The 71,181-nt window shown below is 46.1% G+C and overlaps 2 protein-coding genes across 2 annotated transcripts; one reads left to right on the forward strand and one right to left on the reverse strand.

Moving 5' to 3' along the window:
* The first annotated feature begins 7,833 nt into the window (after positions 1-7,833).
* PTGS1 (prostaglandin-endoperoxide synthase 1) lies at positions 7,834-31,814 on the forward strand. The gene is made up of 11 exons (XM_090274681.1): positions 7,834-7,914; positions 8,003-8,083; positions 14,773-14,889; positions 15,309-15,449; positions 15,650-15,793; positions 19,508-19,689; positions 19,804-19,887; positions 21,549-21,795; positions 23,851-24,137; positions 29,365-29,512; positions 30,679-31,814. Exons 1-11 carry the CDS (start codon positions 7,908-7,910, stop codon positions 31,032-31,034), a joined length of 1,794 nt encoding a protein of 597 aa, XP_090130807.1. The 5' UTR covers positions 7,834-7,907; the 3' UTR covers positions 31,035-31,814.
* A 24,514-nt stretch (positions 31,815-56,328) lies between these two features.
* LOC150013652 (olfactory receptor 1L8-like) lies at positions 56,329-57,273 on the reverse strand. The gene has a single exon (XM_090275983.1). It carries the CDS (start codon positions 57,271-57,273, stop codon positions 56,329-56,331), a length of 945 nt encoding a protein of 314 aa, XP_090132109.1.
* Positions 57,274-71,181: the final 13,908 nt, after the last annotated feature.

Here is a 71,181-nt window from a genome sequence, read left to right on the forward strand (position 1 = left end):
TCTTGTGGTCCTGTGGTCCTGGCCACACGGCTGGACCTCTCTTCCAACCTGTTGGTGAATCGCACGCACACATGCACACACACACACACACACACACACACCACAGCCCTGGACAGCTCCAGGGGAGCCCTGGGTTGGATAGAGAGGAGACTGCCCCCTCCCCCAAATGCCCTGGTCCATGCCCTCTGAGGGGTCGGAATCCCTGTAGCTCCATCACTCACTTGTTCATTCTTAGCTTAAGAATCTGTATTTGTATGGAAGGAAAAATGCAGAGAAGCCAGAGTCTGGACTTCTGAAGCCACAGCTGAACAACCGGAAGAGCTTAGCCAAGTGACCTCACCTCTTGGGTGAGTTTCTTCAAGTGTAAAGTGTGCCCAATGCTCTCTTCCAGGGCAAGGGGGCTGGTTAAGAAAGAGGACAAATATGAAGTCTTTGTAAACAGAAAGCTGACTGCGTGTGTGCATGTAAAGGAGCCGTCCATTCCCTGGCTCCTCTGTTTAACAAACACTGATACAGCGCTCTTGAAACATCAGGCAATGTCCTAAACATGTTATAAGAATTAACTCATTTAATCCTCATAACAACCCCATGAAGAGGTTACTACTGCTGTCCCTATTTTACAGATAAGGAAACTGAGGCACAGAAGGTTCAGCAGTTTGTTCAGTACCATAGAGCTAGTAAGTGGGTCCCCACTCAGTCCTGTCAACTTAAAAGTATCTTTCCCTTCCTCCTTCCTTTGGTCAAACATTTATTAAGTGCTTTCTCTGTGTCAGGCCCTGAGTCCACTGAAAGGAACCAGACGTGGTTAGCGTGCTGTGGTGTTTCTGACCCAGAGGCCGAGGTAGCCCTCGGAGGGGGTGGCGCTTGGAAATGCATGGGCAGTTTTTGGCTGTTGCCATGACTGAGTTTACTCGCAGCCAGCTAAACTTCCTGCCCCGTGTGGGGCAATCCTATACAAAATGTCGGTAGTGCCCCACAGAGAAATCGTTCAAGAACACAGCACATGTGTTGGAATCCTTCCAGACCGGACTGAGTCCCAGCCCTGCCGTTCCCGGACTTCGGGACTTGGACAAGTGGCTTTACCTCTCTGAGCTGAAGACACGGTGGGAGAGGTTACACCTGTGACGTACCCGGCAGCATCTGGCCTGCTTTGGTTGTTCCACAAGCACGAACATCTTTTCCTGGTCAAGGAAGTACCAGGAGTACAGAGGAGAAGCAGCGTGTATCCAGCAGCCCTCCAAAGCCTTCTCCCTCCCTCTGGGGGAGGCTCTGATGCCTGCTAGGCTCCAGACGGGCAGGGGTGCTCTCCGCCAGGCAGTCCTTCTCTCCACCCGGGCTCATGGCCAAAGGCAAGAGAAGCTCCCTCCTTACCAGCCCAGAGGCTTCAAGTCTTGTCTTCCTTGTCCCTCACATGGAGAAACAGAGCGCTGGTGGATATCAGTTGCTTCTGGCTGCTCCGCATGCCTTCCCTCTTCTTTTGACAACAGCACCCAGTTTTCCTTGGGGGAACACTCCTCTCCCATTCTCAGGTCACGTGGGCACACGGTGTAGGAATGGCCGGTCAGAATCAGGACATTCCATTTTCCTGGTCACAGTATTTCATTCGGAGATGGGCACATGAGCTAAGCCAGAGCAATCAGAAGTGCCCGGGAAAGAGGCGATCATCTTTCCTTTGCGATTGGGGCACAAGGACAGAGACCTTGGGGAGCACCTGCTGAGAGTGAAGCAAACAAGGGGGGGGGCGTGATGAGAGAGAGACAGAGAAAGGGAGGGAGACACAGAAGGAATCTAGCACCTGGATGCAGCCACACCTGTCCCAAATTTTTAACTTGGGAGCCAACATTTCTCCTTCTTTTGCCAAAATCAGTTGGAATTTGGGGTCTATTATCTGTAATGGAAATAATCCTGACACATTCAGGGGCTAAACACACCTACGTCAAAAGATTACTGCGTGGATCAAGAGATACTAATGCCAGTGAAAACACTTTTGTAAACTGTACGGAGACACCGAGTGACGGTAAGTTATTAATGAGGCGTTAAAGCAGGAACACACATTCCAGGCGAATGATGAGTCAGTCCAGCTCTGTTTGAAAGGCTCAAGAGAGTGGATTTTTAAGATTCTTGCCTGAGCATTAAGGAGTTGTTTGGAAGTGCGAATTCTAGCCCACTGAATGTTCGGTTCATTGGGTGTGAGTTTCCAAAGGATGAGATGTCCTCGAATTGGTGCACAACTGTTTCTAATGTGACTTGTTCCAAGGTCGCTCATTTTGTAAGAGGTCATAGTACGCAGAGGAAAGAAACTTGGCCTGTTTGGGCAGGTCTCTGCCTTGTTCTGAGTCTCTGAGCCTGTCACCTGAGGGGTGGATTGGACCTGCTCTTAGGGAGCTCCTGGCTCTGGGCGACTGTGGTCCTGCAATTCTCTGACCCTGTCCTGGGCCAGAGAAGGTCTGCTCAGCTCCGGAGTCTGTAGCTGAGTTGCTCCTGGAATCTCCGGAGAGCCACACATCAGAAACCACAGCCCACATCAGAGCCTGGCTCAGTCTCCATTTCCATCTCCCTGGGTCTTCCTGCCTCATCCAAACACTCAACTTCACAATCCCCTTTGCAGCCAAGTGGTTTCACATGTCACAGTCCCGGAGAAGCAGTTGTCAGAGGAACTCTGCTGGGGCCATGCCTGACGGTGAGGGGCAGGGAGACAGAGAGAGCCTGGCTCCCCTGAGCAGCCATGGAGGCCTGGGCTACTCACCTTGGGAGCTTGTCATTAGAGAAGAGGAATCCCCTTCCTTTTACTTTTGTTTACATTTCCATGTTTGGGCCCCTGTTACACGTAGGCCAAAGCATTCCCCATACTCTCAGCTAGCACTTGCCTATAACCATTCTCTCTTAAATTCTGTTTACGTATCTGGTCCAATTTTTTTTTTTAAAGTTTAAACTACTCTTTTTTTTTTCCCTAAGGTTACTTTATTTTATTTTTATTTTATTTTATTTTATTTATCTGTTTTTAGAGAGAGGGGAAAGGAGAAAGAGAGGGAGAGAAACATCAACGTGTGGTTGCCTCTCATGCGCCCCCAACTGGGGATCTGACGTGCAGCCTAGTCATGTGCCCTGACTGGGAATCGAACCAGTGACACTTGGTTCACAGGCCTACGCTCAATCCACTGAGCCACAGCGGCCAGGGCCAATGTTCTTTTTTGTACATCTAGGACCACACTGACGAATTAGATTAATTATATAGTTAGCAATAATAATAATTCCACCAATAATGGTCACTTACCGAGTGCCTCCTACATGCCAGGAATTGAGCTGAGTGATTTCATCCTCACAGTGGTCCCAGGAAATAGATATTATTGTTGTCCTTATTTTCATACGAGGGAACCGAGGCTCAGGGATGACACACAGCTGACTCCCAGTCATCCAGCTAGAATATTGAAGCTGGGCCCCAAACCCAGGTCCGCCTGCCTCCAAAAGCCCTACTCCCTGTCTTTAGCACATCTAATGAAGCAGGCTTATTTCACAAGTAGGGAAACTGAGGTTCAAGAGCATGAGCGACTTGTCCACGGTCAGGGAGTGAGTTCAGAGGTTTACATGACTAGAAATCAGATCTTCTGGGTCTCCGTATCAGGGCTCTTTCTATGACATCCTGCTGCTCAGTGAATGATGAGACTTGAAGGCCAGGCTAAGGTCTGGGGCAGTGGGAGCTGTTGAAGGTTCTGGGCAGAGTTAGGAGGGAAACAGCTCCTTTCTTCAAATATGGTGAAGGAGGAGGGGGACGCGAGGACTGACATGTTACCGCCCCAGCACCCTCCTGCACAGCTACTGTTCCTTAGCAAGACCTAATGGCTCTTTCCCAGGATCCTCCAGTTCCACTGTCACAGGTGGCTGGGCTCCCAGATCCCTGGAGCTGATGGCCGATGCTTTGCAGATTACACTGCTGGTGGTGGGGGTGGGCTGGGGAGGATGCCAGTGGCATGACCACACGGCCATCCTGTGTTGATCAGATGGCCCCAGCTGCCTAGTGGTGAGGTCTGTAGGACAAGGGACCCTGCAATGGAAACTCCCCAGATGAGCTTGGGGAGTCTCCACTCACCAGTCTCCTGCTTGTTTATCTGCCTTCTTGGCCAGCCTCCACCAGGATTTGGGTGTTTGTTTTAAACTTTCAGGGTTTGGGAGCCAAGAGAGCCAGGGATGAAGGTTAACAAAGGTTTACGCTTGTTGACATCAAACAGACCAGGGCTCAGATCCCCCCTCTTTTTCCTACTAGCCTGGGCCTTTAGCAAGTCGGCTGCCCTGTTTACATAACAGGGACAAGAAGACCTAGCTCATGGGTTGTCATGAGACATAGAGGACAGGACGCACCTAAACCCCTTAGCAAAATGCCTGCCCCACAGCAAGTGTTCCAGCAGCGGGTCTAACTCCTCCTCCTCTTCCTCTCTTCTTCCTCTTCTTCCTCCTCAATGCAGGAGCTAGGGAAACCTTTGAGCCTCAGTTTCCTCTTTTGCATGCTGGATATAATAATACTTTCCTTGGAGCTACTGTGAGGATTTCAATGAGAAAGGGGTATATAGATATTGTGTGACTCTCAGCCCTGAGCCTCTCAACTGAACTATGTTGTTTACATTGAACCCCGTTTCCCCACACACAGCTGACCACCACCCTGATGGTGTGTTTCTGTCTCCTTCAAACACTGGCCGGCTATGCTGGGGCTTTGGTATGTGGTACCTAGTATTCCAGAACAAAAGGTTAGTTGTGCCACCTTGAGCCAGTCATGTCCGCTCTCTGGACCTCGGTCTCTTTCTCTGTAAAATGGAGGTGAAAACAGGGCTGTTGAATAATTGCATGTGAAATACACAGCATTCTGCCTGGCATGCAGTCGGTGCTTGAGAAAGACCCGCAGTTACTATTCTTACCACCAATGCCCAACCCTAGGCTGGCATTGTGTAGGTGAAGAGAAGGAGAAAGGGAACTTGGCAGGAAACCCTCCTACTCAGGAAGGGGACATCGAGCTCCTTCTGGAGGCTGGATGTGCTCACATAGACCGCCTTGTTTCATCCTCCCAATGACTCTTATAAGAATGGGATTAACTCCAATTTAAAGATGGGGAAACTGAGGCCCAAGAGGGGCAGTTGGCTGCCTAAGGTCGTGCTGAGAGCTAGTCAGGAATAGGGGCGCTGGGATCTGAAGAGATGATGGGTTGATTCCAGAGCTTTCTTGCCTGGCTGGGAAGCTGCTTCCAGAGGTGGGGCTGGGTGGGGCTGGGTGAGCCTGGGTCCCTGGGTGATTCAGGTAAGAGTCAGCTCTGGGTTTCCAAATAGTGGGTGGGACCCGGGAGGGGCGGGATCTCTCCTGGGCCATTTTCCAGGCCCTCACTAGACCCTCGGTTGTATTGCCAGGAGGGTATGTGTAGTGGTGGAGTTAGGGTAGGGGTTTTGCAGAGAGAGGAGCTGCACCCCATGTCATCAATGAGGTATAGGGAAGAGGGAAAGAGGGGGTCCCTACTGTCTTTCCTGGGGGAGGGTCTCAGGGTCTAGGGTGGAACTGTGAGTGTTGGGGGTGCTGACCAATGGGCCCAGCTGGGGAAGGCAGGGAAGCTGAGGAAGGGCACTAACACTTCTGGGGGTGGTCACAACAGATGGGTGGGCCGGCCCTGGACCCTCACTCACTCAGGGGACACTGGAGCTGAATGGAAGTTCACCATCCTGAAGATTAGGAAAACTCACAGGATGTTGAGGCTATAGGCTTTGGAGCAGAGAAGCAAGGAAAGGTGACCCTGTGCTGTGTCCTTCCCCAGGGCTGGGGCAAGGCCAGCCAACACCTCGCGTCTGGCCTCTGCTGCTGAGATGCACCAAACACAACAAGTCCAGGTGCGACTCCACACACCCCCTCTCTGGTTCCTTCCCCAGGTATCATCACTAGCACCAGGCCAGAAACCTAGGTGTCCTCCTTACACCTTTCTTTCCCTGAAGGCCCCGAGCCAATCAGTCACCCAGCTCAGGCACTTCTCTGCCACCATTTCCCTCATCCTCCTCTCCCCGACTCCATTGTCCTGGCTTTGTCCTATCCCTAGAGGGCTACACTGGTGTCCTGCCTGCCATCTCTCTCTGGCCTTGCTTTCTCTGCCTCTATCTCGAGATTCTCAGTGCTGGTCACAGGGGCCTGGCCATAGCGAGGGCTTGATCACTTCATGCCGATCCTGTTCTCAGAGACCATCTAATATGACCTGTTGTTTAGATAGGGAACCAGAGGCCTGGAGTGTTGCAGAGACTTGTCTAGGGTCAAATCATGAAGAACTGAGACTTGAACTGTGTTCTCCTGACTCCCAGCCTAAGGCTCTTTCTCCCAGTGCCAGGGCCACGCAAGTGTTTGTGGGTAATTTGGGGTTAAGGAATAGGAAGAAGGTATGGATGGTAGTTTGCTGGGCCCCAGGCCCAAAGGGATGGAGGACCTGGGAGTGAAACATGCTCATTCAAGCATCTTCTCTCCCTTCTTCATCACCACAAAGTCCCCTTCTCTTTGGGTAGCTGGGCCCCCGAATCTTCCCCCTGACCCCTTTGACTGATAATCCATGCCTTACCCTATGTGGGTTGTTATCAGGGACTCTGGATCTGGTGTTGGAGGGAAAGCCAAAGCTTGTCCCAGTACCCCAGGGCCCTCTACCTGCCCCAATCCCTCCCCCATCTGCCCTGGCTTGCTCTGACTCCCTAGGGCAGCAGGTTTTTTCTCAGTAGGGCATGGGAACCACTCACGTGGACACAGAGACTGGGCTTCCCAGCAGGTCTGCTACCCACCCCACACCTGGTATGCTACCCACCCCACACCTAAGGATGCCAGGGAGCAGGGACCAGGCCTCGGAGCCCTCCTGCCAGGCCTTTCCTGCTGTGGGGCCCACAGCATAGCTGGGTGTGCTGGGGAAACCGAGGGAGAAAACCTGACCAGGAGACTCTGAGTGACTTAGGATGATCCCTTTCCCCTGCTACAATTGGTTTCCTCAGCTATTTAGAAAATAAAGTGAAAAAGAAAAGAGGAACTGGACACTGGGATTCTGTAAAGTCGGCAGGTAGATGTGAGACCAGCTAGAGCATCAACTCTGGCCAGCCCTGGAATCTGAATTAGATCTTTGGAAAACGTGCTTCCTGATAATTGAGCACCTACTATGTGCATGATACTGCATCAGGAGCTTTGGGTGCATTATCTCATCGAACTTTATAAGAACCCTTAGGGACGGTTCTTATTATTCCCATTTTATAGGGGACGATGCTGAGGACCAGAGAGAGGGTAAGTACCTGGCCCAGCGTAACACAGCCAGTGCTCCGTAGAGTCTGGACCTGGGCGCAGGTCTCCTGGACTTGGAGCCTGTGCTCTTCATTTTCTGGAGGCAGAGGTCTCAGAGGGCCAAACCCAGCCTGGGGGGAAAGTCAGCCATTCTTGTTGGGCCTGAGGATAGTGGGCTTTCATCCAGGAAGCCATGAGCAGGTCAGGTCAGACTGCTCCTTCTCCAGCCCCCTTTCATCTCTGGGCAGCAGGGTGTGTGGTTCAGACCAGCGGTTTCTGGCCTCAGATATTCCATCAGTTCTGCCCCAAAGCCCTGGGTGACCGCCACATCGCACCTCGTCTCTGGGGCCCCGTTTCCTATTTACCAGATGAACATAATTCTGGCACCACCGGGCTTTGAAAGCTCCAGGGTCTCCAGGATCTCGGGTGAAAAATTGCCTGAGTCGCTGGGGCCCGGCGTAGAGGAAGTAAGTGGGTGTTGGCCGAGGTGACAGCTGGCTGGAGCGGCGGGGCCTGGGAATGGGTGGGGAGGGGGCGGGCCAGGCAGGCGGGGCTGGCCGGGGCTCCGGCGCGGAGTTGGAGAGCGCGCAAGGTTCCGGCAGTTTGCATCGCGCACCCTGCAGCCGCGCCGCAGCACCATGAGCCGTGAGTTCCCGCCCGGTGCCCCGAGTCCTCTTTGCCTCCTCCTGGAGCCCTGAGTGACAGGCTCAGCCCTTCATCTCTCCCCCCGCAGGGCAGAGCCTTCCGCTCCGGTTCCTGCTGCTGCTGTTGACGCCCCTGGTCCTGCTCGCGGACCCCCGGGAGCCCGCGCCAGGTACGCGGCCCCCTCCCTGCCCCCGGAGAGACCCTGGTCCTGACCCTCTGGCCTGCCTCCTCTTCCTTCTCTCCCTTCTGGCTGGTCCAGCTTCCCCTTTCGGCTCGCGGTGCCGGGAGGAGGGAGGGGGCCCTCTGAAGACCCGGGGGGAATGTGGCCTGTGCTGAGGGTGGAGGAGGGGGAGGCTACAGGGTTCTTTTGCGGGGCAGGGCAGACTGGAATCTCGTGCCAGTTTGGGAGATGGGACAGTTCCTCTCCAGTCCCCTCATCTGTCCTGGGCCCCCAGCTCCCCAACAATACCTGTTTCCTGTGGGGGCCTCTTTCGGAGGAAGCATCGGAAACTATCGAGGGAAAAGGGGGCTGCCTAGTTCCCGTTCTCCAGCCTCTCACTTTCTGGGGACCCATCCAGATTCCCAGACCCAGTGAAGAAGTTCTCCTCTGGTGAGGGCCCTGGCGCACCACCCAGAGCTGGTTTCTTCCCGGGAGGTTTAAATCCTCTCGCATGAGGTCCCCACTGGGCAGATGAGGAAAGTGAGGCTCAGGCAGGCGCCATAACTCCCTCAAGCTCACGCAGTACACGCTGGGCTCAGGGTTTGAACCCTTGGATCTTTCTGACTTTAGGAATTTCACCAGCTCTTTGCACAGAGTCCCCCTTGCCCCCTCCCCCCTCAGTGAACTGGTTTCACCAACCCAGAGGTCATGGGGTGTCCTGTAAAATCCCCACACCCCGGCCACCACCATGCATGTCTGATGTCCCAAGTGAAAGAATTCAGATCCTCCCTCAGCCAACCTCCCTCTGCCAGTTTACTGCTTCTCTGTGTGCGTGTGCACGTGCGTGGCACACACGTGCGAGGCCTGGACATAGTTTTCCCCACCCCCGCCCTGTGGGATCCATCCCTCTCTGGATCTCCATTTCCCATCTGGACAATGGGGGTTTGAGAGGCTGGGAGTGGGGAGCAGGGTCTGAGCTTTCTGCTGTGATGCTACAGACTTGGTGCTCGGAAGAGAGAGGGCTGTGAGTCAGACCAGGTTTCCTGGGGGAGAGGGTTCGAGTGGGTGGCATTTGGGGAAGCCAAGGAGAGAATGGAGAGGGCTCCAGGGATGAGTTTGGGTGTAAGCAGAGGCCTAGTTTGGGGGAAGGAGAGGAGGAAGACTCATGTGGCCAGCTCTTGACAGCTGACAAAGCCCAGCCTGTGGATGTTCACTTCGGTACTTACAATAGCCTTGGGGGTGTGATAATCCCATTCTAAAGAAGGGGCTCTGGGGCCCAGAGGGGTGAACCCATTTGCCTGAGACCCTGAGCACAGTGCGGGGGCTGGTCAGGTCACCCCAGGGACCAGTCTTGTCAACTCCTGGGTCAGCCCTATTTCCTCGGAGACCCCATCCAGGGCCCTGGGGTAACCAGGGCTGGCCAGCCTGTCTTCCTGTCTCTGTTCACTAAGGCTCAGTGAGTCATGGTTTATGCCTTTTTTTTTTTTTTTTTTTTTTTTTTGCCTTTTCTACTACTTTATATCATTATATGTTTTAACAAAATGGGTTTTTTAAAATTCCATCCATAAATGTTCTTGAAAGTTTGCTTTCTGCTGATGTTCGGCAGGCGCTGAGACCCAGAGCTGGGGGGAGCTCACGGTCCAATGGGAGAGACAGAGATGCCAACAGGCTGCCATCCAAGGGGGTCAGGGCCATGGCTGCAGGGCGCAGGGAGGGAGCAGTTGCTTCTCAAGTGGAGGGAACCCAGGGAGGCTTCTTGGTGACGTGGCCTCTGAGGAGGTGGTGAATGGGGGGAAGTACTGTGAAGCTTTACTGTGAAACTCTGTGAGGGTCTTTTTTGTAGCAGCACAGGAGCTGAAGCCTACAGGTCTGACCTCTGGGAAGCAGACGGGAGCTTTGGGGGCAGTGGAAGGTGCTGGCTGCCAGGGCCTTTGAATGCAGGGCCTTGGGCCTGAGGGTCCCTGGCGGAGGGTTGGGTGGATGACTTGGGGGTGACGCTGGAGGCAGACACCATCAAGGAGGCTGCTGCAAGGGTCAGAGAAAGAATGGGTGACAAGCCGAGTGCAGGGCAGAAGGTTTGGGCTCTACTTCCAAGTGTATGAATGAATTGAGGTCCTAGATGCCTGCGCATCAGGCCTGGAAAGCTGAAGTCTGTATTTGTCCCCAGAGGGGCAGCAAAGGCTGATCCCCCATGAGATGAGGGCTGCGGACACACCTGGGGACAAGTGTCAGGGGCGAATGTTGCTTTTGCCTCTTGTATGGTGGCAGAGGTGGAGTCCAGGTTGGAGGGCAAGGCTGTGCTGGGGGACCCTTCATGCTCAAGTTCATTCCCTCCAGCTCCTGACATTGACTCAGTGGGTTCTCCTCGATTAGGCGTAGGGCACAACCTTGGTGTCAGGGGAAGATCCTTGAGACCAGCTAACCCTGGCACATGGGGTGGTAACCCAGCCTATACCGAGGTCTCCCTGCTACTCACCACCAGCCGCCTCCTATCTGTAGCTCCAGCTGGGTCTGTGGCTGCAGACCCAGATGTGGCTTCCTCTCCAGCTGCGCTCCTCCAGCTGCGGTCCAGCTGAGGGGCCTGGGGTGGTGGTGCCTGGCCCCTGGCTGCTGACCTGTCTGGGTGTAGGGGCTGGAGCCCAGGTCTGGCTAGTGGATCCTTTTATTCTCTATGGCTGCCAAGCCCCTGGAGTTTCTCTAAATATTATTCTTAGGGGATTTCATTCCAGCCTCTTGCTGCCTGGAACCTCTGCATCCTGGAGGACTTGGTGTTCCCCGACTGTGTCCAGAGCTCTGATTCCTGGGCTGAGGAACATTTCCTTGTCTGAATCCTCAGAAGGTTCTGGAGCCAGGCTTTCCAGGACAGTCCTTGTCTGTGGGAATGTGTGCCCTCTGGGCCTGCTGATCAAACTCACCTCTGGGGTGGCCTGAAGACCCAGTGAGGGCAAGTTGTAAGGTTCTCTGCTGACGGCATGGGAATCACATCAATGTGAATAATGAAGACAGATAGATTGTCTCCACCCAGACCAGAGAAGAAGGGACAGGGGGTATAAAAGGAAGTCTTCTCAGAGCCCATCTGCTCCATCCTCTGGGATACACAGAAAAATAAAGTTCAGAGGGTGGAAGGGACTTGCCCAAGGACACAGAGCCAGCAAAGAACAGCTACTCTCCAGCACGTCTCCCAGCACCTACTTGGTGCCTGGCCCTGCGCTGGGTGTGGGAACTCAGCCCGGGCATTCGACTTGGTGCCTGCATCTCCCCAGTTCTCTTTCTTGATGGTCTGTTATACAAGGTGTCCTCCACTGAGCCCAGAACTGGGCTGGCATGAAAGCATGCAGGATTCAAGGCAGACTGAAGGGAGGCCTTCCTTAGCTCTGGTTGTGACAGGGGATGGGGATCTCTCAGAGGTTTTTGTTTCATTCATTTAGGATTTTCAGGTCCACCTCAAAGGAAGGGTGACAAACCTACCCCCTGGGATCATTCCCAGCCTGTGGATCAAAGTGACTCTTCCTCCCCATCCCTTCTCCAAATCCGGGCCTGGAAACCTCTAGGAGGAGGAAGGGAAGGGAAGAAAAGGGGTTCAAGTCTTGGCACTGTGACTTTGAAACAGAGGGCCTTGGGTGAGCTCCCGCCTCTGGAGCCTCAGCCTCCAGCCTCGCATTCCTCTTGTGTGCAGTAGGGAGGTCTCACCCCCCCTTTCTAGGGAGTGCTAAGCCGAGAAACCTGAGTGGTGAATGTGCAGTGAGAGCCCTGGCTTCCTCGACCTACCGAGACAGTCCAGCCGTGGTCGGGTTCACCCCTGGGAAAGTGGCTCCTAGTTTCTTCTCTGCCCACCCTGACACCCCAAAGACTACTGTTGTCCTTGCTGGGGAGAACTTTTCCTCCCCTGGGGCAGCTGCTGTTTATGGAAAGATCCGGAGAGGAGGAAGGGAAAGTTGGACAGCCGGCCTGGGGGGAGGAGCCTCGGTTCTCACCCGGCCTCTCCCTGCAGGATAGGCATTTTTCTGCTCCTGCCGGGGCAGGACTCAAGGGCTACCAGGAAGCTTGCAAGCTCAGTTCCTAGCCAGCGGCCCTGGGCTGGGAAGATGAAAGGTCTCTTTGGCAAAGTTTGAGGTAGCATGTTTCCCAGCTTCATTTTATTAATTCCACAAGCTTTTGTTGAGATCTGGCCAACCCATCTGGATCCCCGGGCGGCTGGATCTCTCCAGGACGTGGGCTGAGCTCCAGCTGTGTGTCTGCAGGAGAGAGTCGGGGAAGGTGTGACCTCTTCTCTTGGGGGCCTGAGGTGGAGAAGAGAGGGTTGGGTCGGCACAGGGAGCCAGGGTGAGAGGCAGTGGGCGAGTTACTTTCAGGGGAGGTGTCCGATGGAGGCAAGTTGTGGGCCCAGTTGGGAGGGGCAGGTAGACCTGGAGGGGATTTGCTAGGGAGGAGTGGCAGTCTGGGCAAAGGAAGGAGAAGAGCTTTTGACTTTGGAACTAAGGCACAGGGCTGCCACAGAATGAGCAGGAAAGAACTCTTGAGATCCTTTCGAGATCTCTCTTCGGGGAGGAATGGGGAAACTGGCCCACTGGGTGGTGGAAGGACCGGGGCTGAGACTCCGGAGAACCGAAGCAACAGCCTTTTCTGTTTTCTCTCTCCCCTACCAAGGGTTGAAGGAAGGGATCCATCATTTTTGTTCAGGGACACCAGCTCCCTCCCCTAAATCAGGCTGAGAAGGAACCAGCCAGCTCTTACTTCCTCCTGGTTGTTTTTCGTTCCCACCCTAGTTAATTTTTTTTTCCCCTCTACCTGCTCCCTCTGAAGCCATTTTATGAACTGTCATGTGCCACCTGAGCCTCCAGTAAAACCCAAAACAAGAAAAAAAAAAAAAAAAAAGGCAGGTGAGCAGTGTCCTAAGCAGTGTCCTGAGCAGGAGGGACCAGTGAGGAGAGTTCCGTACCCCTGGGCCTGCTTGGCTTTTCTGGGCCTGTGGTTGTGGGAGCGGGAGGCTGAGTCCTGCCAGGTTCCTGCCCTGGGTTCTGCCCTCCAGTCTGCCTGTGTCCTTCTGATAAGGCCTTTTGTCCAGCCTTCTTTCCTTTCCATAGGCCCCTCCTTTCTGTACCCCTGCAGGGGTCACAAAGGTGCCATTGTGGGGAAGTGGGGAGTCGCCAGGTTTTAAGCAAAATTATTTGCATGATTCTTATGATTTGTTTCTTGCTCACTCGCTCCGTGTGCACTTGTGTGTGTGTTGGGGGGGAGTTGGGGGGTGGTGGCGCTGGGGGCCCTCTCTGATGTGGGGGCCAGGAGGACCCTGCTGCCCAGGCCTCATGCTGAGAAGTGAGGAGGGGTCAGGCCGTGCCAGGGTCATGCCCTCTAATCACAGCACCCCGAGCTGACTTCCCCGGCTTCTCCTACCTTTTGTTATCCTCTTGACCCCTATAATCAGTTGTACAAAGAATGCAAGTTCCCTGTAACATTGGCTCTGGGTCCAGATAAGAAAGTATGTTTGCAGAGGGGAGCCTGGTGTTTTCTCTGGGAGGCCGGGGAAGGAGCTCCTGCCAGGAGCCAGGAGCCAGGAGTCCTGGGTCTGTAGGAGGGCCCTGCTCCAGTCTGTGTCCTTGGCCAAAGCTCTGCCGAGCTCTCTGAGCCTCGGGGTCCCTGGCTGAGCAGCGAATGAGCAATGTGTGAGCTCTAAGGAGTCTGACTTTGCTCTTGAAGAATTGTTGAAGCAGTGATGATTCGAGCAAGGGGACTGGTGGGTGAGACCTGGGTTGGACACAGGAGGGACTTCCTGGAGAGGTTTTCTCCAGGAGGCAGGGGTTGATGCCAGAGCTCCATACTCACCCCCTCAGTAGATTTTTTCAGCCACATGTCTCCTTTCGCCTGGTCCCTGACCTACCAGAAGATCCTAGAGCCCAGACCCACCTCCCTTCTCCGCCACTCCCCACCCTCGCCGAGTGGGCCAAAGCTGGGCCTGTCAGGAATGGGAGCTGAGAGAGCTGAGACTCCCCTCATACCTGTACTCTGTCTGCAGGGTTCTGGGAAATGTCTTACCTTGATCTTGATTGCTGAGTCTGTGAGGAGGGCAGGCAGTGAAGGGATGGGCAGTTGATCTGATGTGACTTGCTGGGTGACCCACCTGGGTTTTCCCTTATCTGGCCTGTTCCCCATCTGCAAGTGAACATTGTGATAGCTGCTTGTTTTCTCTTTTGCAAAAATAGAGGGCTGGTGGGCGATCTCATTCTCCTAGTGTCCAGGTGCCCTGAAGTTGGGGGTGGGTCTGGGAGAACCCCCGCTTCCTTGCCCCTTTCTGAATTCCACAAACCCTGCCCTGGGTGCTGGGCTTGGCAGGAAGTGAACTCTCTAGAAGCCTGTGGCTGCAGGGTCTTATCAACTATTTCCTAGCCTTCAGTGCTGCAGCCTGGGGCCTGGGCTCATCCCCTGCCCCTCTGCCCCTCCTCCCCTGGCAGTTGGTGGCAGCAGGGAAGGAGGGGGGAATTCCCCTGGGGCCCTGATGGGGGCCACATTGGAGACCGGGAGCAGGGCCTAGAAGCAGCAAGGCCAGGGGCTTTCTGCTCAGAGCTGTGGGAACAGAGAGGGCCTTTTGGGGAACACTGAAGTCCAGTGAGCTAGGACAGAGCTGCCACTTGAGTCCATGCCTCTGGCTCTCACGAGAGGTCACCCTAGGGCAGTCTCTGATCTCTGTTTCTCATCCACAGTGAACCCCTGTTGTTACTACCCATGCCAGCACCAGGGCATCTGTGTCCGCTTTGGCCTTGACCGCTACCAGTGTGACTGCACCCGCACCGGCTACTCCGGCCCCAACTGCACCATCCGTGAGCTGGGCCTCCAGCCCCGACTCCTTCTATCTCGGCCCCTCCTGCTTCCCTGGGCTCGTCCTCTGAGACGCCCACATCCTGCCCTCATTACTGGCCATGGTCTCATTCTCTTTCCTTGCCTGGTTTTGATATCTGACACCCCCCTGACCTCAGTCCTCACTCCCTGGTTCTGGGCTCTGTGCTGAGTCTCCACTGCCCAGCCCCAGCCTCATTCCTTGGCCCTGGCCCCGGCCCCTGTCCTCACTCCTGGTTCTGGCTCTGTCATGTGTCCTCACTCCCAAGTACTCATCCTTGTTCCCACCCCAGGTGTTCTACCCTGTGCCATCCTGGCCTTTGTTCCCAGTTCCCATCTCCCACTCTGGCTACGCCTGGTCCTGCCAGGAGGCTCCACTGAGTGTCTCCCACTACCCCTACAGCTGAGCTGTGGACCTGGTTCCAGAGTTTATTGCGGCCCAGCCCCTCCTTCACCCACTTCCTGCTGACACATGGGCGCTGGTTCTGGGAGTTTGTCAATGCCAGTTTCATCCGTGAGATGCTCATGCGCCTGGTACTCACAGGTGGGTGGGGGACAAGCAGCCCCCAATCTGGGGGAGCAAGAAATCCTGCCAGTTCTTGGAATTCTTGGCATCTGATAAGGGCTGTGGGTGGGGAGACTCTGTGATGCCAGATAAAACAAGTCCAACTCAAGAGAAGGTGGGGCAGGGGGTATGATGGGGGGTGGGAACCCCCTTGTCACTATTATCTTTGTCCTTTACAGTGCGTTCCAACCTTATCCCCAGCCCCCCCACCTACAACATAGCACACGACTACATCAGCTGGGAGTCCTTCTCCAATGTGAGCTATTACACGCGTGTTCTGCCCTCCGTGCCCCAGGACTGCCCCACTCCCATGGGGACCAAAGGTAATGGAGGTGGGGTTAGGGGGCTGGGGATCGCAGGAGTTGCTCAGTTCTGCTCTTTGAGAAAAAGCATAAAGAAGAGTTATTGATCCATTTCACAGATAGGTGGACCAAGGCAAGACATATGACATATACTCAGAACCAGGGATGAGGACAGGGGTGGAGAATGAGAACAGGGAAGGGTGGTGGAGGGTCTCATCTGAGGTCACCTGGGAAGTCACTGGCAGAGTCAGACGAGTGTTACTGTGTCTCTAGGGTGCCTCTTTGCCCCAATCTAGTCTACTGAAGGGGGAGAGGGGTCCTGCTGGGATGGGAGTGACTTAAGAGTTTAAACAGAGGAGGGAAGTAATAGTGTGCTTTTTATTTGGTTCTTCACTAATATAAATAAATAGCTTTACATGCTTTATCAGTGCAGTTTACATATAAAGTCAGCTTTTTTTTTTTTTTTTTTTGGTTTTTTTTTTTTTTTCAGATTTAATGTGTTTTATTGATTAAAATATTACATTTGTGCCAATTTCCCTTCCCTCTGCTCCCCTCCACCCGGTGGCCCCCCTCCCTCCAGCTGTCCCCCCCTTTTAGATTATGTCCATTAGTTGTGCATACAGTTCCTCCCAACCTCTCTCCGTCTATTCCATTCCCTCCTACCATGATCCCCAATTCCTATATCATCTCCCTCCCTCTCCCCACTCCCCCTCCCTGTTGACCTCCCCCCACTATGCTTCCCTTACCCACAGTTCCTTTTCCACTCTCGTTGCCTATTTAGTTTGCCTTTGTTTCATCTCCCTAGCTTCTGTTTTTTAAACCAGTCCCTTTAACATCTCATATAACAGTGGTTTGGATCTAATGAACTCTTTCAGTTTTATTTTGTCCTGGAAACACTTTCTCTGTCCTTCTATTCTGAATGACAATTTCGCTGGATAGAGTATTCGTGGTTGTAGGTTTTGGATTTTCATTACTTTGAATATTTCTTGCCAGTCCCTTCTTGCCTGTAGGGTTTCCCTTGAGAAGTCAGCTGATAGTCTAATTGGGACCCCTTTGTACATAATTCTTTTCTTCTCTCTTGCTGCTTTTAAGATTCTCTCTTTATCTTTAATTTTTGACATTTTGATTATAATGTGTCTTGGAGTGGTTCTCCCTGGGTCCAGTCTCTTGGGAACTCTCCTTGCTTCCTGGACCTGCAAGTCTATTCCCTTCCCCAAGTCTGGGAAGTTCTCCTTTATTATATTTTCACTCAATTTTTCAAGTTCTAGTTCATCTTCCTCATTCTCTGGCAAACCAATGATTCTTATGTTGGGCCTTTTATAGCTGTCCCAGAGGTTTCTGATCCTCTCATTGTTGCTTCCCATTTCCTCTCGCTGCATTGGTTGACTGCTTGTTCCTTCTCCATATTCCAGTTTGTTGAAATGAACTCTGGATTCCTCACCATCTGTCTCGTATGTGGTTTTGTTCCTTTCGTTATGAAAGTTTTTCGCTTCTTTCATATCTTTTTCCTGCTCTTTTGTGAATTCTGTAAGCCACCTGTTAACAATGGCCCAGAACTGAGCCTCTGACAGGTTTCTTATCTGTTCATCTGTCAGGTTCTCTATCTGCTGCCTGGTGAGCTGTGCCACCGGGATCTCTATATTTGTCTGCCTCATTTTGACAGATGCGTTTTGTTTTCCTGGGCCAGCTGTCCGGGGCGGTGCCTGTGTACGCGTCACAAATTAGCGACCGACCGGTGCCTGTCTGCGACCTATTTCGCAGCCCTGTGGTGCTTTCTTTGGGGGCGGGGGTCCAAGATGGATTCACACAGTTATTCAGCTAGGAGACCGGGATCCGTCTTCCCGCCCCCCTGGGCCTCACTGTTCAAGGCGATGCTGCGGCTGCTCCCCAGCGCCCGGAGTCGCGCAAGCCAGGGGCTTGATTGGAGTCGCGCACGCCAGGGGCTTGATTGCCTCCAGGATTTTTCGCCGCCCCGCCCGCCGCTCCGCAAACAGCTTTGCCTTCTTTAACTCTTACCTGCCCAAATGGCACCGCTGGTTTATAACTTCATATGTTGGGCTTCCGTGTAGTTTTATTTTCTGGAATTTCTAGTTATCCTTTGTTTTGAAGTAGTTGTATTCCTCTATAGTTGTAGAGGGAGACCTAGCGTGTCCGTCTAAGCCTCCATCTTGGCCGGAAGTCAAGTCAGCTTTTTTTTTTAGTTGCCCAAACCCCTTTCAGTCATTGGCAGGGGTCTTTCTTCTAAGACCTTCTTCCCACTCCACTCCTGACTGTCCAAAACCTGAGAGTTGACCCAGTTCAGAGCCATCATTTCAGCTTCAAGTACAGAGAGGGCAAGAGAGGCATCAGTCCGCCACTGCCATCACTCCAGTTCCCACCACATGGTGTCGCTGTTGAGCCCTGGTCCTGCGCAGCCCCAGGGTTGGGTGCTTTCCCAGGTTCAAAACGTGCAAACGCATAGATGCCCTTGCCTGGGCCTCAAGGGCACTGTGCCGATGGTTTGCACTTGTGTGTAACTACCATTCCCCAGGCACGACCATTCTGCCAGTGCAGCTGGGTCTCACAGAGCTCCTGGACTCTGCCAACACTTTGCTGGCACGTGTCCAAGTTCCCTTTTGGGAGTGCTCAATATCCTTTCCTGCTAGAGGAAGCCAGTCAGCCATTTCAATCCAAAGAACTAGTCTACTGGTCTTGAATCTTTAACACTGAGCCTCCCATGAGGTGTTAGGAAAAGATGCCTTTAACCAGAACACAAAAATTCAATTATTCCTTTCTGCGAGGGCATTGGGTACCAACTCATCTGATACCGTTGTAATTAAGGAAGGCCTCTTAACATTTACCCTCATAATGATAGACTTGCTTCGTAGTGACTGTTGTCTTTACTCCAGATATAGACAGACTGGCATCATTTACACTATGTTGGCAAACTCCAGCCTGCAGGCCAAATCCAGCCCAACCCCTGTTTTGTAGATGAAGCTTAAGTGGAACACAGTCACACTCATTAAGTATAGTCTGTGGCTGGTTTCCTGCTACAGTAGCAAAGCTGTGTAGGTGTGACAGAGACCGTGTGCTGGCAAAGCCTCACATAGTGTCTATCTGGACGTTTTACAGGAAAGGTCTGCTGACCCTTGATTTAAGAGATCCCACCTCACCAGTTCTCTGTCATGCTTACATTATCTCATGCTCTCCTCCAACCTGTGTGTAAGACAGGTGTCATGTCCCTTATGTTAGAGAGGAGGAAGCTGAGGCTCAGAGAGATGAAATGACTTACCTGTGCTCGCATGGTTTGTGAATGTCCTAGCCAGTTTCAAACACAGGGCTGGGGAGTCCAAGTTCTTTTGTTTCTTTGTTTTTTCTTTCTTCCTCCTTTTACATTAACTTTTTCAAAATTTCAGACATACACAAAGTTAAGAGGAAAGTAAAATGATCTGTGTAGCCGTCTTCCAGTTTCAAGACTTGTCTACCATTTGCCAATCTGATTTCATGTATCTTCTCTCACGTTATTTTTTATGGGGTATTGAGAAGCAAATTCCAGATACTGTGCCACTTCACCCAGATATACTTCTAGGGTCTCTTGGTCGGGAAAGTGCAAGGGGCCATCTGGTGGGAGGGAGGTGGTCCTGTGGAAGGCGCCCTGGGCTTCCTCCATGGACCAGTTCGGTCTGGTGAGCCCAGAGACCCTGGAGGAAGATGCCAAGAGGAGGCAGCAACTGTTCTTCTCATGGCCCCAACCAGGGAAGAAGCAGCTACCAGATGCCCAGCTCCTGAGCCGTCGCTTCCTGCTCAGGAGGAAGTTCATACCTGACCCCCAAGGTGCCAACCTCATGTTTGCCTTCTTTGCACAACACTTCACCCATCAGTTCTTCAAAACTGCCGGCAAGATGGGTCCTGGCTTCACCAAGGCTTTGGGTCATGGGGTGAGTATCTAGGAGGGGCTCAGGGCTTCTCAGGACCTAACCTAGCATATGCAGATTGTCAGCAGTGGGGCAGGACCTCCTGATAACATGAGTGGACCCTTTCTCCATCCTCAGGTAGACCTCGGCCACATTTATGGAGACAATCTGGACCGTCAGTATCACCTGCGGCTCTTTAAGGATGGGAAACTCAAGTACCAGGTAGCAGTGGGCATGGGGATGGGGCTTTAGGAAGGGCCTTCCACTGAGGTCTTCCCTGGCAGGGGCTGTTGGGGACCCTGGGGAGTGTCCTGAGAGGGCCAGCTGCAGGAGCTGGAGTGTGGGAGAGGAGAGGCAATAAATCCTGGGAGAAGAGGCCAGGCCAGGGATGCAGACAAGGAACAAAAATGGCCTCCGTGTCCTCCTGGGAGGTAGACTTTAGGGCTCAATAGGAGATGTGTATTTCCAGCGTGCCTTTGTTCATTTAATTTTTTCAGCATATTAACTGGGCACTCGATGTGCCTGGCACAGGTTATAGAACAGTGACCATGATAATTATGGGCCCTGCCCCCAAGGAGCTCACAGCCAGTCGGGACCACAGACATAAACACCGGTGCTAGTTCCGTGAGGACTTTCTGTCTGAACTAGCACCGTCCAATAGAAATATGATGTGAACCACAGATGTGATTAAGACTTTTCTAGTGGCCACATTAAAAGAGGTAAAAAGAAATTGACTTTAACAATATATTTCATTTAACCCCATGCATATCCAGAACATTATCATTTCAACATGAAATCAATACCAAGATTAACAAAATATCTCACATTCTTTTTTATGCTAGAACTTAGAAATCTGATCTATATTTTATGCTTACAGTACATCTCAATTTGGCTGCCAAATATTCATTGGGGAATCTCTGATTTGTATTTAGATTTCATAAAATTTACGGTTGAAAAAGTAGATTCACATGTTCTAGTTGTTCCAAGTACACATAAAGATTTTCCTAAATTTAAATCTAAATTATGTAAAATAAAAAAGTCAGTTCTTCATCCACACCAGCCACATTTCTCGGGCTTGGCAGCTACATGTGAAGTGCCTACCATATTGGACCGTGAAAATTGAAACAAACAAACACCAAACAGAAAAGTTCACAGCTGACACTTTAGGGCTAGGAACAGTACTTGGCGCATAGTAGGTCCTCGGTATATAATTACTGAATGAATGAAGAAACTACCGTGTAATCGATTACACTGTTGATAGCTGCCGCCAAGGGGAGGCCTTGAGAGTGCTCGCAGGACAGGGAAGTCTTCCCTAGGGAGTCCCGACTAAGCCAAGAGTTGCGTGAGGTGTGAGGGGAAAGGGGAAAGGGCTTTCCAGGTTAGAGTGTGCCCAGGCTTGGAGAGCGCCTTGGAGGGAGTGAAATTAGGAAGGTGCTCCCAGACACCTGAGCAATTGCAGGTGAGGGTGGAGACGGTTGCGGGGCCGTGTGCAGTATTTCTGATTTTTGCCAAGAGCAGAGAGAGGGCTTGGAAGGGGGTTAAGCCAGGGTGTGATACAAGACGTGGATTTTTGAAAGGATTGCTCTGGCTACAGTGCTGAGAGTGGACTGTCTGGGGACAGGAGGAAGAGTAGGGCCACTTGGGGAGGAGACAGGGTGGAAGACGAGGGTGGCTTGGCAGCTGACAGTGGTAGTGGGGATAGGGGGAAAGTGACCCATCTTAGGAGAGATTTAGGAGGTAGAATCAGCAGGGCTCGGTTGGGGAGGACGAGCAAGTGCCCCGTGTGAGACGCACAGCTTTAAGCCGGAACGGAAGGGTGTCAGTTGTGGTAGGTGCAGGTGCCCTGCCCCATCCCCAGGTTGCCAGGTGGCCCCATCCTGCAGATGCTGGACGGAGAGATGTACCCACCGTCGGTGGAAGAGGCGCATGTGCTGATGCACTACCCGCAGGGCGTTCCACCCCAGAGCCAGATGGCCGTGGGCCAGGAGGTGTTTGGCCTGCTTCCGGGACTCATGTTGTATGCCACGCTTTGGCTGCGTGAGCACAACCGCGTGTGTGACCTGCTGAAGGCTGAGCACCCCACCTGGGGAGATGAGCAGCTCTTCCAGACGGCCCGCCTCATCCTTATCGGTGAGGACTCCAAACCAGCCCTGTCCTGGGAGGTTGTCGTCCCCTCTGTCCTGAGAAGCAGGAGGTGGAGGGAACAGACAGCTGGGATTAGAACCCTAATCTTCTGGTTTCTAACTGTGAGACCTGCAGCAGACCCCTTCCCCTATGCGAGCTTTGGTTTCCAAATCTGGACACTGGGGAAAATGATGGTTGTAAGGACTTGTTGCTATAATGAAAGGGAAAACACTCAACACATAGTAGGCCTTCAGAAAATGAAATGGATGGCTGTGATGGCTGATTATTGGCTGTGTGACTCGCAGCCAATTACAATAGCCATCCCGAGTCTCAGCTTCCTCATTATACTGTACACAGTGACATCCCCAGCTTGTGCAGGTCACACTCTGGCTTCTCTAGCCTTCAGAGATCCTCATATTTCCTGCCCTGCATGTATTTGCCTTCCTGGAGTTTGGTAGATTCTAGGTGACTCAGGGATAGAATATTTTTGTGTCCCCTACGGGGGCGAGTCTGCAGCCTAAAATGTCAGATGGTTTCCTGCCTGGGAGCTTGGCCTCTTACACCCCATCCAGACCGTGTTCACCCTGAGTCACCAGTAACCCCCTCCCCCACCTCTGGCCTTCCGTGGGCATGGCTGGTCCCAATTATAGTGCCTGATTCAATGGAACCTGGAAGAGCCAGGCACCAGGAATAGGTACAGCCTAAAGAAGAAGGAGGGGCTGGTTCTGAAGTCCCAGCATTGCAGAGACCTTGACCAGAGCGGGCATCTCTGTGGCTGGAGGCTGCCCAGCATATTGACTGGTGATAAAGCTGTGACCAAAGGGAATGAAGCTGTATATCCAGCGCTTCATTTAACCCTTCCCGACAACCTTATGAACCAGATACAATTACTCTTATGAGCAATAAGATTCAGGGAGGTCAACTGAATTGTCCAAGACCACTCAGGAGAGGAAGACTTGAACCAGTCTGGCTGCCCCTAAGGTGTATGCTGTTCCCACCGCAGCACAAGGGGAGCTCGTTCCCGAGGGGGGCGGGGTTAGGGGCGGGGTTGGAAGCCTTCGTCTGATCGTTTGGTTTGCGAATGTACGAGTGTGGGGAGGCCATGCTCCGTCACAGCTGCACGTGGCGCCCCTGCTTCTCCCCTATGTGAACGGACTCCCTGTTATGCCAGGCCCTGTGCCGAGCAGTTTCGATGCTTTTATTCTCTACTCCTCCCAAGGACCCTATGCATATTATCGTGCTGATATTATAATATACACGTCACAGGCAGGGCAGGTGGAGTTCAGAGAATTAGGCAACTGGGTCCAAGCGCAGGTGGCTAGGAATGGCGAGGCCAGGATTTGGACCCAGGTCTGCTGACTGAAAATCCAGTGGGTCCCGATCAATGTGCTGAAAACCCATTTGTCTAAGGGCCGATTGGCCACAATATTCATTTCTTTTAATATCTAGATGCCTGGTTTTGATTTTGTTATGGAATGTTCAGTTTGTTTCTTCCCTGGCTCTTTGCTTTGTAGCTGGTTACTGAGGGAGCAGGGGACGCTCTATGCATAGACATTCTGATATATGTAAGACCATGTAAGGACTATGTTTGGGACTAGACTCACCTTTGACCCTCAGTGTCCCTTTCTTGCTGCTGCAGCTTCTTTCACAGGGGTCTCTTCCAAATCCCCCTCCACACCCGAGCCCCGAGAGCCCACACTAGGTTAGCCTCTGCTTTGACATTTCCTGTGGCCTCGCCAATTGCCTTTATTGGGCTGTGGGAGGCTGGTCACCCCCGGGTCACAGAACCAGTCCTCAGACCCTTCTGTGCATGCCCCGGTTACCTGGGCCCACAGACTCCCTTTGGCACGTAGGAGCAGCTGGCCAGTCTTATCTTGGGGCATCGGGCCAACCTGAGACAGAATTCCACTTTCACACCCTGTACCAGGCAGGCAAGGGAACGTAGCCAAATGAAACTCAGCAACAATAACAGCAATAAACAAAATGCAAGCACTTTTCATGAACTGGGCTGCTTCCCAAGCCGGGTGGCTAACTCACTGTGCTCCGCTGACCTTTCTCCAGGAGAGACCATCAAGATTGTGATCGAGGAGTACGTGCAGCAGTTGAGTGGCTACTTCCTGCAGCTCAAGTTTGACCCTGAGCTGCTGTTCAGTGTCCAGTTCCAGTACCGTAACCGCATCGCCATGGAGTTCAACCAGCTCTACCACTGGCACCCGCTCATGCCCGACTCCTTCAAGGTGGGCTCCCAGGACTACAGCTATGAGCAGTTCCTGTTCAACACCACCATGCTGGTGGACTACGGGGTCGAGGCCCTGGTGGACTCCTTCTCTCGCCAGAGCGCTGGCCGGGTAAGCCTCAGAAGAGCCTTGGTGAGGGGCAGGCGGGCTCTGGGCTCTGACAGACCTGGATCCAAACCCCAGTTCTCTTTTCTGAAAAATGGGGACCGTGTCACTCCTACAGGGCGACTGTGAGCCTTCCTTCGTTCATTCTCTTGTCCTTTGTTCACCCAGCAGTACCAGGCATTGCTCCAGCTAACATCATCTGAGCACTGAGTATGCGTTAAATCCTGTGCCAAGTGCTTCTCTGATGTGAATTATTTAAAAAGAAAGAAAGAAGGAAAGAAAGAGAGAAAGGAAGAAAGAAAGGAGGAAAGAAAGGAAGAAAGAAAAAAGAAAAAGCATGTTAGGAGCCACAATCCACAAAAATCCATAAAGCCCACAGTGCTCTGGGGACTCGGAGAGGGGCTTCTGAGCCAGAGGTGGGGACTGTGGATAAATGAAGTCTGAGCAGAGATCTGAAGGATGGATAGGGACCTCCCAGGGAAAGAGGTAGTGTTGATGGCAGGGATGTTGCTTTCCAGATGGAGGGGACAGCATAGCAAAGGCCCAGAGGTCAAGGGCATGGCGATTTGAGGACCAGGAGTACATTCAGAGTAGGGTAATACACGTGAAGGTGCCTGCACATATTAGGTCTTTGTTAAATCATAGGCCACTGTTACGGGCTAAATGTCCTCCCCACCAAGTCATATGTTCAAAGTCCTAACCCCTAGTATCCCAGAATGTGACTGTATTTGGAGACAGGGCCTTTTTAAAAAGTATATTTTACTGATTATGCTGTTACATTTGTCCCAATTCCTTTTCCCTTTGCTCCCCTTCCCTCCAGCAGTCCCACCCCCTTAGTTCATGTCCATGGGTCGTGCATATAAGTTCTTTGGCTTCTCCCTTTCCTATACTATTCTTAACTCCCTCCTATCTATTTTGTATGAACCAATTATGCTTCTTAATCCCTGCACCATTTCCCCATTTCTCCCCCTTCCCCCTCCCCACTGATAAACCCTCTGAATGATCCCCATACCTATGATTCTATTCCTATTCTGGTTGTTTGCTTTGTTTTTGTTCTTATTTTTTAGGCTCTGTTGTTGATAGTTGTGAGTTGGTTGTCATTTTAATGTTCATAGTTTTGATCTTATTCTTTTCTTAAATAAGTCCCTATAATGTTTCATATAATAAGGGCTTGGTGATGATGAACTCCTTTAGCTTCACCTTGTCTGGGAAACACTTTATCTGCCCTTCCATTCTAAATGATAGCTTTGCTGGATAGAGTAATCTTGGTTTTAAGTCCTTGTTTTTCATCATTTTGAATACTTCTTGCTGGTCCCTTCTTGCCTGCAAAATTTCTTTTAGCTGATAGTCTTATAGGTACCCCTTTGTAAGTAACTGTGTTCTTTTCTCTTGGTGCTTTTAAGATTCTCTGTCTTTCACCTTTGGCATTTTAATGATTGTGTCTTGGTGTCGTCCTCTTTGGGTTTAGCCCGTTTGGGATTGTCTGTGCTTCATGGATGTCTATGTCTATTTCCTTTGCCAAATTTGGGAAGTTTTCCTTCATTATTTTTTTGCATAAGTTTTTGATTTATTGCTCTTCCTCTCCTTCTGGCACCCCTGTGATTCAGATGTTGGCACGTTTCAAGTTGTCCCAAAGGTTCCTAAGCCTCTCCTCATTTTTTCAATTCTTGTTTCTTCATTCTGTACAAGTTGACTGTTTATTTCTTCCTTAGGTCCCAAATCATTGATTTGAACCCCACTTTCCTTACCTTCACCATTGCTTTCATGTGGATTTTCCTTCATTTCACTTAGCATAGGCTTCACTTCTTCCCTTATGCATTTGCCGTACTCAAGCATATCTTTCAAGTCTGTGAGCATCTTACAGTGTTTTGAACTCCGCATCTGTTAGGTTGGCTATCTCCTCATCGCTTAGTTCTCCCACCGGAACCTTGATCCGTTCCCTCTTTTGGGTCATATTTCTCTGTCTCCTCATCTTGACAGGCTCCTGTGTTTGTTTGCCTCTGTGTCTTAGGGTAGAGCTGTCGCACCTGATATGTTGTAAGGGAAGGAGCCTTAGGTATTCATCAGTACAGAGTGACCTGTTTCACCACGTTGTGGTGCTATGTGTGGGGGAGGGGCCTGAGAGGGAACAATGCTGCTTGCCCAGCACTTACCTCTTTTCCAGGCACTTCTCCCACTTGCTGTATGTGACTGGCACTTCTCTAGCTTTTGCCTTGGCCGTGGGTCTGCGGATGTTCTAGGACCACGGGGGCCTCTAAACAAGTGGACTCTGCTGAGAGACCAGCAGTTTCTGCCTCCGCCCCAACCCCCACTGGTTTGCACAGTCAGAAGCAATGAGGCTTGATTTTCCCTGGCGCTGGACCCGTGAGCTGTGCGGTCTAGTCTGGTGCTGGGAGCACTTCCCAGGTGTCGATCTTTAATTTATTTAATGTGTGACTGTGCTTTCCACTGACTGGCCACAGCTGCTATCACCGCTGCCACCTCCACACTGCATCCTCTCTACCCCAGCTCCACCCCTCCTATCTGTCAGGATGAGTATTTCTTCTTTATATCTTTGTTTGTTGGACTTCCATGCAGCTCGACTTTCTGGAACTTCTGGTTGTCTCCAGTTTTGAGGTGGTTGTACTCCTTCTTAGTTGTGGAGGGAGACACAGCGTTTCTACCTACACCTCCATCTTGGCTGGAAGTCCCTGGAGATAGGTCTTTAAAGAGGTAATTAAGGTTAAATGGGGTCAATGGGTGGGCCCTGGTCTGATTGGTGTCCTTACTAGAAGAGGAGATATGCACAGAGGGAAGGCATAGGGAGAAGATGGCCATCTCTGAGCCTCAGAATGAAACCAACCCTGCTGATACCTTGACAATGGACTTCTAGCCTCCAGAACTGTGAGGAAAGAAGTTTCTGTTGTTTAAGTTACCCAGTTGGTGGCAACCTGTTATGGTAACCCTAGCAAACTAATATAGCCGTTTCCTCTGGAATTTCTCACCAGCTCCCTCCTGAATCTCCTTGTCCCCAGGTCTGAAAGCTCCCATGTCCTTCATCTCAGCTCCTGTCACCCTCTGTTTCCCTCTAGTCCTTGTCCCTAAGCCCTCTTGTGAAGTGTGGCACCATATGGATTGTGGTTTCCTCCTGGTAATTTGACTGAAATCAGCATATGCTGCCACCAGCAGGCAGCTGCTGGCTGCTTTATGGCCCCTCTTCTCTGTGAGGACCCAGACATGGACAGAGACAATAGCTCTTGTGTGGGGCTGCATGGTTCCCAAAGAATTGTTAAGGAATGACGTGACAAGGCATGTGAAAAGCCCTGCTGTGTTGTGGCACAAGGCAGAAGGGCAACAGAAGCATGTTGACTCTCAGGATATTAAAGAGAGTGTGAGAAGCGATAAAACCAGGCTTCCCTTAATAATCACCACACAAAGCTACAGCCTGGGGTTACCACGGGATAAGTGCTTTGCATACTCTGTCTCGCTTACTTCACAACCATAAAAGGTGGATGCTCTTACCACCCCCATTTTTGTGTAGGAGGAAACTGAGACTTAGTTTCAGTAATTTGTCCAAGGTCCCTGTATTAGTTTCCTAGGGCTGCAAAAGGACCACAAACTAGGTGGCTTTAAACAGCAGAAAGGTATTCTTTCATAATTCTGAAGGCTGGAAGTCCAAAATCAAGGTGGTGGCAGAGCCACATTCTCTCTGAAGGCTCCAGGGGAGACCCTGCTCCCTGCCATTCTCTCAGCTTCTGGAAGCTGCCGGCAATCCTTGTTATTCCTTGGCTTGTAAAGGAAGCATTGCTCCAAAATGGTGTTCTCCCTGTGTCCCTGGTTTTTCTTTTTATCAGGACGTCAGTCGTTGGATTAGGGCCCACCCTACTAGAGTATAACCTCTTACATACGTCCATTGCCAAATAAGATCACATTCCTCATGGCTCTGCAGGTTAGGACTTCAGCATATCTTTTTGGGGCACTAAGCCAACCACAGCGGCCCCACAGCTTGTAAATAGTCAAGCTGGGATTGGTACCAGTTGCTTCTAGCTCTGCTCCAAGGTGTGTGACTTCACCCAAATGTGCTTTTCCTTTTTCCCATCCAATTATACTCATTCAACCTGAATGGAACCTTTCTTAAGCATGAACATTATCAGTTCGTCTTGAACAATAGAGCTTTCTTTAGACCAATGCTCCTTAATAGTTATGAATCAGATTTCTTTTTTTTTTTCTGGAGCCTTCTTTACCTCGCCAGGTAACCTGGGCTTCACAGGATACCATATCACCCCAGTGGTCTTGAAGTTAAACTCCAAGGTTAGTTAAGCTAAATTTGTTGATACATCACAGTTTTCATGGCAAAGATTGCAGCCCTGCCCTCGCTAGCTTATGACCATTGTCTTCCCAGAAGCTTGGCCGAAGGGAGAAGAAATAGCTGCAGTCACCTGCGTTCCTGTCAGTGGCTTTATCTGGTCTGGAAGCAGTGACTTGATACTCCGTCTTCCTGCTTTCTAGCTCTGAGTCCTGGTGGTGGCTGGCTCCTAGGGGTTCAGTTTTTCATCCTGGGTGCTTAGTAAATTTCGTTGCATCTCAATACTAGGAAAGAGGGAATGGAGAGCAATAGAAATAGGTTCCCTGGCAGAATTCCTTAAAAGATGAAACATCCCTGCTTATCCTAGATGAAAACTGTCTTATCCTAGTTAAGGACTGATTGGGAGGGTGACAGACACAACGTCAGTTCTGCCAGGTGTAATTTGAAAACTATCTTAGGAGAGCCCTGTGTGTTGGCCTCTGAAGCTAATAGTCATCCATCCTTCTCTTTCTAACCATTGCAAGCTCCGAGAGCCTTCTGTCATTTCCAGAGAGAGACTGCCTGTGCCTTCTTCTTGAGCTCTAGGCTCATACTGGCCATCTCCTCTGCGAAGTCCTAGTTACTGAACCTAATAGTTCCAGAACTTTCCTTAAGAAGATGTTGGGGGTTCCTACCTAAATTCAAAGGGTTGGGGAAGAATGTGGCTGGTGAGTTACTACAGGGGTCGTCCTGACCCAGTCAACATTTTAAAGAGGAGGAAGCTGAGACTCAGAGGGGGTCCCTGAGGAAGGATGGCAGTGGCACCCCTCGCTTCAGGTCCCCTGCGTGGTGAGGACTGGGCTGAGCTGTGCTCTCTGTCCTCGTTCAGAAAGGACTCCTGGCCTGAAGGTCTTTTTCAGGACACTGTGGCCAGGCTCTCAGACCATAGCTGTGTTTGTCTCTCGGCAGATCGGTGGGGGTAGGAACATAGATCACCACGTCCTGCATGTGGCCGTGGATGTCATCCAGGAATCTCGGGAGCTGCGGCTGCAGCCTTTCAATGAGTACCGCAAGAGGTTTGGCATGAAGCCCTACACCTCCTTCCAGGAGTTCACAGGTGAGCAGCTGTTTCTGGACATGGCCCCTGCCCTCCATGAACCTGCACTAAAATGAGGAAGACACTGAGGAAGCATGTGGCCAGCACTATGACTGGGGTGACAGGGGGGTGGGATGGCCAATAACCCCACTGGGGGAGAGAAGGTGGCTTCTGAGCTGTGTTTGAAGGATAAATAGGGATTTTCTGGGTAAAGAATAGAGGGAAGAGCATTCTAGGGAAAGGAACAGAGAGTAAAAAGCGCAGAGGTCATAAACAATGTGTCTACTAGGGAGAACAGTCAGGTGTATGGCTGGAGCAAGGAGCTTCTGTGGGGGTGGGGCAGGGGTGGTGATGGGAGGTTGGGCCCAAATTGTATAGAATCTTAGATTCCATGCTACAGATTTTGGGTTTTAATCTGTCTAGTGGATTCTAAATACTCATTTATGGACCAGCTACCTAAGAATCACTTAGAAAACCGATTTAAAATACCATGTACTGGATGTCTCTCTGAGAAATTCTGATTCAGTAGGCGTGGGGGTGCCCAAGACTCTGTGTGTGTGTATGTGATTATTGTGGTTTCTGATTCCAGCTATTGAGCAGCCAAATTTGGGAACCCTTGTCACAGATAATGGGGAGCCAGTGAAGGGTTTTGGTAAGGGTGTAACATGACCCATGACTATTCACTAGTGCCCTAGGGAGGGTGGATTTGGGGAAACAGGTAGGGAAGTTCAGTGTCTGTCTCCTGTGACAGTCCAGAGAGACAGAAATAACTCTATCGCTCAATCTCTGTGTGAGCTTGGACAAGTTACATTACATCTCTGAATTCCAGTAGAATGCAGGATCTTAGGCCAGGATAAGGCCTTAAAATCTGCCTGTGAAGGAAACAAGATGGGTAGCTTCTCCCTGCTGTGACGATCAGGTAATTAGGGCACAGAGAAGTAAGATGAGTTGCTCTAGGTCACACGCTGTTTTGTGGCAGAGCCAGGCCCTTGACACCTTCTTCAGTAGCAAATTCCTTCTCTGATGCAGCCCTGGAGAAAGGTCAGGCAGCCAGGCCAGGTTTTAGGACGTGTGCTCAGATTCTTCTTTTTCCCCAGAAAAAGGTGGACCTAGAAGATCCTCCTCCCCTCCAGAGTAACCTTAACGGAGGGCGTCGTGATTCTGACTCCAGCTTCTCCCCCTTGTAGGTGAGAAGGAGATGGCAGCTGAGTTGGAAGAGCTCTATGGAGATATTGATGCCTTGGAGTTCTACCCGGGACTGCTTCTTGAGAAGTGCCATCCAAACTCCATCTTTGGGGAGAGTATGATAGAGATCGGGGCTCCCTTTTCCCTCAAAGGCCTCTTAGGGAATCCAATCTGTTCTCCAGAGTACTGGAAGTCAAGCACATTTGGTGGCGAGATGGGGTTCAACATTGTCAAGACGGCCACACTGAAGAAGCTGGTTTGCCTCAACACCAAGACTTGTCCCTACGTTTCCTTCCATGTCCCCGATCCCCACCAGGATGATGGAGCTGGTGTGGAGCGGCCATCCACAGAGCTCTGAGGGGGCAGGGCAGCAGCATTCTGGAGGCTAGAGTTTTGCACTGGTCTTTCCAGAATGCTGAGGCCAGGGTTAATAGTCTTAAACATTAGGTTTCTAGTTTGGCGTCAAGAGAATCAGGGTTGACATTTAGAACTTGTGTCTTTCACCCATGATCTGGAATGTTGTGGTCTTGTTTGTCATTCTAGAATACTGAATTCCTGATTAACCATCCAGAATGTTAGCAGTGGTTCTCACTGGCATGCCAGAAAACTGGGTTCTTGGTTGACAACCTAGAATGTCAGATTTCTGGTTGATTCGGAATATATGCATTCTAGAATGTGGAGCTCCTGATGAAACCATGTAGAAAGGTACACGGTTCTTACTTTGCATTCTAGAATTCTGGGGACCCCCCCCCCAAGAATGTTGACTTTCTGATTGACAATTCAGAATGTTGTGTTTCTGGTTGCTGATCCAAAATAGTAGTTGGTGTACCAGTTCAGTCCTGATGTGAATGTTTAGAATGTTGATTTGAGTCATTTTCCTGTTCAGGGAGATACCCACAGAGCAGGAGAATCTAATGTCTGACAGGAATGCATTGCCTGAATCTGCTCCTGCACTGAGGGGGCAAGGAGATGGGTGTTCTTTTGGGGACCCTCAACTTAGACCCTGGTCTGAGGACACAGAGAGAACAGGTGGACTCTTTCCAGGCCAGTGGTTGGAAGCTACCAATGCTCTGTCTTCATCCAGGTCTTGACTCAGGGCAGCTGTTTCTCATGAAGTGAATAAAATTCTTTTTCCAAATGGCCTGCTAGGTATCTCTTTGAATCCCATCCCCAGAGGCCGAGGCAATGCTGAAGTGACCTTTCTCCTCCCCACAAGCCAGATAGCCTGGAGGTTGCAGCATGGGGCTTTCCACTGTGGCCTGTCACTGCCTAGATCTTCCACCACCAGTGCATCATTTACCCCATGGCTTAGGCATCACCTCCTCCAAGCTGTTCTCCTAGAACACACAACTCCGCACCCCCAGGAGGTGGAGCATTCAGCTCCCACCGTCTGATGGAAACAGCTTCCTCCCTTACAGAGCAGACAGCAGAGATGAAGGGCATCTGGGTAGCAGAGCACTCACTGGGTGCCAGTTTTACCTGTTTAATTCTCATAAAGGAGATGGTCTAAAAATCCCCATTTCAAAACTGAGGAAACAGGGACTCAGGGTGATCATGGGACATGTCCCCACAGGTGCCAGAGCCCTGCTGGGACTCAGGTCTGGCTGAGCCTAGAGCTATGCTCTACCTCCCCTCCCCTTGCCCTCGCCCGGCTTCCTCTTGTTTCCTGGTTTGGACTCAGTTCCAGACTTGATCTCATCTGTTGGCTCAGAGTCAAAGGCAGAAGATGGGATATAGCCTCCAAATTGCTTGCATGCTATCCATTCAATCACACATATTTGCTTTCTTAACTGTTTACCCCATGCCGATTATTGTCATGGGCTCGGGGCTACTAGAGAGATCAAAACAGACATGGCTTCTGCCAGCATGGAGCTCACATTCCAGTGGGGGTAGAGTGAGGATAAATAAGAAAATAAATGTGATCTCCCTTCTGACTCACTCTGCCCTCCATTGCTTGACTCCTGAGCACATAGACACCCTGTCCACAGCCACACAGAACCCCGTGGCCAGCAAAGAGAGAGAAGAGGTGCATGGGTAAGGTAAGAGGTTAAGAAAGTTCCTTTATGTTCTGTACTCTGGGCTTTAGAGATCCAAGGAGAGAACAATGACCTAGAAATAACGGGGCAAGTTGGGGTCCAAGCTGAGGGTCCTTGGGTCTGGGTCTCTTGTCTTATGGTCCAGAAAGCCCTTGTTTCTCTTGAATTGGCCGGAGCTGCCTCTGTTCCCTTCTGGCCCTGTTGACTGCAGAGGATGCAGTCTTTCCCTACTTTCCCAGTTACTCTGATCTGGAAGGATCCTTAGGGTGCTGGTCAGTGGTCACCAAGGGCTGTTTCTTGTCTTACTTGTCCGTATCTATTTCTCCACTTCTGTGAATACCTCTGCTTTGCCTGAGAATCTACCTCTCTCTTGTTAATTTCAGTCTTGGTGGCTCCAACAGTGACCCCCCCTCTCTCTCCTGGCTGAAAGGTGGACCTGTGAATCAATCCTGGCCAATCAAGCACCCACTCCTGATAAACTGGCCTTGAGGGGAGTTACATGGGGATTGAGATGCCTGACTCTGACTCATCCCCACCCGATAGTTCCTGCTTCCAAGATCACCAGGGAATCCTGAACCTCAAGACTTTAGCTTTTCCTTTCCTCCTTGGAGCTGCTCTTTGAATCCCTCTTTCACTGAAATTGGTCAGAGCTGAGGTCTGTTACTTGCAACCAAACCTAATGGCCACTGACCAGAGGTGACAGAGCACTACAATGGCTCTGGAAGGAATTTTAATCAGTGGAGGCACAACCATACCAGTGTTTTAGGAAGCAGGATGGGAGCAGTGTGGGAAGAACCAGAGGCCAGTAGAATGGAGAGGAGGCTGTGGCCATGGTCCAGCTGAAGACGATGGCCAGGGTTGGGGGTGGGGGGCACGTGGAGGGCTATGGGATGGGAAGATGGGACAGGTTTCAATGACAGTCTTTCCTCCCTCCCTCCTTCCCTCCCTCCCTCCCTCCCTTCCCTCCTTCTTTCCTTCCTTCCTTTCTTCCTTCCTTCCTTCCTTCCTTCCTTCCTTCCTTCCTTCCTTCCTTCTTTCCTTCCTTCCTTTCCTTCTTTCCTCACCAGAGAACATGCTTATTGGTTTTAGAGAGAGGAGAAAGGAGGGAGAGAGAGGAAGAGGGAGAGGAAGAGAAACATCAATGTGAGAGAGAAACACTGATCATTTGCCTCTCGTACATATCCAGACCAGGAACTGAACTGGTAACCTAGGCATGTGTCCTGACCAGGAACTGAACCCATGACCTTTTGGTTTACGGGATGACGCTTCAACAACTGAGCCACACTGGCCAGGGCATTACAGTCTTTTCTTGAATGCTGCTGCCTAGATTGGATAGACTTTGTTTTGTATGGAAAACTGTTTATGATTTTATTTAATTTTTTTTGCAAATGGAAACTTAGGTCAAATACACCAAGAAGGCTTCTTCAGAGTAAAGGATCTTAATGCTTAGAATATGAATGCCCATTCTGGAATTTTGATTTGGCAGGTATGATGGTTAGTATTATGTCAACTTGGCTGGGCTACAGTTATTTAACCAAAACCTAATCTAGATGTGGCTATGACTGTGTTTTGCTGACATGGTTAACATCTACAATCAGTTGGCTTTAAGTAAAGGAGATTACCGTTTATAACATGGGTCAGCCCTATCTAATCAGTTGAAAAACTCTTAAGAACAAAAACTGAAGACTTCCGAGAGAAGAAGAAAGTCTGATTCTTCAAGATTACAACATCAACTCCTACCTGAGTTTTCAGCCTGCTGGCCCTGCCCTATGGATTTCAGACTTGCCAACCCTGATAGTCATATAAGTCAATCCTAAAACTAAAGCCGTGTACACACGCACACAAGTGTGCGCGTGCGTGCGCACACACACACGTCCTATTGGTCTGTTTCTCCAGAGAAGGCTGACTGATACAGTAGATGATTCATTCAGGGCTCTCAGCACAAACCACAGAACGTCCTCCAGCCCACTTCAGCAGAAAGAAATTTATTATAGGACATTGCCTAGCTTGTGGGGACACTGACAGGACCCGAGGGTTAGGCTCGGAGGTTTCATGCCAGGGAGCAGCAGCTGTTGCTGCAGTGATGATGCCTCTGCTATTGGTAGCACACACTGGCATCTCCGCTCGCACCTCTGCCACCCAGCCCCCGTTACTGCTGCCCCTGAAAGCTGGCTGCTTCTACAGCCACCCTGGCCAGAAAACGGCTCTGCGTGGCGTCTGCTTCCCCACCTTTGTGTACTTGGAACAAAAGTCAGTTTTATTTTGCATCTGATGGACAGAGCCTAGCATACATGCCATCGTTCCTGCTGCGAGAGAGAGTGAGAAAGTGAGCGTTCTGGCCTGCACCCTGGGGACAGTCTCCATATGTGGGAAGGCTGGGAAACATGGATAGTCTAACTCAGCGAATCTATGTTTTTAGTTCTGTTTTGCCTCTGTGGTCCTGCGGTCACAGTGGCATCACCGTTGACCTGGCAACAGGTCAAAATAATTGCAAGCAGCAAAGAACTTCAGAAGTCGGGTGATGGAGGTACAGAATGGCAGTGATGCCAAGACTGTCAAGTACACGTAGTCCACACCGCTAATGATATTTGAGTAGAAAGTGTCAAAATGTTAGGCATGCCTACAGCCCACTCCTCTACTTACCATTGTTTTCCTATGAAAATGGACTTGAAGCTAAAATAGCTTTATGTGCATGACAGAGGAATATTAACACTTCAAAGATGCTTTGACAGGGCCTTATTAAGGGAATGACAGTGAAACACTGTCACTATCTTACCCATTATTCATGTTTGATTTCCTCCCAGGCTAGGTACAAATACTCCTTTTTGCTCTCAATCTCTATACTTCTGGTCGAAAGAACTTCTGAGCCATCTGCACCACTGTGTGCTATTTTGGGTTTCGGGACCAGGTGGCAGGACGTTTTGCAGACTTCCACGGCAGGTCTCTCCTGCCCCTTGGAGTATAACGTACGACAAGTGCATGTATTTTTACATAAAAAGAAACTGAAGTAACCACCAAAGAAATCCAAGATACAGAACATTTCCAGCACTTGAGAAGGCTTTTATGTAACCCTTTCCTGTCAAAAAAGCCCTGCAAAATATAACTGCTATTCTGATTTCTGACGCTGTTGAATACTGCTGACGACCTTTGAATTTCATTTGAATAGTCAAACAGTACGTCTTTTTTTTTTTTGCATCTGATTTCTTTTGCTCAACATGTCTGTGGACACCCATGTTGCTGTGCGTATCAGCAGTTGGTCCTCATTGCTGTGTAAATATTTAATATATACCATAATTGATGTATGCAGTCAACCATCAATAGACATTTGCTTGTTTCTGGTGTTTAACTGTTATGACCAAAGCTGCCTCTTTGGCAGATTTTAAACCCTTATAATAGGAGTTCTATGTAAAACATCATCTTTTATACACATTTATTATGAGAAATGGTTGCTGTTCTCCATTCAAAATTTCCTGCCGTGTCTTCTCTTGCTTTCTGGGTTCACAAGTGTGACACACACCACTGATCGCAGGGAAAGGGAATATGTATTTATTAAGAGCCTACTCTGTGGCCTGGGCTTGACCTGCCTATTTCATGAACTGTCATACACAGCCCTATGTATAGATTTTCCTGTCTCCCAAAGGTGGAAATGGAGGTGCTGAAAATTAGGTGACTTGTCCAAGGTCATAGAGCTATGTGAGGTGATGGGAGGCAGCAGTGAAATTCCAACATGTGGCCACTTCCCACCAAGACCCCCAGAGGCCGAATCACAGCTGGGATGGGGGGAACAGAGGGTGTGGGGCTGTGATGGGCACAGGTGATGTTAATACACTTCCAGATGATTCTGTGAATGAGCTTCGGGTGGAGACCTCGACACCATGTCGTGCTGCCTCTAGGTCATTCTTTTCCTCCCTAGATGAGCGATGTTTTCTTTCCTCTCTCATGACTCACTTTTTCCACGCTTGCTATCCTTCCTCTGATCTATGTCTTGCCCTCTGAACACCGCGACGATGTTCACTGAGAACTGGTTGCCTCAAGTCTGAAAAGCTGTCCCCCTTTATCTCCCCATCTGCCTCTGGCTTCCCTTATCTGGCTCCCCTCTAGCCACTCTCAGTGAAGCTCCAAACCCAAGCTCCCCCATCGCCACCGCAGAGATACTCAAGGGTGTGTTCTTGTCTTGGGTTTCAGTTCTTGCCCCCACGAGAGGGACTCAGGACAGAACCTAGTTTCCACCTCCTCCCCACTCACCCTAAGGGGTGGACTAGGGGGTCTGGCTTTCTTTTTTTAATGTGGTAAAATACACATAACTTGGAATTCTTCCTTGCATTTCACAGATGAGATGCTGGAAGCTCAGAAGAGGTTGCTGTGAGGTCATAAAACCTGCAAATGGCAGAACCTACAGCTGTGTCCAACCCGTGCTAAGCAGCCTTTCCTATGATGAAACATGGCTTAGGTCACGGTGACGCCTGCACTCATGTTCTTCCCATTCTGAAGGTCAGCAGTCACAAAAATATGTAGTTGGCCCTTGCCCAAATGACTTAGGCTCTAGGAATCTTCCAGGATCTGGGATGCTGGTGTGATGACAAAATCCCAGATAATGTGACCCGAGACACTGTCAGTTGCCTCAGTAAGCCCTGAGGTGGCATGCGAGGCAGCAGAATAAGAAGAAATGGACTCCCAATGTGCCTCAAGTGCAGGGGCTCGTGCGGGGAGAGGCTCTGATAAGTGCCAGGTGCCTGGTCCTGGCCCATTGGTCATTTAAGGGCTTCTCTTCCAGAGCTTGGGCTCCTGGCTCCCAGGACCACATAGACAGACTTCTCTTGTGGTTCAGAAAGGAAAGAAGCAATCGTGTCTCCTTGTTCACACACAAAAAGGGGGGGCTTTATTATGTGTACCAGAAAAGTAACAATATGGCATGTAAGCAAGGCAATAACTTTCTGGCCTTCATGCTGTTAAGACAAATGTTTTTTGAATACCTCATTCCACAGAATACCAAACATTAAAATGCATCAATATTCCCAATTTAATATAACTCACGTATCTGTCAAAGTGCCTTTTAGTTGACTAGTTGATAAATTGTATTTTGTAGACATTTCATTAAACATGTATAATTCCAATTTTGTAATTTTATATATTTGAGTATTTTGGACAATACATTATTTCTCCCAAGTCTCAAATAATTCCATAAGCCCTTGAAAAGCTCAGTGGCCATGAGGCGATGTGCCTGTGGGTTTATTGAATAACCTGGCGTTGTGGCCTTTCTGGGTGGTCCTGCATCATCACTGCGGAGGACCCTCCTTCTCCTTGCTCTAAATCTGACCATTGTTCTCATGCAGGCAGACAAGAGATCAGAGGTGGGTTCTCTGCTGGTTTGGAAAAATATGGGCATATGTTTCCCCACTAAGTGTCTCTAATAAAATATTTTTACGTATCCTGCTTTAAAACATAGCTGAACTGGTAGCTGCCATTCAGAACAGCAGCTGTATCTTATGCATTAGCTGGTCTGGACGCTTCTCATTGCTGTCAAACCAGGGAGAAGGCAGGGAATCACATCATTAGATTGACTTCAAGCAATGGAAAAGTTTGCAAAGTGTAGGAGTACGTGTGCGCATAACCTTGCTAGTGGAAGAGCAGGGATAGATAATCACCTGTAATTACTATTCTGACTTCCAGTACCATAGGTTAGCTTGTTCTTTTTCCCCCCTTAGTTTATTTATTTATTCTCACTTAAAAAATTGAGATATAATTGACATACAACATTATATTAGTTTCAGTTATACAGTATAATGATTCAATTTTTGCATATATTATGAAAATCTGGGTTTTGAACTTCATACAAATGGCATCATATTACACATACTTTTTGTTTCTGGCTTCCTCTGCTCAGTGTAATGTCTTGTAAGATTGTCAATGTTTTGTGTTTATCAATAGTTTGTTCTTTTTCTAATCTCGGTAGCTTTCTGTTGTGTAAATATACAGAAATTTGTTTATTCTTTTGCTTGCTGATGGACATTTGGACTATTTCTAGTTCTGGCTAGTATGAATACAACTGTTAGGAACATTTGATACAAGTCATTTCTGGATGTATGTCTTCATTTCTCTTAGATAAATATTTGAGTAGAATTTCTAGATCATATGGTAAACATGTACTTATCTTTATAAGAAACTGCTAAATAGTTCTCCAAAGTGGTTGCACCATGTTGTACTCCCATCGGCAAGGTATGAGAGTTTCGTTTGTCCTTCATCGTTGGCAACATCTGATTATTATAAGTCTTTTTAATTTGAGCCATTCTCCTGGTGGGAATTAAGTGGTGTCACACCGTAGTTTTAACTTTCATTTTCCCATGATGATTGGTATTGAGGATTGTTGATCTGTTGCGTATCTTCTTTTATGATGTATCCAAATGTTTTGCCCATTTTTTATCATGTTGTTTGTCTTGTTATTACCACTATAAGTTATAGATATTGTAAGTATTTTCTCCTCGTCTGTGGTTTGCCCTTTCATTTTCTTAATACAATTTTAAAGAACATAATTTAAAACATCATGATCAAGTCCAACTTACCATTTCCCCCCTGATGTTTAGTGTTTTGTTTTGTTTTCCTTATCCAGGAAACTTTGCTTACTGAAAAGTCAAGAAAGGTATTCTCCCATGTCTTTCTGGTCTTTCTAGACTTTATTCTCTGAGAGACTTCATGTAAGTCTGGTATTATATTATCTTTAAATGTTTGGTACACTTTATCAATGAAGCCATCTAGGCTTGGAGGTTTTGCTTTGGGCAGGTTTGAAATTATGGATTCAACTTTTCAAAGAGATTTAAATTATTTAGAGCTGCATTTTCATCTTGAGTCTGATTTTGTAATTTGTGACTTTCAAGGAATTTGTTCATAGGTTGTTGAATTGAGCAGCATAAAGTTGTTCATACTTTACTGCACTTTGAATGTCTGGAGGACATGCAGTGCTGTCCCCTCCGGTGTTCTCCATATTGACATATGGCTTTTTGTTGGAGGTTTAGCCTCCTTGCTTGGTGAAATCTGTAGAGGGCTCTCAGGAGAAAAGCTCATTAAATATGAATCTCTGTGTGGCTCCTACTTGTAAGGTTAATTTATTTCCATTTTCTACCTGCTTTTGCTTATTCTCCAGTGCCTTCAAACAAATGTTTTTTCTCTTATATTTCCTTTCCAATAATTTACGATTATTAAGTTACGAGGGTCTGTCTGAGACAAGCTGCTTTGTCATTATTGAAATCAGAATTCTACCATCTTGCTGTGTATTCTGTTTGTTCTGTCTTTCTTTATCTTCTTTGGATTAGTTATTTTTTAGTATTCAACTTTTCCCCTCATTGTTTGCTAGTTATAGATTTTAAATTATTCTCTTAGTGCTTACCTTAAACATTACACATACATCTTTTACATATTAATGTCCAATATATTAGTGTGTGTGTGTGTGTGTGTATATATATATACATATATATATATGTATATATATATATGTATATATATATATATTTACCATATTCTGGTAAATGCAAGAACCCTAGAACAGTTGAACTCCATTTTCTTTCCTCTTGCTTTTTGAGCTATAGTTTTAATGTATTTTAATGTATTTTGAATACCACAAGACATCCTTACTATTCATTTAAATGGGCAATACTCATTTGAATTCACCCATACCTGCATGTCATTTCTTCCTGCATTTTGTGCTTCCATCTGGGGTCATTTCCCTTTCCCTTTGAGGTTTCCTGTTAGTGCAGAACTTCTACTTGTATGTGATTATGCTCTTCTCTTCACTGATTACTTACTCTGCTCTCAATGCCCTGGGCCATTATGTAGCTGAGGCCCCCCTCTACCCACCCCACCCCCCGCCCGGCATCTGTAAGGAAGAAGGGTCTCTCAATGTTTTGTTTTGGCTATTCATACAGGTTCTATTTTTTGTCTTCCCTATCCCCCCTGAAAATGTCTCTATCCTTTGTGTTTACCTGTTCCCACCTGAGCGTCACCACTAGCCGCTTCTGTGACCTGTCTTCTCAGCCCTCCACCAAGAGCTTCTCTCTAGAAGTTGTTCCGGCACAGCACCCCGATTACCCAGATCAGTGCAATACCTGCAATGACAAGCTGATGTTAAAAGCACGGTGGAGAGAGTTGTTAATCCCATTTGGACGCAAGATAAGGAAAAATACTAAGAGAAATCTATAGAGGAGAAGTCAGGCCTTGAAGGATGATGACTAGGCATTAATTAAGTGGAGATGAGAGGCAAATATAATCACATACGAAACACGGAGGTGTGAAGAAGTGTTAAGTATCTGGGGACCGCAGCATGGTTCGGGATTTGGTAGAGGGCATGGATGGTGAACACATACAGCCGGCATGCTACAATCTCCCCCATTCCCCATCCACGACAGACATTGTTAATCTATCACAGAGCATTATTTCTCTCTAGGACTGAGCTTTGAATCATTCTCCAATTACCACTGCAGGCACTTAATTAAATCACTGGTAGTAAAAGAGATGAAAACTATCTGTTATTCTGGGAAGGGGAGAATGATAAGTCATGAAGAGAAGTGCGGCTAGGGAGTTAGGCAGGACCAGACTGGAAAGATGCGTTTGATAATGGTGTTGGTGATTATAATAACCCCCAGAGGAAGCCAGGAGGCTTTGAGTGTGAAATACCAGAAAAGTTTCAGTGCCCTTGGAGCTACTTCTCTGGGGCCTGGTCTCTTCCATGATCTCGTTAATGAGGCCCCAGGGAAACACCATTTGAGTAGCTCTTGTCTACATTGCTTTAGCGCTAATTAGCCACTCGGGGAGGTTCTTTGTGGTTTAACTAAGTGACATCTCTGGTTAAAAGTTTGGCTTCTCCTAAGTGAATGGTGATTAGGAAATAAGCACAGTCTCTCAGTGGCTTAGTCCCTTCCTTGGAACCGTAGTCTCTGGCCGTCACAAATTCCAAGTACTGCAGGAACAGCGTTCCTTTCTCAGGCCAATTCAGCCCACTTCCCCATCAGACAAGCAGGGCCATCAAGGGTCTGGTCTGGAATTACACCCAAAACGGAAGCACCATGTTGGTGGGTGGGTCTTGAATAGTCAGTCATGCCTAGTAATTTCTTTTGTGTTGAAGCAAGTGCAGGGGAATAAGCTGGGACCCGTGAAAGCTCTGAGGCAGAAGTGTGCCGGGTGTGTCTGAGGAATAATAAAATGGCTAGTGGACTGAACTCAATGAGCAGAGAAAGGCAGGAAATGAAGCCAGGGGGTCAGAGGGCCAGTTTACGTGGAATCCTGTAGACCATCGCAAGGATTTTGGCTTTAATGCTGAGCTGGCTTTATCAATATTTTCTTGTCAATACATTTTGATCTTATTTAAAAAAAAAAACCATTTCCCTAGCCCAAGGTCTAAAATATAACGACATTTATTTTCTACAAAGTATTTTATTTCTTAAAGTCAGGTTTTATTATACATAAAGTGTAATTTATGTACAATAAAATTTATCCACATTGAATATTCTTTTCGATGAGTTTTGACAAATGCATGCTGTAATGTAACAATCATAGTCAAGGTACAGAACATTTTCATCACCCTGAAAATTTCCCTGCTGCCCCTTTGTCGTCACTACCAGTTTTCCCACCCTGAGCAAACACCGATTTCCTCTTTCCTGTTTCCTGTTCCTGACTGTCATGTAAATAGAACCATAAAGTCTGTAGCCTTTTGCGTTGTTGTTTAGCTTCTTTCGCTTCGTCTACTGCTTTAGAGAGTCATCCAAATTGTCGCACATATCAGTAATTTATTCCTTTTTATCGCTGAGTAATGTTGCATGTATGGATATACCGCAATGTATTCATCAATTATCAGTTGCTAGACTGTCTCCAATTATTGGCTACTATGAATAAAGCCGCTATCAACATTGGCCCCCAGTTCTTCGTGTAAACATGTATTTTCATTTCTCTTGGGTCAATACCTAGGAGTGGAATTGCTGGGCTGTTTGGTAGGTGGATGTTAAATGTTTTAAGAAACTTGTTAAGCCATTTTAAGTAACTGCCAAAATGGAAAGCGGTTGTTCCATTTTGCCACGGATAAGATTTCCAGACGCTCCCCTCACCAGACCTAGGTATTGTCAGTCTTTTAAATTTTAGCCATTTTAGTGGCTGTGTACTGGGGTCTCATTGTGGCTTTAATCTGCGTTTTCTTAATGACTAACAATGTGGAACTCTTTTCATTGGTTTACTTGCCATCTGTATGACTTCGTTCAGATCGTTTGCCCATGATTTAATTGGGGGGGGGTTTGTCTTTTTGTTAATTTTGAGAGTTCTTTACCTATTCTGTGTACAAATCCTTAGCAGACATGTATTTTTGCAAACACTTTCTCCCAGTCTGTAGTTATCTTTGCATTTTCCAAAGTGTCTTTTAAATAGCAGAAGTTTAAATTTTGATAAAGCTGAATTTATAATTTTTTTCTATTGTGGTTTGTGCTTTTTATCATTAAAAAAAAAAATCTTTGCCTAATCCAAGGTTATAAATATTTTCTCTATTTTTTTCCTAGAATTTTATAGTTAACTTTTAAGTTTAAGTCTGTGCTCCATTTGAATTAATTTTAAAATACAGTGTGTTAACTTTTGAAGTCTTTTTTTTGACCGTATGGATATCCAATCGTTCCAGCACTAATTGTTGAGAAAACTACACTTTCCTTATTAAATCACCTTGGCGCTTTCATCAAAAGTCAATTGACCATATATGTGTGGATCTATTTCTGAACTATTATGTTTTATTGATTTATAAACTCAATAGCAAACTGTCTTGATTATTAGAAGTTAGTAAGTTTTGAAATTGGGTAGTATAACTCCCCTTTCTTTTTTTAAATTTATTTTGGTTCTTCTAGATTCTATGGCATTTCCATATAAATCTCAGAATAAGTTTTCAATTTCTACAAAAAGACTTGGGTAGAATTAAAAACTATTTTTGGCTTTTGATATTTTATTTATTTATTTTTGATAAATAAAAATGACATACATTTAAGATGTACATTCTTACAATTCTAATGTGATAGAATTTTGATTGAGATTGCTCCAAACCAATAGATCAGGGGTTGGCAAACTCTGACCCATGGCCCAAATCTCTCCTATCCCTATTTTTGTACAATCTGCAAGCTGAGAGTTGTCTTCTACATTTTTAAAAGTTAAAAAAAAAATCAAAAGGAGACTATTTTGTAGTACATAAAACTTACATGAAATTCAAATTTCAGGGTCCGTAAAGTCTTCCTGGGACACAGTCATGCTCCTTTGGTTCTGGATTGTCTATGGCTGCTTTTGCACTACAGTGGCAGAATTGACTGGCTGTGACAGAAACCATATCACCTGTAAAGCCTAAACTATTTAGATATAGCTATTTACAGAAAAAAAATTGCTGATTGCTGACTCCTGCAATGGGTCAACTAAAGGATAATTGAAATCTTAACAGTTGGGTCTTCTGATCCACTAACATGGTATATCTCTGTGTTAGTCAGAGTTCCTCCAGAGAAACAGAATCAACAAGATACAGAGATATCTTTAAGAGAGTTTTTTTTTTGTTTTTTTTTTTTTTTTAATTTTAAGGAATTGACTCACATGATTATGGAGGCTTGGTAAGGCCCACATCTGTGAGGTAGGCAGGCAGGCTGCAGATTGAGAAAAGTGTTGTCATTTCCATTCCAAAAATGGAATTTTGGGTGCAATTTCTTCTTGCTTTGGGGAGGCCAGTCTTTGTTTTCGTAAGATCTTCAATTGATTGGATGGGGCCCACTCATATCATGGAGGATAATCTGTGTTCTTCAAAGTTCACTGATTTAAATGTTAATCTCATGCAAAAATATCTTCACAGACATACCCAGAACAATATTTGACCAAATATCTGGGCACTGGGGCCCAGCAGAGTTGACACATAAAATTAACTGTCACATTTCCCTTCCTTACAAATGTCTCTGTCTTCACCTTCAACTCCACTGATGGACAACACTTCTACCAACATTCCAAACAAACAACATTAAGTAGAATTTTACAGTTTGTAATTTAAAAATGTATTTTTGTATTTATAAAAGAAACGTTTATGGTCAGAGAGCTAGGCCCCTTTATGAAGAAGCAAAATTTTAAAATCTGTGCTCCTACTACCCAGGAATAGTCTCTAAATTTTGGTAGATTTCCTTCTTTGACTTTAAATTATTCATTCTTATACAAAGTCTTATTTCTGGAGAAACATTCAAGATACAAAATAAAATAAACTGAAAATGATATTAGACGAGGGAGAAAAGAGGGAATAAATAAGGGTGGGGACATAAAACTGAGCCAGAAGTGACTATGAAAATGCAGATTACAATGGCCCTTGTTGTGGGTGGGCCTCAGATTTGGTTCCAAGCTTTCTGGTCAGTCACCGAGTTCACAGGGAACAAAGATAAAAATAAATGGGTTACTTAGGTGAAATAGTAACATCTGTGTTCTAAGAACAGACACATTGCATGGGATTTCTTTTCATCAGGCTCATATAGGCTTTTGGCCATGTTTGGTGCATAAAAATTCACATAAGCAATAGTTTGTATGTCTCCAGGGACCTGGGATGATATGAATGGGGTTTTTGATCTTTAGGACAGTTAGGATGGGTCGCATGTCCTTGAGCAATATTCCCTGATTAATTTTTTCCTTTAGTTTATCAAGTTAGTTAAACTCGATAAACCTTAAATGTCAATATTATTCTCTGGTTGGTGCTTTGACTATGACTGGTATTTATTGTTAATTACGTATAGATGAGCCCTATTTTGAGTTGGCAATCAGTTAACATATGGAGGGCAAGGTTTGGGTCAGACAGATGTTGCAAATCCTAATTCCATAATTCTACTAACTGTTCATAAGCAAGTTAGAGAATTTAACCATGTCTCAGGGTCCTCATGTAAAATGGGAATAATGTTAATATTGATCCTGCAACATAAAGTATTGAACAGAATTAACTAGTGTGTAGTAAGTGCTCAATAAATGATAGTTGTTATTATTATTATCATCATCCTTTTATAAAGCTGATGAGCTTAACAAGGACTTGTGCCTAGAAAAGAATGCCATCAGACATTTGCTTCAAGGTGAGCTGAGGTAGCCTCCTCCAAATACGCTTCAGGACCAAAATAAAATCTTAACCTCAGACTTCATAGCTTGTGAACCACCTCCGGTCCCAGGGTATGTGTCCAAATTTCCCTCTTCTTCTAAGGATACCACGGGATTAGAACCCACTTAAATACAGTGTAATCTCATCTTAACTTGATTACACCTACAAAGACCCTATTACCAAATAAGGCGACATTCTGAGGTTCCTCATGAGGATGAATTTTGGGAGAATGCTTCTCAACCCAGCACAAAGTCCCTCTTCATTTAGCATTTGTTGAGTCCCCCACTCCTCTCCAGCCTCCCCTCAGGCTTATTTTCCTCAGGGGATTCAATTAGATCCTCAGACATGTCAGGCTCTTTCCTGCGTTGGCTCACAGTGGCCCTTGTCCTGCATACTTTTCTTCTCTCTTGTCCTTTGGAACTCAGCCCGGCCAATACTTCTCTGGATCAGGTCACCCTGTTTTATGCCGTCACAGAACTCTTTCCTTCTTTTACAGCACTTACTACAATCTGTAATGATTCACTTAGTGAATCTGTAATGATTCATTTATTTATATAATTAGCATTGGTCTTCTTGACATATAACACAGCCATCCTGTTTCCTTCACCTCACCGTTATATCCCCAGAGCTTGGTAGTGTCTGACACATTGTGAGTGGCCAACAAATATTTATGGAGAAGATGAGATCACACCAACGTGAAGCTGGGGGCACCTCAAGATCAAAGTCAGACTGGGTGACAAGCTAAAGGTGGGGACTCTGTGGTGGGTCCCTATGTTGCCTGAATTATAGAGCTCATGCCTGTGATTCCCAATGGAGTGGATGAACAGACTTTGCCCTAACCACGTGTTTATCTGAGCTACAAATACAGACCAGGCACTGCCCTTGATTTCTCATTTCCTCTCATTTCTCAACCTATGATGACATCCTGGGGATTTTACATCTACAAAACCCTGCCACCCTGCCAACCTCTCTCTGTCTCTGCCATCACTGCCCTCTCGGAGACTTGGTCACCTCCTTCAAAACAGTCTCCTTGCAGCCAGTCTTGTTCCTTTTCGATTTATTTTCCACACTGTAGGCAGACCAAATTTTTTAAATGCAAATTTGAATAAGCCACTGACCAGTTTGCTAGCTAACAAAGCACCACAAACTGAGGGGTGTCACAAAAATTTATTATGTCACAGTTTTGAAGGTGAGAAGTCCGCAGTCAAGATGTCAGCCATGTTGGCTCCCTCTGAGGGCTGCGAGGGAAGGGTCTCTTCCACGCCTCTCTCCTTGGCTTGGGGACCACCTTGGTGGTCTTCTCCCTGTATGTTTCTATGTCCAGCTATCCCCCTTTCATGAGGACATCAGTCATGTTAGATTAGGATCCACCCTAATAACCTCATTTTAACTTGATTACCTTGTGAAGACCCTATCTCCAAATGAGGTCACATTCTGAGGTACTGAGGGATAGGACGCCAATATATTTTTGGCAGGGGCACAATTCAACCCCCAACAGTCACTTTCCTGTGGTGAGAGCCTCCCATTACCCACAGACCAAAGGCCAACCTCTTCCTGTAGCCTACTGAGCTCCCATGATGGGCTCCTCCGGGGCTATGTGGCCTCATCTTGGCTCCTCCTTTCCCTCTTGCATTCCACGTTCCAGTGGTAAGATATTTCTTTCTTCTTCCTACCTTAGGGACTTAACTCTTCCATCTGCCTGAAATACCCATTCTCCCTCCCTCTCCCTTCTGTCTGCTCTGGTGATAAATTCACACCCTTCAGGCTAAGAATAGATATCACATCCTTTTAGAAGTCCGGTCAACTGTTCTTCCACCAAGCCCTAATCACATACGCGATATGGAACCGCCTTAGCAGTGACAACCGTGTCTTCTCCACTAGACTCTGAGCTGTCCAAGGATGAGGACTGTGTCTGGTTCTCTGTTACACCATCCACCCTGGCACGGTGCCTGGAACAGAATAGTCCCTTGATAAATATTTGTAGAATGAAAGAATGCCTGGATGGTCATTTAGGCTTCTGAACAGACGTAAGGAGGAAATGTAGTCAACCTCAGGCTGCTGTCTAAAGAACAACACTTCATCTCATTCACCTCGGGTGGGGCAGATACCTGCCAGGAATGGCAGGAGTCTTCTCTCCCAAAGGTACCTCTTGCTTTCCTGTTGCTTTAGCTCTAAAATGACTCACAGAAATTCTGAGCAGGAGAAACTCCGAGAGACTATGTAAATTAACCCCTTCATTTTAAAGAAGGGGATAATTGAGGACTAGTGGGAGGAAGGACCTTACCTATCATGATATTTTATTGTTAGAACCAAGACAGGAAGCCAGGCTCCTTGGCTTCTGCCTGAAGAGAGAAAACGCTTTGGCTGTTACAGAGGCGTCACTGCATGGAGACTAAGAGCATGGCCCACTTTCTAGGTATGGGTCCTGTCCCTATCAGGTAAGTGGTCTAGGGCAAGTTACTTAATCTCTCTGTGATACAGTTTCTCCAACCACGAAGTGTGCATGATGGGAACACCCATCTTACAGAGTTATCGGAAGAACTCAGTGGACTAAAGCATGCCAAAGCACTGTGCCTGGCAGGTGGCCGGCATCCCTGCCCCCAAACCTAGTTGTTTATGCTGTGAGGCAGAGAAAAATATTTTGGTAAAGTAAGAAGCCCGTCATGGCTAAATCTTGGAAGTATGCCTGTCTGCACTTAGGTTAAGCAAACATTTGAGAACCAGAGATTTAGTCATAGTGACCACCCATTCCTTTTTGTACACACAGATTGCCCTTGATTTTGTTCGGTGGATTTGGACAATGACATGTGGATAACCCTTTTCTGATTCACTGATATCTTCTCAAAATGCTCAAAGTGATTGCTGACAAGGTTTGATTCATGGACGCGTTGGAACTCCCTGTTCTCAGGCAGCAGGCCCGGAGGAAAGCAAATCTGGTACGTGTGGGCTGTGAACGAGGGGGATTTAGTCCCAGTTGCCTGACATCCAGACGTTTTCTCTCCACTGCAGTCTCTCCAGATGCAGAAGGCTTTTCTGTGCCATGTCTGCAAATTTATTCAGAATCCACACTTCAGCTAAAAGCTCCAGCCTCCTTCCATCCCCTTACGCCTCACCTCTGCAAGAGGAATCCAAAGAAAATAAGGAGGGCAGCACGCACAGTCAACAGGGGGAACAGAATTCCTTTCTCATTCCCACTTCTGGTCTCCAGCCCCATCTGGACCTCTCATTTCAGAAGACAGAGTTACCCAGAGTCACTTCTCCAATCCCATAGCAGCTTAATCTCCATTCACCAGGTCTCCTTGGGGTTCTTTGTGCTCCGAGGGAAAAAGTTGCTCTCTCTCCCTGCTCTTCCCTCAGAGAACTAACTCTGCCCTGTGCCTTCTCCAAGTTTAGAAAGCAAAGCACAGCCCAAGGTTTTGGAGAATGTGAGGTCCTTCCCACTTGATGCTGAGAATATTCCCAGAGCCTCCTCAGAGTCATGGTCACAGCTAACAGGTGTAACTCAACTTTCCCCTTATTAGGTGATTCAGGGTTGAGAAACAAAGGTGGGTATTTGGGAAGAGAGGGATGTCAATAGATAGAAAATGTTGTAATTTTTTGTGTGGGGATGGGCTAGATTAATATGGGGAGACAACAGTTTTCAGGCAATTGAAAGGCGGGTGTGTGTGTGTGTGTGCCCATGGGCATGCTAATCCAGGGACAGTGAAGAAGGTAGACAGAATTTTATGTTGGTTTATGAGATAGTATCAGCTTATTTAGGTTCCAGTGCTGATGTCAGGGGCTCCTTAGTGTTGGGTTTTCAGTATGGAGTCAGAATAATGTGGTTTTTATGTGCTTTATTCCTTGGGGAAGCTCTTAGAATTGTTCCAAGCTGCAGCAGTGGCCTAACCGCTCCCTCCAGCTACTGGCCTCTATTAGCTGACGTGAGGTCACCTGTCCTCTAGGGAGCAGCCCTGGTTCTTGGGTCAAGGGGGTGAATGCAGGCCTCGCCAGTGTGATGCTGAGAAGCATCTTCAAGAATTTTGGTCCATATCAAAGGAGGTGGGGGCATGTTCATGGAGATTAGACTTTCCGTTAATCTATTTTAGATTCTTGAACGTTATACTCTGAGATACCCCAGATTCACATCTGAACAACTAGTCAAGTTTTTGCTGGGTGGGTTTCTTCCCCTCACTCCTCTTTTCCGGGCTTGCTCTCTCCTTCCCTTCCTCCTCTTTTTCTTCTTTTCTCTACTTTATTCCCTTCTAAGAAAGAATGAGGTTGTTTAGAAAGATAGATACAACAAACAAGATAATAAAAATAGCCAAGGGACAAGAAGCCAAAAAAAAAAAAAAAAAAAAAAAAAGAAAGATGTGAGGAAGATGATGATGATGATGGTACATGTGAGGTGAGTACACACAATCAGTAGGAAGTTCTGATAACTTGGTCAGCAGTTCATTTAACTCCAAGCTTCCTAATAACCAAAGTGAAGAGGGAGAACAGGTCATTTATATGGCTCTCAGGATAAATATGCCTCTCAGAGATAAGGGTAAGGCCCCTATTTAGGAGAACTACTACCAATTCTGGCTCTGTTATCTGAGAGAAATATCTCTTGTGGGTTTTCATGAAGATATTACTGTGCAACACAAAGAAAAGCCTCCTTAGCAAAGTCCTCAGAAGAAACATAACAAGTTCTCCTGAAGGTCCTCAGTGAAAGCCTGGGGGACATTCTGCCAAGATCCAGTTTAGTCCAGGTGATCTGATGGGGACCCATAATATATGCAGGTATGCAGCTCTGATGGCCTGGCTCACCTCAATGTTAGTCTTTACTTAGGTCAAGAATTGCACCAGACCTGGAGTCCCTTTGCCCTTTATATTCTGATGATCATGTAGCCATCTCAGGAATGTATTTCTAGCCCCTTTATTTCTGTGCAGCTGCCCCTTATTAATGACTGGTTACCCAGTACACAATCTTGATGAACAGGCACACATGCTGCTGGTTCCCTAAATAGCAGGATCCTAATTTATCTTAGACCTAATTTATTCTTTACTATGCCATATAATTGGGGCAGATAGATTAAGTAACATTCAACCTGTCCACATTAGTTATATAACCTTGACAATTTCCTAGCCTTCTCTGCAAAAGTATCATTTTCTCATACACTATACATTTCTCATAACTGCTGTAATTACTAAAGGTCATTGCTCAGTGAACTCTAGGTTCCACCTGGTCTGGGGGTGTACAATACTCCAGACAGCAAGGAACGAGTTTTATATTAACTCAGGATTCAGGTACAATGGTACACACTGCCCACTTGTCTCCCATGGGGACGATCTGAGGTTGACCCTTGATCCGTTCAAACTCTACCGGTTGTATCACAAAGATCCAAAAATCCTTTACACTCTTTTGACAATGTGGTTCTAAGAGAGTATCAGCAAATATTGTGCTTACCAGTAGCATCTTGACAGAATTTAGCTAGCCATAATGATCCCACAAATAAACCTTTTATCTAACTGGCCGTGGCTGTCTAAACATATCAGATGCTCGTGCTATCAACACGGCACATGCTCCTTCCTGGACGAGGGCATGTGTTCTCTCCCAGGGTCAATGACAAGCAAGATGTTGAGTCCATTTAGCAAATGCATGGTCCATTCAAATGGCTTCAACCTATATCTGGGGCAAATGCTAAGTTTAACCATTTTCCTGGAAGAGGCCTTCCTCTAGTGACCATTTAGACTAAATGGTAATTCTCTAGGAAACTACTTTCTCCTTGATTCAATAGACTTCATCAAGCTCCCAGCTCCCTCAGTATCTTTTAGTCCTCTAGCCCAATATTACATGATCACAACCATTGTTGCCGTGAACCTAATTCAAGTACGCTATGTGCACTAAAAAAGTATTGTGTTCCTCAAGAGATTGCCAGATGAGCAGATTCCCTTGGTAGGTGCAGTTCAGTTCAAGTATCCCAAAGGCTTCCCATAATCATTTTTTGGTAAGTTCTAGAATGACACCACGTAGTGCCAATATTGCCCTCTTGGAGCTCATGTGATTCCTTGAATGTCTGCTGGTATAGTTTTCCATCTACATTCATATCTGGTGCAGTCAAAAGAGCACATTTCAGATTGCAATGTACTGGGTAGAGTCTCCCTCATACCCAGGGACTTGCTTCAACCAAAACATTGTCCTGGTTTACAGAAACATAACATAGCATTTGTCACTTGCCAGTCATGTCCAGTGAGGTTCAGAGGCAGGAATCCTCTTAGGGGTACAGAGAATCAGCATGATAAATAAAACAACAAAATGTGACTAAAATGATGATCCTAATCTACTGTTATCCAGGTAGACTATCCAGGAACTCTGGTTGATGTGTTCTCAGGAAATTGTTGCAGGCTGGCTTTGGTCTAACTCCCCTTCTCAGAGAAAAATGAATCCTGGGGCATCTTCCTGGATTGGCCGTCACTCAGCCCCACGTATGAGAGAAACAGCTCAGAATATTATTCTCTTGCGCTGAGGTAGTTTCTTAAGAGTGGAAACTCCCTTCCTTGCCATTATTTCCCATTATGTGATCTCTTTCAACTGCCCTGGTTCTCCCCCTTTTTCTAATGACTACCTACCTGTTTGACCCAGACTGGGCTTCTCTGGATAGACGTTTCTGGTACAGCTATACTGCCCTCTACAGGCATGCAGCAGCATTAGGCTCTCCAGAGCTGTGGCTCTTGCCCATTTCTAGGAAGGAATAGAAAGACCAAGGATGCTGGGGACTCCAGTATCTGTACAAGGAGCGAGTGGGGCATCACTTACAGTCAGTCTTAATTTAGCTCCACTACACAAAGCCACTCTCCAGCCCTTTTCCCTTCAGGAATATGAATGGTCAAATTTAGAGCAATGTAAATCGAATTCTGAGCAGACATGTCTCCTGTCTAGACATGCAAATGTTAGCATGGACTCAAATCAATGGGATTCACAAGACAAAGAGAAAATTTGTGAGGTGAAGATAATTCTTTGAGGTGATAAGTAGCATCATGAATCTCTCATGCCCACTCTGCACCTCCCCGAATTCCCAAATATATTCCCTTTATACTCTCCCTTAGACATAGATGAAGCCCCATTTGCCAGGTATTAATCTATATTGTGCATCTGTGCAGAGTGGTCTCCAGAGCCTTTGCTCATCATCCTCAGGCCATCCAACTTCTTTTAAAATTGAAGAATAATTTACATATAGTCAAATGATTTAAATCTTAAGTGCATAGCTTTGTATTGATGATTTATTTATCTATTTTCCTGTTGATGGACATTTGGGTTGTTTTTAGTTTGGCTCATTATGAATAAGGCTGCATGCTTAAAAAAATAGATATAAGGTAGTTGCATGTTTCATTTTATTAGGAACTGACAAAATCTTACTCAGGATGATTCTATAATTTTACATTTCCACCACCAATATATGACAGTTTCAGTTCCAAAATCGACCAAAATTTTGTATTATCTTTTAAGTGGTGGCCATGATTTTAAGTGTGCAGTGGTATTGCACTGAGACTTTAATTTACATTTCTCTGATCAGTAATGATGTTGAGTACCTTTTCCTGTGTGATATCAGCCATTTGAATATCTTCTTTTGTAAAATGTCTGTTCAAGTTTTTTGCCCACTTAAAAAAATTGAGTTGTACATTTTTCCTTAATGACTTGCATGAGCTCTTTATATATATTCTGAATGTATCCAGTTTAGCAGATATATGTACTGTGAATAGTTTCGTCTTTTCACTTTCATAAGGGGTCTTTTGATGAGCAGAATTTTAAATTTTGATGAATTCCAGTTGAATAATTTTTCTTTTGTGGTTAGTCCTTTTTTAAAAGATAACCTATCCATAAGGCAGGGCAAATTTCTAATTACTGAACATCTTCTTTCTATTGTCCTATGAATGACCTTCCTCCCCTCTGAAGACCCAAGGTGCTTTATCTCATCCTCAGCTCAGAATGTCATATATGCCTCATTTTTCCTTTCTGTTGCTGAACCTGTCATGTATGTAGGCTCTCACTCATGTATGTAGAGTTCCCATACACACCTATGCAATTTGGTTATTTTCTCTTGTTAATCTGTATCATGCTGATTTAATTACTAGAGCAGCAGGAAGAACCCCGAAGAACAGTTTCTTCCTCCCCCACACTAGTAATAGCTCATCTGTTTTTAAAAATAATTTTTTCATATGTGCTTAGTCCTTTGTGTTTTTTGACCAAGAAATCTGCAGTCATTTCAAAATCACAAATACTATATATATACACACACATATATAAAATCTACATGTATATATACAATCTCTATGTATAATATGTAAGATATATAGTATATGTAATATTGAATATATTGATATATTTCTATATAGATGCATTTTCTTCAAGAAATTTTATATTTTTGGCCTTCACACTTAGCAAGCTACTTTTAATTAATTTTTGTGGATGATGTGGGGTAAGGCAAGGTTTGTTTTCTGTGTGCATGTCCAGTTGCTCCAGCATAATGGATTGAATGGATCCTCCTTTCCCCATTAAATTACATTGGCATTTTTGCCAAAAATCAAGGGACTGTATAAATGAGGATATACTTCTGGGTTCTCTATTGTTACATTGCTCTATTTATGTATTCTTATACAAATGCCACACTGTCTTAATTACTTTAGCTTTGTAGTTAAGTCTTGAAATTTGGTAAGGCGTGTCCTCCAGATTTGTGATTTTTCTTTAAGATTGTCTTGGCTGTTTGGGTCATTTTCATTTCCATTTAAATTTTAGAATTGGCTTGTCAGGTTCCAAGGACAATGATCAAGCTCCAGTGCCCAAGTCTGGAGTAAAGCGGGCAGAATTGGTGTCCACATACCCAAAGCCTATGCAGTGGCAGCGCGCCCGTGTTTGGCGTAGAATATCTATAGACTGTGGTTACAGGCAGGGAGCGTAAAGGGATGCAAAATGACCTCATTTCTCACTGAACACAGCTGATGCATTAGGGCAACACAGAGATGTCTTTAAAGTCCAAAAGTTTTGGTAACTAGAATTCCACATCCCATCAATTTATGATTCAAGCGAAAAAAACAAATAATGATGCTTCTCAGATATGCAAGCTCCTAGACAGTCTCTCTTCAGCTGGCACCTCACAAAAAAGTCTTTCCTCATTGCATTTGTCATCTAATTTATTAATGGTTTTAAGTTCCATGAATACTTCATTCTACATCTTGGTTTTTCTACTTAATAGTTTTTCAAGGAATAGAGATCCATTCAATTCTTTGAACCTGCGCCTATTATTATTTGCTATCCAATTAATCATTATTAATTTTTCCATCTCCTGTTGATAGGATTTTAGGATGTTGCCAGTTTTTACCTGTTATTAACTTGGATTTTATATACATGTATATATACATTCAATATACATTTATGATAATATTTCTGTAGGTTATATTTCTAAGGATGGTAGTTTCTAGAATGAAGTATTAAGTCACATATTTTTAAACATATAGCTTTAGGGATGGAGTGAAGAAATGTTCTAGCCTCCCCACTGTGAAATGGATAGTTTTCATGTTATCATTCTTGGTTCTTGTTCTTTCTGGCCATTAGCATTTTTTTAACTGCATGGTAAAAATAATGAGAAAATTAAAAATAAAGCCATCAAAATATAATAAAGGAAGAGTAGACAGAGGAATGGTGACATGAGAGGTTTTCTGCATAGAAAAATACAAGTTTTTAGAAAGAGCACAATAAGAAATTATAAACCCCAGCTGGTGTGGCTCAGTGGATTGAGTACCAGCCTGCACACCAAGAGATCTCTGGTTTGATTTCCAGTCAGGGCACATCAGGGCATGTCAGGGCATGTGCCTGGGTTGTGGACCACATCCTCAGTTGAGGTGTACCAGAAGCAACCAATTGATCAATGTTTCTCTCTTTGGGGTCTTAGGATGGAAGTTAGGACACTTTTGGAGATAGGAATTGTTTTTTTCCATGCTCCAAAGCAGCTGTGTTTACCTGAGTCATCTTCTAGTATGGGATGGTGAAGAAGAAAAGTAAAGAGAGTGATGAAGGAATAAATGGAGAAAGTGGCTTCTCAAAAAACAGTTATGAAAATCCTCAAAATGATAAAATTAGCTAAAACGTAATCTTCCTTCTCCTTTTCCCTATCTCGGTTCTTTCCCTCATCAAGTATTTGCAAACGCATTCAACAGTTATAAATTATCTAACTGTTTTCAGCAATATACCGAAATGTGTTTTGGAGTTTGTCTTAATAAAAAGAAAGAAATTTGTTCAGAAAATATTTTTGGGAAAAGAATTAAAACAGTATTTGGAAGATGAGAACGTGATGAGTCTTCATGGGGGAATAGAGGAACAATGAGGAAAGAGACCATGATGTAAGCAAGGCAGGGCCAATGGATGGGGTTGCTGTCAATGGATGTAAGTGCCTACAATAGCCTTGCTACTCATGGTTAAAAATGCTGACCTCTAACAGTTTGACTATTCACTGAGAGCCAGTAGAAACCAGCAGATTCCAGTGGGTTTGTCAAGAGGGTGCTGCCTGGGATTTCTCCTTGCCTATCAGCTTCCTCAGGCCCTGTTTCAGGTCTTTGTTTCTCAGGCTATAGATAAAAGGATTTAGCATGGAGGAGAAAACTGTGTAGACGAGTGTTGCTATATGGTCCTGGACACTGTAGGTGGAGAGGGGCTGTAAATAGATATAAAAAATGCTTCCATAAAAGAGTATTACCACAGTGAGGTGAGAACCACAAGTGGAGAAGGCTTTGCGTTTCCCGGCTGCTGAGGGGATTTTGAGAACTGTGGTGAGGATTCGCATATAAGAGAAGGTAATGAATAGAAAAGGGGTCACCAAAACAAGAGGTCCTTCTGTCATTAACACAATTTCATTGACAAATGTAGAGGAGCAGGACAATTTCATCAGAGGGCTCAGGTCACAGAGAAAGTGATGGATAACATTGGAGTCACAGAAGGTGAGCCGATTCAGTAGAAGTATGTGTAGAAGAGAGTGGACATGGGTAAATGAGCAGGAAAAGGCCACCAGCACAACACAGCGGTGATGGCTCATGGTGGTGACATAGTGGAAGGGATCACAAATGGCCACATAGCGGTCAAAGGCCATGACTGCTAGGAGAAAACTGTCAGTATTGCCCAAAGCATAAATAAAATACATCTGAGTCAGACACCCAGCATAGGAGATGGTCTTCTCTGACAGGAAGTTAACTAGCATTCTGGGGACGATGGTTGTTGTGAAGCAAATGTCAGTGAAAGACAGGAAACTCAAGAAGAAATACATGGGGGTGTGGAGTTGGGAGTCAGAGTGAATGGCCAAAATGATGAGTAGGTTCCCCGTTATAGTGACAAGGTATATGATGAGGAATAGGATAAAGAGTAGCTTCTGGTCCTCGGGCCGGGAGGACAGTCCCAGGAGGATGAACTCAGAGATACTGCTGGTTTGGTTGACTCTTTCCATTGACTTGGGTCTAGTTATATATAAGAAGTTTTGTTATTTTACATGCTCCAATTCTATAACCCAAATCATTAGAACCCAGCAAAGTCTTTGTTTCCTCTATTTAATCACAATTAGCTGCTATGCAGGCACAACTTGTCAACCTCATAGTCCTTGATATGGTCTTCTCTTTCCAAGTCCATGGGCATCACAATGTCTTTATACCAAAAGCTGGAGGGACAAAATAAAAGTTTTCCTTTAGAAACCATCAGAGATAGACCTCTCTGATCCATGGTCATTCATTCTTATTCTTTGAAAAGTAGTATTTAGCTGATAGGGACATAGCAATATAAACAGATCCTTGGGACTTCCGGCCAAAATGGAGGCCTAGACAGACACTCTGGGTCTCCCTCCACAACTAAGAAGGAATACGACTACCTCAAAACTAGAGATAATTAGAAGTTCCAGAACACCAAGCTGCATGAAAGTCCAACAAACAAAAATATAAAGAAGGAATACTCATCCAGACAGGTAGGAGAGGCGGAGCCAGTGCAGAGAGGACACAGTGTGATGGTGGCAGCAGCAGTAGCAGCAGTGGCGGCAGGCCAGCAGAAAGTGCAGTTACACATTTTAAAAAGTCAGGAGGGACACCTGGGGTGCGTTCCCAGCTCCTCATCAGACTGTGCAGCTCACAGTCCCAGCGCTGGAGAAAATCAAGCCTCATTGCTTCTGACTGTGCACACCAGTGGGGGTTGGTGCGGAGGAAGAAACTGCTGGTCTCAGCAGAGTCCACTTGTTTAAAGGGCCCCACAGTCCTAGAACATCCGCAGACCCATCCACTCTGGGAACGATGGCCAGGGCAACAGCTAGAGAGGTGCCAGCCCTATATGGAAGTGGGGGAAGTGCCTGGAAAAGGTGTGAGTGCTGAGCAAGTGGCATTGTTCCCTCTTAGACCCCTCCCCCACATACAGCGCCACAATGTGGTGAAACGGGTCGCTCTGTACTGACGAATCCCTAAGGCTCTGCCCCCTTACAATGTAACAAGAATGACAGCTCTACCTAAGACACAGAGGCAAGCAAACACAGGAGCCTGTCAAGATGAGGAGACAGAGAAGTATGGCCCAAAAGGGGGAACAGATCAAGGTTCCAGTGGGAGAACTAAGTGATGAGGAGATAGCCAACCTAACAGATGAGGAGATAACCAACCTAACAGACACAGAATTCCAAACACTGGGGATAAAGATGCTCACAGGCTTGACAGATATGCTTGAGTACGGCAAATGCATAAGAGAAGGAGTGAAGGCTATGCTAAGTGAAACGAAGAAAAATCCACACAAAAGCAATGGTGAAGGGTCTTCTGGCCAAGATGGAGGCATAGACAGACATGTTGTGTCTCCCTCCACAAGTAAGAAGGAATACAACTACCTCAAAACTAGAGACAACCAGAAGTTCCAGAAAATCAAACTGCATAGAAGTCCAGCAAACAAAGATATAAAGAAGAAATACTCATCCAGACAGGTAGGAGGGGCGGAGCTGGGACAGAGAGGACGCGGTGTGATGGCAGAAGCAGTGGTGGCAGCAGCGGCAGCAGCGGCAGGCCAGCAGAAAGTGCAGCCACACGTTTTAAAAAGTCAGGAGGGACACCTGGGGAGCACTCCCGGATCCTCGCTGGACCTCGCAGCTCATGGTCCCAGCACCAGGGAAAATCAAGCCTCATTGCTTCTGACTGTGCAGACCAGTGGGGGCTGGGGCGGAGGCAGAAACTCCCATTCTCAGCAGAGTCTGCTTGTTTAAAAGGACCCCATGGTCCTAGAGCGTCCGCAGACCCACCCACTCTGGGCACGATGGCCAGGGCAGCAGCTAGAGGGGCACCAGTCCACTACAGAAGTGGGAGAGGTGCCTGGAAAGGGGCGAGTGCTGGGCAGGCAGCATTGTTCCCTCTTGGACCCCTCCCCCACAACATGGTGAAACAGGCTGCCTTGTACTGATGAATCCCTAAGGCTCCACCCCTTACAACGTAACAGGAGCAACAGCTCTCCCTGGGACATGGAGGCAAACAAACACAGGAGCCTGTCAGAACGAGGAGACAGAGAAGTATGGCCCAAAAGGGGAAATGGATCAAGGTTCCAGTGGGAGAACTAAGCAACGAGGAGTTAGCCAACCTAACAGAGGCAGAATTCCAAACGCTGGGGATAAAGATGCTCACAGGCTTGACAGATATGCTTGTGTACGACAAATGCATAAGAGAAGAAGTGAAGGCTAGCTAAGTGAAACGAAGGAAAATCCACACAAAACCAATGGTGAAGGGAAGGAAACCGGAGTTCAAATCAATGATTTGGAACATAAGGAAGAAAAATGAGGAATGAGGAAGCAAGAATTGAAAAAGATGAGGAAGACTTCCCAAATTTTGTAAAGGAGATGGACATACAGGTCCAGGAAGCACGGAGGGTCCTGGGCAAGCTGGACCCAGAGGGGACCACACCAGGACGCATCATGACTGAGATGCCAAAGGTAAAAGATAAAGACAGAGCCCTGGGGGCAGCAAGAGAGAGGCGGAGAGTTGCCTACAGGGGGCTGCCTGTAGGACTATCAGGTGATTTCTCAGAGAACACTTTGCAGGCAGGAAGGGAGGCAAGCAGTATTCAATGAGATGAAAGGCAACCTGCAAACAGGATTACTCTATCCAGCAAAGCTATAATTTAGAATTAAAGGGCAGATGAAGTGCTTCCCAGACAAGGTGAAGCTAAAGGAGTTCATCATCACCAAGCCATTATTATATGAAATGTCAAAGGGACTTACTTAAGAAAAAGAAGATCAAAACTATGAACACTGAAATGACAACAAACTCACAACTATCAACAACTGAATCTAAAAAATAAAAACGAAATTCAACTAAGCAAACCAGAATAGGAACAGAATCATAGGTATGGGGATCATTTGGAGGGTTATCAGCTGGGAGGGGGAAGGGGGAGAAATGGGGAAATGGTGCAGGGACTAAGAAGCATAATTGATTGGTACAAAATAGACAGGGGGAAGTTAAGAATAATATAGGAAAGGGTGAAGCCACAGAACTTATATGCATGACCCATGGACATGAACTAAGGGAGGTGGGATTGCTGGAGGGAAGGGGGATACTGGAGAGAGGGGAGCAAAGGGGAAAAAATTGGAACTACTGTAACAACATAATCAATAAAATATACTTAAAAAAACAGATCCTTGCCTTTGTGTAGCTCATGTTCTAGTTGGGGAGATAGAGCATAAACAAAGAAAGTATATGATATAAAGTAAGAGTAAAATCCATGAAGAAAAAAGAGCAGTATTTAAAGGAATGGAGATGGATAGTGAGTGTCGAAGGAGGTGTTTTATATAGAAAAGTCACAGGACACTCAGTCCCTGTCACAGCAATTCAGTCGTGTCATTCTAAAGTTCACCTTTGCACTGTCTTGGAAAAAAAAAAAAGGGGGGGTTTCCCAAAATAACTTAGAAGGAAAAAAATCTAAGGAATGTTGAGGCCAGTACCTCTGTGTACAGAACGAGTTGTTCATCCTTAGCCTGTGGCATTCTATCATCATCAATTTGTACATCGCCCCTTTTTTAGTGAACTGTCTTTCTTTTCCTTAATCCCCTGCCCTAAATTACATTTACACAGGAGGGTCAATTGTCCAGTATTCAATTCATGTTTTAAAATTTTGTCTTTCAGAAAGGTATCTAAAAATACCTATAAGAAACACATTGTTAAAATGCATGTGTTTTTTCAGTCATATCTGGCTACATGGATGGATGTCAAAGTGGCTTCCATTTCTCGCTCCCACAGAAAACTCTGCAGTGAGAGATCTGGTATCAGCAAAGGGTTTTAAACCAATTTTTAAAGAGTTTGCATATTCATCCAAACCTTCTGAATGGACATATTACATAGGGACTTTCCAACTTTTTGAGACATTGGTTATTTATATATTTTTGGTTACAATAAATATCTCTATAGTGAACATGCTTTATCACCAAAGAGTTAAAAATAATTTCTTTAGGGGCATATTTTTTTTTCACATATTTTAAATGGGCTTATTGCACTGAAATTTTTATGTATTTAAAAAATCTTATATTCTATAATAATGTATATATTAACATATTCACTTAACAATTAAATGCTGTCATTTCATTAATAATTAAGTGATGCAATGTACAACCCAGTTAATAATACTGCATTGCATATTTGAAAGTTGCCGAGAGAATAAAACAAACAAACAAACAAAACTTACATCTTAGTTGTGAGATACTAACCATCTTTAGACCTCAGTTTCCTCCTGTGTGATACTGGACACAGCTCTCCACATTCTCATGAGGATCTAGTGAGGTAATGCGTTTAAAGCACTTAGAGAGAGGCAAGCCTATTGGAAACACTCAAGAGAAGCTGCTGGTCCTCATCAGTCCCAGCATCACCTTCCCTTCTCTGTTGTTCCTAGATGTCCTCAAAATCAATTAAATCACATGCTTAAACTATCATATCCCTCACTGCCAAATCATCAGGCTAATCTCATGATTTTACAAGATTTTCTAGAAGGAATATCTATTTATGCAGTCAATGATTTGAGTGAGTCAGTAATTAAAACCTGTACTTATTGACAATTTATTACATGTAAGCAAGCTTGTGCTAAGCATCTCATTAAATTCCATGACGAGGGATTATGAGGTGTGCATTGTTACCATGAGAGGCTTACAGAGGCAAAGTGCTTTGCTCAAGGTCCCTAAGGAAGTGAGGAACCATCAGGATTTGAACCTCAAGCTGACTCACTCTGAAGCTCATGCTCTTAACCCCGAAGCTCCACCTCCTCATATTTTGGTATATATGTTGTTTTCCTCACTGTGATCATTTCCTCATAAACTACACTTCTATCTCCCTTAATTGACAAGCTTTTGACTCCCATGTTCAGAATCTATCCTTGTAGTTGCCAGAGAGGTGACCTATCTGTGTTGTATAGATGGTCAAATTTGCAAATTGGAATATCCATGATTATCTGGCCAAAATCGAGTGGAAAATATTGATCATGCATAGCTGGGTGTGTCTAGTGTGTGGAGATGTGCTCATGCCCTGGACTTAAGACAAAAATGGGGATTTGATTTGTCTTCCATCACTTGTTCCCAAGCTGGTGCCTGATGTTTTAAGAATAGCAAGTGTGATTCCTTGTCTGAAAAGCAGTTTGTGAAATACAGGTCAATTCCAAAATGAGTCATTCGTGGAAGGGCTGCCTGGGGACTGCAGAATACAAAAAATTGGTGGAGACTTGGGTTAATTAGTGATGTTGGGTGCTCCAGATCATAAACCTGAGGGGTCACCCATGCTTATGACTAGATAAAAGGGAAGGTTTTGGATCTGAGAATCAGGGAAAACAGTTCTAAAGGCACAAGGCATGTAGATGAGGCTAAGAATACAACAATTTTTTCCCCCTCATGATAGGGTTTTGCTTCCTACAAATCAACCTGGATGGACTTAAAAGAAAAAAGCCAGATGGAAGTCTTAGTTACCCCCTATGACTTTTTAATCCATAAAATATTTGAAACTCGTAGGGAGGAGAGAACAAGCACCAAACTGAGCACCTAGCTTGCTGAAGCTCACCTGCACATCCAGATTCTTCTCTTTTCCTTCCCAGTTTCTCCGGAAGCTGAGCTGCACCGCAGCTGCTAATCAGCTCCCAGTCTGCTTCTCAGCCAGAACTCAGCCCCCTCATGCTTCTCCCAGGAAATCCTGAGCTGATTGTCAAGGAGAGGAATCAGAAAAGGAGAGAGGAACGGATACATTACTCTAGAGGGATAACACAGCTCCCTCCCCTGGCCTCAAACGCCCATTTCTTTCCTAACATCTGATCCCAGCTCTCCATCTCAGAAGGCAGAGGTGCCCTGATTCAAGTGGCCAGGACTCTTTAGATTGTGGAAGCCCAGCCAGCTTCTCATGAATTTGAGCTTCACTCTGCTGGCCTCTGGGGCTCTTGTTAGGGGGGGAAGTTGCGCTGTGATCACCTCTCAGGGGAGTTTGTCCTGTGATCTCTCTAAGGCAGAGAAAGCAGAAAGGGAGTCTGGGTTAGCAGAGCTGACCCCAAAGGGGGAAGGGGAGCCCCAAGGCTTCCTGTTTAGATGTTGGGGCTAATCTCAGAGCTTCTCAACCTCCTACCATTTCAACAGGGTGCTTCAGTTTCCTCAGCTATGGGCTGTCAAGGGTGGACAGATATTTCTGTGGCTGAATATTTTTATGTTTGGGGATTTCCGTTAGGACCAAGGTGTATTCCCGAATCAGGCAGGTCCTAAGTGAATATAGGGAGGTTGCAGGATTCAGGGGATTTAGTGAGGGTAGATCAAAGGTGCGTATATGTGTCTCAGTGTCTAGGGAGGCATATGAATTAGACTTTTTTCTAAGTGGGATGAGGCTAGTTTATGTATGTTTAAAGCACACGGTCTGGCAAAGGCTAATATCATATTTAGCAAAGGAGCTTTGGAAAAATAATGTGCTTTCAGAGTTCAGGCTCTGATCAGTGTTTTGGGGGTTAGAGTTGAGGAAAGGAGATATTTATTAGCCTGCTGGTAATAAGCATGGTTGTTTTTAACAAGTTACTTAATATCCATGAGCCTCAGTTTCTTCATTGGAAAAATAAGGATAACAACTATTCCAGGCACTGAAACCAGAGACGATTTTCTTTTGAATTTCATATAGAGGATATCACGTATTCTGGTAAACATCATCTGCACCAATCTTATAGGAAATAAAAACACACTCTTGTATTGCCTTCGGTGCAAACCACTGTCTCACGCAGTGCATGTACGTCTTTTTCCTTAGCCTTGAGTTTAATTTTTAAATGCTAATCTACACGTCAAGAGTGAGTATCACAGAGACAGAAAGCCCTGGTTTGAGTCATGCCTCTTCTACTTACCATTCATGTGACCTTCCTTATTTCCATTCATTCACTCAACAAATATTTATTTCCAACTTTATTGAGACAGAATTGCCGTATGACATTGTGTAAGTTTTAAGGTGTGCAATGCAATGATTTTATATATATATATACACACACACACATACATATAATATGTATATATATATATATTGCAAAAACCCTGGCTGGTTTGGCTCAGTGGATTGAGCGTCGGCCTGCGAGCTAAGTGTCGCTGGTTCGATCTTCCAGTCAGGGCACATCAGAGAAGGAAAACTCTGACTCCAAAAAACCTCCGCTGCCTTGCGGCATACCTCTTCAGGGGAAAGGCTAAGGGAGTAAACCCCGACAGAAAATCCGGAGCCGGAGTCCCTAAGGCGGTTTGACGTTGTAGTCGACACCGGCAACTCCTGCGGCGCACCTGAAGCCAAGCTGTATTGACTCCGTCTTTCCCTTGGACCCTTCAGCTGCGAAGAGAGGGGGGGTCTGCTGCATGGGCAACAGCAGACCCTCCATATCACCCTGCCCAGGCTCTGTAGCTTCAGCTCCACTGGAGAGGACACTCCAGCGTCATCGCAAGATGTCGATTCAACACGGGAAGAGACAGATACCGTGTCACTCCCGAGTCGGACTGCACAACCATTCTCGGCGGTGCAGATAGACTCTTAAGAAGCTACACCATCGTCTCTTGAGACGGACGGCTGCCGACGACGATATATTGCAAAACGGTTACCACAATGTTAGTTAACACAATATCACTTCACATATTACAGCTTATTGTTATGGTGAGAACTTTTGAAATCTATGCTTGTAGCAACTTTCAAATATACAGTACACCCTCATAGTTAACTGTAGTCACCATGCTGTAAGTTACAATTTACAATTTAGTCGTTTTACACCTGTAAGTTTGTGCTCTTTGACCGCCTTCACCCAGTTCTCCCATCCCCGCCTCCTTGCTCCTGGCAGCCGCCAACCCGTTCTCTGTTTCTATGAGCTCTGTTTCTGTTCGTTGCTGTTGTTGTTGCTTTTTGGATTCCACATATAAATGAGATTATATAATATCTGTCTTCTCTGTCTGACTTATGTCACTTAGCATAATGCCCTCAAGATCCATCTATGTTATCGCAAATGACAGGATGATTTCCTTCTTTTTCTATGGCTGAAATAGATGAACGATCGATAAATTGATCTATGTATATGCTGCATTTTCTTTACCCATTCATCTATTGATGAACATTTAGGTTGTTTTCATGTCTTGGCTATTTAAATAAAGCTGCAATGAACATAGGGGTGCGGGTATCTCTTCAAGATACTGATTTTACTTCCTTTGGATGAATACTCAGAAGTGGGGTCACTGGACCATAGGTAGCTCGATTTTTAATGTTTTGAGGAACCTCCATACTGATTTTCGTAGTGGCTGTACCAGTTTACATTTCCACCAACAGTGCACGAGGGTTCTACTTCTTCACATCCTCGCCAACACTTATCATCCCTTGTGTTTTTTGATGCTAAGCATTCTAACAGGCATGAAATGATATCTCATGGTGGTTTTGATTTGCATTTTCCTGATGATTAGTGATGTTGGACACATTTTTGTGTAACTGTTGGCCACTTGAATATCTTCTTTGGAAAAATGTACGTTCAGGGCCCCTGCCTGTTTTCAATTGGATTGTCTGGGGGCAGGGGGTGTTAAAATATATTAATTCTTCATATATTTTGGATATTAACCCTTTATCAAATATGTGGTTTGCAAATACTTTCTCTCATTCTGTAGGTTGTCTTTTCATTTTGTGGATCAATGTTTTGCTGTGTAGCAGAAGCTTTTTGGTTTTAAGTAACCCCACTTGTTGTTTTGCTTTTGTTGCTTGTATTTTGGGTGTAATATCCATAAAACAATTGCTAAGACCAATGTCAAGAAGCTTTTCCCTTGGGTTTCCTTCTAGGAGATTTATGGTTTCAGGTTTTAAATTTAAGTCTTTAATTCATTTCAAATTTTTTCATGAGTGGTATAAGATAGGGCCCAGTTTCATTGTTTTGCATGTGAACATCCAGTTTTCCCAGAAGCATTTAAAATTTTTTAAAATCTGTTTATTGATTTTAGAGAGAGAGGAAGAGTAAAAGAGAGAGAAAGAGAAATATTGATGTGAAAGAGAAACATTGATTGCTTGTCTCCCATATGTGCCCCGACCCAGAGTCGAACCTGTGATCTAAGTATGTGCCCTGGCCAGGAATCAAACCCCTAATCTTTTTGTGTGAGAGACAACACTCCAACCAACCGAGCCAACCAACTCAGCCTTTTTTTGAAGAGACTGTCTTTTCTCCATTGAAGATTCTTGGCTCCTTCATCAAATATTAGTCAACCATGTGTGCATGGGCTCTCTGTTCTCTCCCATTGACCTATGTGGCTATTTCTGTGCCAGTAACATACTGTTTTGATTAGCCTTGTAGTACAGTTTGAAACCAGGAAGAGTAACGCCTTCAGCATTGTTATTATTATTATTATTATTTTAGATTGCTTTTGTTGTTGTGGAACTTTGTGTCCCTTTGTAAATTTTGGGATTTTTAAAGTGTCTGTATCATCGGGATTTTGATGGGAATAACATTGAATCTGTAGATCCCTATGGGTAGTATGGATATTTTAACAATATTAACTTCCAATCCATGAGCACAGGATGTATTTCCATTCATCTGTGCCTTCCTTGATTTCTTCCTCAATGTCTCATAATTTTCAGTATACAAGTCTTTCACCTCTTTGCTAAATTTATTCCTAAGTATTTTATTGTTTTTGATGTTATTAGAAATGGGATTACAGGAAACTAAAGAGCAACACAAACAAACGAACTAAATAGGACAAAGAGTAGAATAGTAGTCAGTAGGCGGGGGAGAGAAGGGGCATAAGTAAGGGAAGGGTCAGTCAAGGAACGTGTATAAATGACTCATGGACATGGACAAGGGGGAGGGATATGATTGTGGGAGAAAGGGTGGGCTGGGTGGGGGGGAGCAATGGGGGAAAAATGGGACAGCTGTAATTGAAAAACCAAAAAATAAAAGAAATTAAAAAAAAAAGAAATGGGATTACTTTTTAATTTACTTTTCAGATAGATTTTTGCTTATAAAAAGATATATCTTTATGAGAAAAGGGGATGGATTACACTAAAACAGTAGAAATAAGTAGCTCTTTTGTGCAAACATATGATTTCCCAGAAATTATTCTCCTTATCCTTAAAGAGGTCAGAATGAAGCAGCATTCAGAAGCCCAAGAGAAAATGCTAAAGAGCTTAGATGAAGATGGTACATGGTCATGGCTAAGGGGATGGACACGACCTGGCTACTGTGAATTTGAATCCTCAATTAGCATTTACCTCTGAAACATCTATGTTCTTACTTAAAGAGTGAAAACTCTTTTCCCCCACTATTTTTCTTTTCATTTCACCATTAGTTCAATAATTTTTTGTGCCCTTTAACTCATGAATATTAAACAACCCAATCTGGAATAATTAGATCTTCAAAAAAAAAAAAAAAACTGTAACGAATTATGACTCAGAAATTAAATGAGAATCATGAATTCATAATAATATATGAGGTTTGTTAAGAAGGTATCCAGCCATGTAATATGAAAAATAGAGGCATTTATTGAAGAAGATACAAGATACAAGAAACATTGTACACAGGACAATGATACCTCACTCCCTTCAAAGTAGGCACCTTGGGACCTCACACAGTTCTCCCAATTGCCATCAGCTGCCCCATTGTATTTCCTTGAATCTCATCAATGGTCTGAAATTTCTTCTCTTTTAAAGGTGATTTTAGTTTTGGGAAAAGCCAGAAGTCACAGGGTGCCAAATCTGGGCTGTAGCAGGGCTGAGTCACCTGGGTGATTTGATGTTTCTCCAAAAACCTCTGAACAAGACCTGATGCATGATCGGGTGCGTTGTCGTGATGAAGGTGCCAATCACCAGTTGCCTATAACTGCAGCCTTCTGAGTCATCTGAATAGTTTCCACAGAGGAGTGTTCAAGCTTAACGCAAAATTTGATGCAGATTCATTGTTCTACTTGCTTCGTCACTTAGAATGTGACAGCCACACAGTACACATGCTCACTCAACAGCGTCTACCATTCCCACCGACTAATACAGTGAAGTCATCATTGTTCACGCATGCGCATCCCAGTCCACTGTCCTTGGCTGCCAGGTTACATCGATGTCATGCAAACTGTTCTCATTATATTAACAATGGCTGGACTTTTTCCAGACAGACCTCATATTATCTATACCCGTGTATGCTAGATATTCTCCACTGCCACCCCCACCCCCACCCCCAGGTCCATTCTCCAGCTTTCTCCATCGTGTTCTGCCTCAGGAGTCTGACCTTCATGGGTTGCATCGAGTGTGCTCCCTGGCCCTTTGGATTAGGCCAACAGAAAACACAAGCAAAAGATCAAAAGGCAGGAGAGAGAGGTTGGGGCATTTATTCCCTTGTCTTCCCTGTTGGACCATGAGGTGACAGTGACTGTCTACAGCTCCTATTTAGGGGTCCCCTCTTTGAAGTCTCACCAGATTCTGGTGACCACTCCCTTCTCTTGCACCTGTTCCCCACTGTTGCTAGGTACCCCTCCCCATGACAGTTTCCCTCAAACTTGCCAATACCTTTCTAAACAAGTCGTCATTACAATCTCTCTTTAAAAATCCTCTGTCCCAACTGGAACTATGTCCATGAAGAAAGGCATCGCTGGCATCAGGAGCACTGTTCTCTGGGACTTCAGTCCCCTCTGGTCCCAGACACACAGCTCCCCAAAGGGCAGGCAGAAATAGAACAATTAGCCTGCAGTGGCTTCTCCATGACCCAGAAGCTAGGGGACTTTGTTTCATTCCTCACATTGGTAATTATAATGTTACCTTTTTGCTCATTGCTCTGGAGTTGTTTAAGAAACATGAACATCTGTAGAATCACTGAGGCCACAGATGTTTCTTCTTTTTGCCTGGGTACTGAGTCTCCAGAAGAGAAGCTGAGGAGTTGGGCAACAGTCTGGAGCAGAAGGTCTGTGATCAGCAAGGATGAGCACAGGTCAGAGGAGCTGTAACTGTGAATTTGACTATGGATCTGCCTGTGGGCTTGTGGATTTGTGTATAAGACTGTCTGTGTATATTGTATATGTTTGTGTACATGTCATTTTGTAGTTTCATGTGTGTGCATGTGCTATGTATCTGACTCACAACCTGACATTTTTCCTGAGTTAGACTTAACCTGGGCCCTGTTTTAGCACATGTAGACCTGGTTATCAGCCTCCTGGCATGTGATCCGGGACTGCTGACTCATGCCTGTGGTCAAAAGGACTTGTGTCACTGCTGAGCATCAGGGGTGACACTGTTGGCTCTGCTGCTGAGCAGGAAGATGTCTGACCTCACAGGAGCCAAGGTCAAGTCAGAGAGGGCTCACACCTCCGCTCAGCAGTGTGTGCTGCTGCATGGGCGAGCTGTGTCTGTGGGTGACACACTGGTGTGTGAGCAGGAAGGTGTATTGTTTGTTTGTTTTCTGTATGTTACCATGTTGTGTGACATGTACAAAGCGTGTTGGTGGTGGTTTAACAAGTGTGCCTGTGACTGAATAGGCTGACGGCCACATGCTGCCTGCCTTCCCCAGGATGGGGATGGGTCAGAAGGGGTGGAAGCAAGCCTCTCATTATTAGTAGGAGTGAGTGTGATGCTTATGTAGTGAGTGTGTGGCTGGGAGTGTAATACATATATATTTTGGAATAAATGATAATGAATATAAGGGTCTTCTGTCAATTGGAAAACAGGTCAATATAAATGAATGGAACTATCTAGGATGGGATATAATAAAATATTGAACTACTTGCAACCCTAAAGTAACCCAGGGTCTCGCAATGATGGTGGAGTTTTCCACGGGTACTAGCTCAGAGCCAAGGCTCTGATCATGCAGATATAGTAGACTGACCTGCATATCTGATAATTTTTTCCTTTATGTTTATTCTTATTATAGTTGATATACAATATGGTATTATTCTGGTATGTAAAACATGGTGATTCAACATAAAATAAATATTACCACAAGAAGTCTAGTAACCACATGTCATAATAAAGTTATGATGATAATATTGACTTTATTAAAAAGTATTTGATATTCTTAACCTATAGAAAATGGCAATACATTCAATTTATATATACATGTAAGATTTGTATCACTTATGTTTCTATTCCCTAGCATCTAATATAGGGGGAAAAGAACATTCATTCTTACTATAGGTGTGAAGAATTTTTTAGCCCGGGAATGTACGGCCGATGTTGGACTTAATTATAAAAGGTAGATAAGCCCTTAACTTAGTGTTCAACACAGTGTTTATGACCCCAAGATGGTCAGCATTATTGTGAAAGATAGTTTGTGGGCTATTCTGATTTCGGAGCTATTTGGAATCAAATTGCTTTAAATGGTCACCCATTTCTCGAGTGTCCCTGACTTTACAGCTAAAAGTCAATGGAGCCTGGCAGATTCACAGGCGGAGTGTGGCATCACTCCAACAATGGCGCCTCAGCACTGGAGTGTCACGTTACTTTAAGGCACAAAAACCGATCGCAGTTTCTGCCACAGTGAATTATTATGGTCTGGCTCTGGACAGGTGTAGAAATTATCCCTCATGCTCATCAATTCTCAACTCCCATAAGAGGGGACCTTGCTTTTCTTGTTCCTGCTGCATCTCAGCCCTCAGTAGAGTTCCCGACATAGACTTGATGTTCAATGAATAATGGCTGAATGAAACAATGAGTGCCTCCCTGCTTCTGTGCAATGAAGATTTGTTGGCTCCTTTAGGGGTGCAATGCTCTCCCGGAACCAGACTGGGATAGACTGAGGATGCAGGCATCCACAGGTGTGAGAAATTAATGGGGGAAAGAAGGAGTGGGAAAAAAAGATGAAGGAATTAGCTAAAGAACACATTTGCCTGACCATGGTGTAGTGATGTCCTGAGGGAAGAAGGAGGAAGGAAAAGCGAAAAACATGG

The sequence above is a fragment of the Furipterus horrens genome, unplaced genomic scaffold, assembly GCF_987537825.1.
Source record: "Furipterus horrens unplaced genomic scaffold, mFurHor1.1.pri manual_scaffold_4, whole genome shotgun sequence".
Classification (NCBI taxonomy): Eukaryota; Metazoa; Chordata; class Mammalia; order Chiroptera; family Furipteridae; genus Furipterus; species Furipterus horrens.

Bases quoted from the DNA above. Each gene is read 5' to 3' on its own strand.
- PTGS1 (XM_090274681.1), top strand. The intron at 15,794-19,507 runs GTAATGGAGGTG...GGCCCCAACCAG, and splicing joins CACTCCCATGGGGACCAAAG to GGAAGAAGCAGCTACCAGAT. The intron at 19,888-21,548 runs GTAGCAGTGGGC...CCCATCCTGCAG, and splicing joins ATGGGAAACTCAAGTACCAG to ATGCTGGACGGAGAGATGTA.
- LOC150013652 (XM_090275983.1), bottom strand. From the start codon at position 57,273: ATGGAAAGAGTCAACCAAACCAGCAGTATCTCTGAGTTCATCCTCCTG.